Here is a 72089-nt window from a genome sequence, read left to right on the forward strand (position 1 = left end):
GTGTTCATTACGGCTCGGCATTGGACGACTTCTAATATTGCTCACTTGGGATACTCGAGGAGGCATGGCTTTGCATCATTGGAAAATTTGGTTTAATTAACCATGTATTTGGTGCTCATCAGCCTACAACGTATGCACACTTTCCTCAAGTTTACTCACCCGAATGGTTCGGTAGTGATCTTCATTAGGCTCTTCCCAATGCTTACCCCCATCCTCATTGGAATATAAGGAATACAACGTTGGAACGCCAGTACCCCTACGGCGCAGCGGAAAATTAGAACCCCTACTGCGTAGCAGAAAATTAAAACATTCGGCGATCCTAACCATGGATCCATGTGTGAGGAACGAATCGGGGTGAAATAAAGGTTTCGAAATTACCGAATCTTTATTTTGAGTAGACAACAATGCCTTAGCAACGAGTATTCTGATATAATATCGAACCAAGCCGCAATCTATCGTGACTCTGGCCTCTACGTAATCCACCCGGTTATCAAATGGGTCATTGGGCTATAACTATTCATTTCAAACACCGTGCATGTTAATAATAACATACATAATACAATGTCTTGTTAAGGTGAATTATAATATATCCTTTCAACTTTTACGGCCACCAAGTTTAATTTATTAGAAAACATACTTTAAGAAGATGGGGTCTGAGGTGACTGAAGCCGTCCTCAGATCCTTATCCCTAAAACACAACAGGGAACTGCCACGGTAGGAGTAGGGGGTGCGGGGGCGGAGCCCCTGCGGTATGGACTAGGAATGCGGGGCGGAGCCCCTGCGGTACGAACCGCATACTCCATTCAACCGAAACCTCACGATTTGATAAATTTTATCAACAGAATCGTATTTTTGGGATTTTAGTCCTTGAGGTTTCATGCCAGAACAGCCCTTGTTTCACTAACCAGTTAACTCTTACTGGAAACTGTAAGCACTACTGTCGCACCATTACAGATCTGTTAACACTTAACAGTAATAACATTAAACCGAATGGACCATAACACCATGATTAACATTTAATCCATTGTCAAAAGGAACGGTTATCAGGTTACTCTTAAACGATTTCAACAGTTAGAAACGAAATAAAAATTGAAGCATACATCTCATACAATTGCATCACCCAAGTATTTAAACCCGAGTACGTATCACACAACCTGGCTTTGATACCACTGTTGGAATGCTGACACCTCTACGAAGTAGCGAAAAATTAAAATATTCGGCAATCCTAACCAAGGATCCATGTGTGAGGAACGAATCGAGGTGAAATAAAGGTTTCAAAATTATCGAATCTTTATTCTCTTTCAAAATTTCTTATTTTCATTTGCATTTCATTACTTTCAATTGCATTTACTTTCTTTATCTTAAATAACAACATCAGTTCAACTCATCATTCCCTTTTTCATCATTTTACACTTTAAGTATGAACTTACTATTTCATTACTTTTTCACACCCATTTCATATGCATAACAAAAAAGACATAAGTATATCATCAACCATAGCCACAAGCTAGTGCATTTAAACATAGCTCATTTGGAATCAATCACATGATAAACTCTTTCATAAGAAATTACATAATTTAAACCTTACCACTCTTTCGTGAACAGAAGCATATTTCCATTTAGGTGCTTACCATTTCAATGCATAACTTATAAGTTTAACATGGCATAATCTTACCATAACTTGGCCAAAACCTAAGCATTTACACCAAACATGTTAGCATACAATATATAAATCATAGGCACATTAATATAAATTGCCATTTAACCACAACATGTATCTCACGAGTTTATAACTCTTCTCAACCTATATAATTTCCATGTATCATCATATCAAGGGTGTTCACATATGTACATTTTATATTTCATATCGTTCTCTTACTATTTCAAATCCGTATAATGCCCGTTGAACCATTTAGAATACCGTTGGATAGCCGGGATAGCTCACACATAATGAGCTAACTCATATAACTGTAATCCATCAATTCTTGTACATGTATGATCAGACGAGCTGTGAATAAGTATGCTCACACGAGCTGTGGGTCAGAACGCAGCTATACAATGCTGCTCCCTCGAGCTGTGGAATATCTGCAACACATGCCGGACCTTAGCCATCAGTAGGACGTTCAAGACCAGTACCCAAATCATGTAAACCTAAATGACATGTCATTTATATCCTACGAATTCCAAAGGTCCAAACGGGGCTCAATAATCGTCGTACGTCGTTAGATTTACGTCGTTTCATAACACGGTAAATTCCATAGTACTATATATTGATTTAATTACAATATAATCACATATTAACATTCAATTTAATCAAAATTATATAGAATACAATTCATACAAACTTACCTGGCAAAATTGCAGAAATACCAAAGTTCAAGGGTATTTTGGTAGATTTTTATTTTCCTCGATTTTCCAAACGATCTTGATCTAAATTAATAATTTAATTCAATTTATCAATTTAGATAGTAAAAAACTTTATTTATGCAATTTATTCATTTTTTACATTTTTACAAAATTGCACCTAAAGTTTTACTTTTATACAATTTAGTCCCTGAGCCCAAAACATGCAAATTAACCATTGTTACCCAAAATTGAGCCTAGCCAAATACTCATGGTATCCAAAACAGCCCCTTCGTGGAACAATTTCACATTTAATCCTTGCATTTTTACTATTTTAAAAATTTAGTCCCTAATCAAAAAATTCATCAAAAATCAATTAATAAAATACTTTTAAATAAAAAATAATATTTCAAATTCATCATTTAACATCTAGAATCACAAGTTTCATCAATGGCAACAGTCAAAATCTTTAACAGTTTCAAAATTGAAAGTAAGGGCTAGCTGGACCTAGTTGCAACGATCTCAAAAACATAAAAATTACAAGAAACGGGGCTAAAATCACATACCAAATTTTCTTGTAAAGTTGCCAAAACCTCCAAGCAAAAGAAATGGCTTCTTCCCCCATTTTCAAATTGGTGATGAAGCTTTAAAAAAGTTAATAAAACTTTTGTTTTATTTATTTTAATATAATTATCAAATTACCATATTAACCTTAGTTAATAATTAAATAAAACATCAAATTCATGTCCATTATTGTCCACTAACACATTGAATGGTCTAATTACCATTTAAGTCCCTTTTCCTTTATTCAATTAACCATTTAATCACTCAAATCATATAGTGATTAAATTTTACATTTTTTACAATTTAGTCCTTTTTAATTAATTAACCATCGAAACGTTAAAATTTTTGATGAAAATTTAATACCACATTAATGCCACTCCTTAAATATTTATAAAAATATTCATGGCTCGGCTTATAGAAACGAGGTCCCGTTACCTCATTTTCTACAACCATTTAACCTTAGGGTCAAACCACTTGAACTTAAGAAATCGCTTATATAACAAAAATCACTATATCAAAAACCATTTTAAAACCATGTTTGACTCATAAATATTAAATAATAATATTTACGAACTTACTCGTTGGATTTGGTAGCCTCAAAACCACTATTTTCGACACCACTGAAAAATGAGTTGTTACAGTTGTCCCCCTCCTTCTGTCCTTTCTTTTTCTGTTTTCTGCTTCTCTTTTGGGGTTTTGCATAAAATCCTGCTAGCAAGTTTTCTTTCTTTCTTTCTTTCTATTTTCCCCTTTTGTTGTCCCTACCTTTGTTGTGCCACTGTCCATATCTTAATCGTTCTTGGTTGTGCGTGGTAGAAAATTTTGATCCGAGATAGATCTAGTTAGGTCCAAGAGTGGGCGTTGGAAGGCATTTAATTTTGTATTGAATATACAAAAATCAGGTGTGGGTTTGATCTTTGTGTGTATTGGTATTTAAAAATGATATATTATATGCATGTGGTAAATATTATATGATGATTGTGTGGGTCTTGCCTTTGGGTGGTATATAGTTTATTGAAATGATTTTATGTGTATTTTAATCATTATATGATATATTTTATGTGTATTTAAAAATGATATATTATATGCATGTGGTAAATATTATATGATGATTGTGTGGGTCTTGCCTTTGGGTGGTATATAGTTTATTGAAATGATTTTATGTGTATTTTAATCATTGTACATGTTGAGTTGTGCATGGTCGAATGCTAAACGACCTTTATTGTGATTAAATGATTGTGTGAGTCCTAACCTTTACATGGATGAATGTATACAACATTTATATTTATGTAAAATATGTCGTTAAATTTGACCATAAATAAAATTGCAATGTTTATGGTGATATGATTTAAACCACCCACAGAAAAGGTGGAAATCGGGTACAAGGTACGTAAAGGACCTAAATATTAAAGTGACCAATTTAGTGTGGGACTAAACCTTGAGTGTTCTATGATTATGGAACGTGTAAAATAATAGTATGGTATAAACAAACGATCGATTATATGATGCCGTAGTGATGGCTGGATGTGCTAATATGGATTTGGTGATGACTAAAGGTAACTATCTTTAACAATGACCTATTCAATGGTCAAAAATCGTGTTTATCGTTATTGAATGATTAAATCTAAAACATATATATTGTGAAAGGTGTGGTGTGATACTATTACTGTATTTTTGACTGAATGTTAATATATGATTACTGTTATTACTATATCAAGTGCATGAATAACCATGCCTATCGTTCTTTAGAAATATGATTGTATGATTAAACCATGCTTACTGTTTCTGTCACTAGATGTGTATTGAAAGCTTGCCTACTTAATTGATTAAATCAGATAACATGTTGAAAACATGTCTACTTAATTGATTTTTGCTTCTGTATTGAGTTTGATTTACATCATTGTGTGTCATGTACATATTATTGGGGTTGAGATGATTGTGAAGGAAAGAAGAATTAGCAGTTTAATGATTTGCAATATTGGTGGCTTGACCACAAAATGGTGTATAGGGTTGGATAAGTTGTTTATCCACATATATACATTTCTGGCAGTTAAACAGTATTATCTATTTTTGGCGGTATTTCCGCAATAAATCTGGCAGCTTGTCTGCATCATTCTTTTGTGGCTAATGATCACAATTTTGGTGTGTTGGTTGGATAGGAGGTACTATAACCCTATTTGGTGTGTTGGATGGACAAAGATGTTGCATAGCGGATGGTTGGGTAGGGACCTTTGCATTGCATCATTTGATCATACCTATGCTCATGCACTGGTTGAACAAACTAAAGTAATCAGAATTTTTTGCTACATAATCTGTACTTGAATTTTTGAAAAGTAAATTATAAGTCAAATATGTTTCCAAAAATTAATAAGAAGATTAGTTTAATTGGCTCTTATTTTAAATCAGAAACATTAACGTTTTAGTGCAACAATACATAAAAACATGAGTTTGCAAGAAAATTAAATATTCTACTCTAAGGAATAAATTGTAAGAAATGTAAAACTAAGGGGACTATCTAGAAAACTAATGGGGTTTGGTTGATTTAAATGTAGTTCACCAATTCTCAAACTAGGGACATAAATCGCGTAAATTACCAAGTGGCTCTATTTTATCTTCCGATCTCAATTTTACCGAGTTAGACGAATTATGTTTTGTTTATCTTCCAATCTCGCTGATTAATCCGGAACTAACGAACGGGTGCGTAACAAGATACCTTCCAGTTTCACTTTATCTTGATATTCCCTTGGGGGCGTCACTACTTATATCCTTAATTCTATTTAAATTAGTCCAATATGTTATGATTTAGTCCTTTGCCCAAGAGATGTTAGTTTGCCCACATCTCAGCAACCAACCCACTTAAAGGTTTAGCTACAAATGCTCAAAGTAAGGAAAATAAACATAAACATGGAAAATAAGGCAGCCATGAAAGTAAAGCTTGAGAAAAATATAAAAGTTAAGATTTTTATGCAAGGAAACTTAAATAGCATGAAACCAAAAGCATTTAACAGAGAAATCTAAGGCACGAAACATAAAAGGAACAAAATTTAACATATTTAAAGTAAAATAAATTGAAATACATTAAACTAAAGCTTAAAGAGTCTTGAAAGTAAGGTATAGAGACTGGAAATGTAAATAAACCTGAGCTACAGTGGTAACTAAGTTAACTAACACTAATAACAACAAGAACAAGAAATAAATGCAGAAAAATAAACTCTAATCTAAGGTAGAAGAAGAAAAATATAAAAACTCCTAGAAAAGTGTAAAGAAAAACTAAAGAAAACCTAGAGAAAACTAAACCTAAAACTAAGCTAATGTGTGTGTCTATCCTCCCCAACAAATTTTGGTTGTTTTGAAGTGTATTCTGGTGACTTTTTGATGCAAAAAATGCCCCTACACAGGCTTTATGTGATTGGTGGACCGGGTGGACAAAGACTGCCTATTTTGTCCAAGTTGTCCTGTTGATGAAGGTTGTGTCGCGATACTATGAAGAGGATATCACGATACCTCAGGCAGTATTGAAACTTGGGGTCTTCCTTGGGAGCTGAATATTGCGATACCACTGAAGGAAAACGTTAGTCTTCTACACTATCGGAGGTATCGTGATTCCAACGTTGGATATCACAATACCCTTGTTGTAGGTGTTGTTCTCGCTCGTTTTCGAACTCTGACACGTCCATATAACACTCAAATACATGTTTGGCCTCCAAATGACACTATTGGCCAATTTGGGACAAAAAATAGAAAAAAATTGAGACATTTTCACTTATTACCCAAAAAATATGAAAATAACGAAAAACTATACTAATTACTCTTTTTTGCTCGAGAAAAAACTCCTTAAGTGTGTCGAAAAAACCTATTTTACCACATCGATTTATGGCAGATCAAATCCCCACACTCAAGTCTTTACTTTTCCACAAGTAAACATACAAAATATACAAAAAGACGACCCTTGGACTAAATTAGGCAATTAAGTTATATAGTTGTACAACATCAAATTTATGCAAGAATTACTTCACATGTAACTTAAGAATGATATCTAACTAATTTACTTATTCCTAATGCAAATATTATTAGTTTAAGAAGTTAAAGTGTTAATAGATATAGAGGAAATGTAAATGAACATATGTACAAATGTTATCCATCAAAATAAATTATATGGATCGCTCATAGATATTTAAAAGGAATTGTTCATGTTCGTTCCAACAAATACAAACTATGTACAAATTAATGCGTTGGTGACTTATTTCGGTCCCAAAAGTCTTTTAGGCTTGTAACGTTTTGAGACTGAGGTTGGTACGGGTTCAAAGAAAGTTCATATCAAAACGGCTCAAGCACCATGAATAGTATAGCACACGACATTGTTCCCAATTCCCCCCAAATGTGATCGTTACATCTCACCACCTTATTTCTCTTTCTCTCACCTTCCTTATTTCTTCAACAATATGGAAGAGGATGGTTGTTATTAGCTCGTTTTTGTGCACTATGATTTTGAGACTATTTTATGCTCTTTTCTTTTTCTTATTTTAAGCATCTTTACAATTTGTTTGTTCTGTTCTCTCACAATGCTTTTCATCCTCACTTGTATTTCTTTCAAGTTTTTCTTTTCCTTTTAAGCATGATTTCTAGTAAGAATCAATTACGAGCTAATTCAATCCCTCTTCACTAATCTCTCGAGTACACTTTTTTCAGAAACCTCCGTAATGTTTCTACCTAACCCTCAATGTCCATGGCTTGATGTTCATTCGATAGTGCGTTACAAAGTTCAAGGACTATGAAGGGTTGAGTTTCGAACTCCATTTCGGCTCAGCGTTTCAACACATAACTCTTTAAGAAGGGTAATATAAGGCCCAAATTCAAGAACTAGGGGTAATGTAATGTTTAAGGTTGGTTCTTTAGGCTCAAGGTTATACAAACAATGCCTACGGTCTTTCCTAGATTAGTCACCTGGCAACAATCTATTAATCATGCATCTATTTAAATGAACAATTAGCAATTCAAATTATTTATCTACTAGTATCTGTATACTTTAGTCAACTTACGACACATTTTATACATTTTCATTTCGATTATTGCCTCGTCTATTATACCTATTAACTATGTGAACTAATTAATCTATGATTAAGAGTAAGAAATTATCTAGTATCATTCAAATTTACAAGTTTGGCAATCCTATATACTCATTTGATATGTACAATTACTAACTTATTACTTACTTACGGTCCAAGCACCATGTAATAACAAAGAAAAATAAAAACAAAAATATTTTTGGATTTTTGAAAAATAAAAAATAGAAAATATTTTTGGGATTTTTGAATTTTTCTGAAAAATGCATAAAAACTAAATAAACACATAATAAGCTTAGAAACAAGAAAATATAAACACATATAAAGCTTATGTGCATCCGCCCCCAAACTCAAACTACACATTGTCCCCAATGTGTTCAAAAGAAAGGATAGGAGGTTACCGGACCTCCCTAGAATGTATCATTAGACTACACATAAAGCTCTAAATGTTGTGTAGTCTTTCAGGGTAACTCGCTACACATAAGAAAAATAAAGAAAGAAAACAAACAACCACAACCACAAAAATAACAATTACACAATAAAAAAACAACAAATCCCAAAAGTATTCAATAGTTTACATATCGCATTTAAAAGTAAATAAAATACAAAGACATGCAACTAATTAGAATAACCCTCTGGACCGTCTCTCGATCCTGTGATTCTTTTCCCCTTTCCACTCATTGTGGGCCTTAACGATTGCATCCAAGATCAATCACTAGGCTTTCAAAATATGGGTCCCCCTCTTGGTTTCCTTGCAAACGCAAAGGCACTCTCGAAGTTTCCCTGATAGGAGGTGAAGTCTTCATCCTCCGTGGCCTCATAACCTATTTCTTCATCTTCATCCTTTTATTGCTCGGTCGTGTCTTACTTACCCTCGAATGAGTCACTCGACCATTCAGGTCATTTTATGCCTTGTCTCCCTTGGCTTTTCACAAACATGTCAATGCCTATTTTTATAGATTCCAGGAGTCTTACGTTGTAGTGCACGTCATAACCTAACCTACGCTCCCATTGTGTAGGCTCATCGATATTTTTCATTTTAGCTTACGTAGATTTCTTCAGTGCGGTCGGAGGCATCTCTATTTTTTGTTTTTGCCTTTAATTCCATTCTTGTATTTTCTTTCTATGAAGATCTTAAAATTTCATAAGCATAAAGTCCCCAATGATACTCTGAGTGGGGAGGTGGAATTGCTCGGTTGAATCCATTACCACCCCCGCTCAACGGCACAAGCTCGTGACTAGGTGGGGGAAATAGATACCAACCTTTATACCTAAAACACACTTTCTAATTTCTTGATTATCTATTTCCCCAGGGACACTCGCTTTTTCTACAAAATACAATATAGAAGACTCACTCGAAATACATAAATGGTGTTAGTGTTCAAAAGAGGGCTAATGTAACGATCCAATTTTCAATAGTCTCAGAAATTATGATTTTGAAATGCCATTTTCATAAATTGTGTTCATAGATATTAATATTTAATATTTATGAGACTATTATGGAAATATATTAAAGTTTGGTTTAGTAATTTTGTTTAATTGATAGTAAATTAAGGTACAAGTGTAATGATCCTAAAGTCAGTGGAGTTGAAAATTATGATTTTGGGACCCTGTTTCCATAAATTGAGTCCGTAAATATTATTATTTATGAAGTTAGTTTAAAGATTAATTAAAGCTTGATCCATTAATTTTGTCGTTTGGATAGCTAATTAAGGTACAAAGTCTAAATCGTAAAAAAAACGCAAAAATTTATTGCTATTGAGTTTTTTAAACTAAAAGGCTTAAATAATAATGGTTCAAGGTTTAAAGTGGCAATTAGCCATCTTTTTATAATATTGGACGGTTGGTATGAGATTTTAGGTGAAAAAGATGTTAAATTTTCAATTAATTAATTTATATTATATATTAAAACATAATAAAAGTGTCATCGTCCACTTTCTTTATTTTTCTCTCCACCGTTTGGAAAGGAAAAAAATGAAGGAAAGAACCCTTGGTTGTTTTTGGGAAGAACCACTTGGGAAAGAGAGTTTTGAATAGGAGAGGAGAAGAGGAGAGCAATTGTGAGGGAAAGGAGATCGTGTCATGCTTGAAAAAAATAAAAAAAGATATCAAAATTCTTTTGATTAACACGGTAAAGCTCCTTAAAGCTCTTCAACAAGGGTAGAATTTGATTTTTATTGAGTTATTGTGTTAAAGGGATTTTTAAGGTTTAGCCGAATGGTGAAGTGTGAAGGAGGAAATTTTACTTTCTAGTAACATGCAATGCATGTGGTAGTTCATCTAGGATTTTCTTTTCCTTCCATGCTAAGGGTTGGTTGATGTACATGTAAATATTATTGTTTAGTAATATATTGAGCTTGCATGTGTAGCTAAAGAGGAAGGGACAAAGCAATAGCAAGAAAGGGAAGGAGCTTGCTTGAAGATAGTTACAATTTGGAGAGAATTCAGGTAAGGCCTTAAGGTCTGTATCTTCTACTTAATATCTCATTGATTGTGAGTTAACATGAATGTTCGGTTGAAGATATATCTTGAATTAAGTTCAAAAAAAATTAATTGATTATTTGTACTCTTCTTTTTGCTTTTGAATATTCGAAATATTGAAAGGGAATGCTAGACATTCAGCATGCATATTCTCTTGTTTTAAATTCTTTGACATGCTATTCTAAATGAATGAAAATGTGATTGTGGATTATTAAATTTGACTTCTGATTGGAAGTGTTTAATGTTGTCCAAATGTTGAAAATTCAACATATAAATTCCTTGATTTAAAAGCCATAAACTGCTCTTTTAAATGAAGGGAAGTTTGGTTGACATTTTTTTTACAATTTGGCTCCTATTTATAAAGGTTATATGTTGACCAAATGCTAAAAAATTAGCATTCATACTCCCTTGTTTAAAAATCCTTGAGTTGCTGTTTATTGATTTTAATGCTATGTATTGTTATTGTTTGCATGCTATCATAAATTGAATTAAAGCTGTTGTTTGAGTGCGTCAAATTGAGCATTTCCTTACTGTCTTAAATTGAATCAAGTTGTTGTTTTAGTGTTTCAAATTGAGCATTTTCATGCTGTCATAAATTGAATTAAAGTTGCTATTTTAGTGTATCAAATTGAGCATTTTCATGCTATCTTAAATTAAATTAACCTAATGTTTTAATGGTTCAAATTGAGTATTATTATGCTGTCCTAAATTAAATTAAAGTGTTTCTTCAATGTCTCAAAGTAAGCATTATTATGCTATTGAAAAATTGCTAAGGATGCTACTTGAAAAGGATATTTCATTTCATTCCAAAATTTAAGTATATTTACTGCCTTAATGTCATATATTGATCATGCTATGTTGTTTAAAATGTGTTAATATTCTATTTAAATGTGTTTTAAAGTGCGTAAATTGTGGTGGTTCAAAAGATTATATTAATCTCTCATATTTTTAACATAATCCAACTCAACTAAATCACAAACTTATTACATGGGCTCTTCAAACCATTGGATCCCTGTAAAACTTGACACCATAGACTTGTTATTTCCAGGTATCCTTTATTATTGCTCAAAAGTGTCAGTCATGTTAATGTTGATTATTGGTCTTTAATGCTATCCGAAAGATGTTATTATATTAAATTTTAAATGTTTTCCAAAATGGACTTATTAATGTTGTCGAAAATGATGTTCTACATTATTAAACTTTTAAATTGAGGAAGATACTACGGTATTATGATTGATGTTGTCCATGCAATTATTTGGTATTATTGTGACCTTTATGCTGTAAATGTGAAATTGAGACTTGTTCAAGGATAATTTTTGTGCTTTAAGGAGAAAGATGATTATTCTATGAAAATGGTTTTGCGACTATTTAGGAGGATGGAACGGGATGTACAAAAAGGGGGAAAAGTAAGAATATTCATTATATTGATAAAGTACACTACATTCTCTTTTGGCTTATGTGCCTCCAATGTGATGAAAATTATAAGGAAATCAATAGTAAAATCTTGTTAAATGGTTTTCTTGAAATATTCATTATATTGATAAAGTACACCACATTCTCTTTTGGCTTATGTGCCTCGAATGTGATGAAAATTATAAGGAAATCAAGAGTAAAATCTTGTTAAATGGTTTTCTTGAAATACATCAATAATAATTATTGAGTAAAAGGCTATAGTTGAAATTGATTATCGATATAAGGGCTAAATGAAAAATAATGAAAGTTGTATAATTTAATTGTTATATGGAATGTGATACAAATCTCAATGGCATATAAAAGGGCATCTACCTAAAGGAGTCTTATATTTATATTACGCTTGGTTGATGGATATTTTAAGATTGAATTATTGTACTTAGGAATTGGTTATACTATTGTTACAGGTTTAAGTTATGGAAAAACCACTGAGAACTTTACTCAACATATGGTTTGTTTTCTTCGTTCCCATGTTAGATTTACTACAATATTTTTTTATCGAGCTTCGACATCAGCATTCCACCCACAATCCCAGTCTCAAAAATTTTTAGTTGTTTCATCCTTAATTATGTTGGCATATACCTAGTAGGTTGGATTTCGCGGTATTAAATAATATTACAATCGGACTTTGATATTTATAGTCTAGTACAAATATATATTTATGGTTGATCAGTTGTATGTTATTAGATGCTTATAAATGAAACTCGTAATTACTTAAGTATAATTGAGGAATGCATATTCGTTTGATTTAGTTACATTAATTGTATAATTTAGTGGTGAATTATTTGCAGTCATTTCGGCAGCAACTGTAACACACTGTAGCTTGGGCTTGAAGATTGGGTTAAGTTTAGGGTCCTACAGCTAATACGAATACAAACAAATTGCATCCATAATTTGGCAAATGAAAAAATAATAGCTTGCTTAAAAGATAAAGGGTGGTCATTATACCTTTCTCTTTTCCATTCCCCGTTCCATTGGTTAGAAATGCTAATACAACGCCCATATCAAGATTTTCGAAGTTATTGAGGATAAATCATCACTCTCATAATGAGGGATGCCATAATAGTCACTAATGTCATTAGGGGATATGTCGACTTTCTTGTTCCGAACATACACCTTGTTCCTTCCAGAAAATTTTAAATTGGAATAAAACTCCAAAACAACTAGTATTACAGCAAATTTAGTTGGCACCATCACAAAATACATCCATTGATGAAAATGGACTAAGTCTCAAACCTCTTCGCAATCCGAAGCTGAAGGGTCGAAGCCTCTTTCAAGGATAAAAGTTTGTCCTTGAATACTTGCGAAAAAGGCTTAGGCCTCTTTCGATTTAAATTTATTCGAGAAAACTCCGATGACAGAGTGGTTCGGGTTGGGACTTCATACGTTGTTTAGCTCTAAGGGGCATGATTATAAATTTCTAAGCAAGCTACTATAATATATGTGCTAACTAAATAAGTCACAATCAATCAACACTAACGCTAGAACAAAATAGCAATAATAACAACCAAGGCCACAATATGAAATGTAAAATAAAGAAGAAATGGGAAACTTAAACCATGTTATGGGTTTGTTGATGGAGTTGATGAAATTTCATGTTCCCACACGAAATGAGTGTAAAACCTGCAAAGGAAGAAATAAGCAAGAAAAAGAAAGCAAAAAGAAGAAATATTTCAAAGAAATTTAAACCGATTTGAAAGGGAGATGGAGAGAAAATAGAGAAGGGAAAGATTTTTTAGGGATTTAGGGTGAAGGATTTGGGGGAAAATGAGAAGAATGGGGATTTTGGGGTGTTTAGTGGATTAAAAAGCCTCTAAAACACGCGGGTCACAATATCTGAGATCGGGTATTGCGTGCCGCGATATCCCTTGTTTTTGGACCCCTCACTTTTGAGTCTGTTTGAGGTATCGCGATACCCAACCTTGGGTATCGTGATATCACTATGTAAAACCAAAATTTTTTAGTTTTGAAATTCCAAGGGTATCGCGATACTAGAGGTTTGATATCGCGATATCGAAAATATTTTTTGACCCTTTTCAAAACTATCCAATAAATGGCGATACCCCCTTGCATATCGCGATATCACTGGACTTATCCCAAAAAAACAAAAAAAATCATCCATTTTTATCTCAATCCTGAAAAATCCTACCTACCAAGTCCAAAATTAAATCAACATAAATAAAAATCCTAATCTAAATGCGAAAAATGCGCGGATTCTATGCTCGGTAAGTCAAACATTTACAATATTTTGTTCATTCGCCACAAGTAGTGAATTAAATATTCAACTTCGAGCGATCAGTTACACCACCGATGGTGTTTCCTCAGTGTTCCCGACACTTGGACATGCCTTTTGTTTATTATGCGACCAAGTCCTCTTGGGAATCACATTTTCTTCCTTATCCTTGTTCGCTTCTTGATTCTCTTGCATGGCCCACGAACACATTGAATGGTCTAATTACCATTTAAGTCCCTTTTCCTTTATTCAATTAACCATTTAATCAGTCAAACCAAATAGTGATTAAATTTTACATTTTTTACAATTTAGTCCTTTTTAATTAATTAACCATCGAAACGTTAAAATTTTTTGATGAAACTTTAATACCACATTAATGCCACTCCTTAAATATTTATAAAAATATTCATGGTTCGGCTTATAGAAACGAGGTCTCGTTACCTCATTTTCTACAACCATTTGACCTTAGGGTCAAACCACTTGAATTTAAGAAATCGCTTATATAACAAAAATCACTATATCAAAAACCATTTTAAAACCATATTTGACTCATAAATATTAAATAATAATATTTACGAACTTACTTGTTGGATTTGGTAGCCTCAAAACCACTATTTTCGACACCACTGAAAAATGAGTTGTTACAGTTGTCCCCCTCCTTATGTCCTTTCTTTTTCTGTTTTCTGCTTCTCTTTTGGGGTTTTGCATAAAATCCTGCTAGCAAGTTTTCTTTCTTTCTTTCTATTTTCCCCTTTTGTTGTCCCGACCTTTGTTGTGCCACTGTCCAGATCTTAATCGTTCTTGGTTGTGCGTGGTAGAAAATTTTGATCCGAGATAGATCTAGTTAGGTCCAAAAGTGGGCGTTGGAAGGCATTTAGTTTTGTATTGAATCTACAAAAATTAGGTGTGGGTTTGATCTTTGTGTGTATTGGTATTTAAAAATGATATATTATATGCATGTGGTAAATATTATATGATGATTGTGTGGGTCTTACCTTTGGGTGGTATATTGTTTATTGAAATGATTTTATGTGTATTTTAATCATTGTACGTGTTGAGTTGTGCATGGCCGAACGCTAAACGACCTTTATTGTGATTAAATGATTGTGTGAGTCCTAACCTTTACATGGATGAATGTATACAACATTTATATTTACGTAAAAATATGTCGTTAAATTTGACCATAAATAAAATTGCAATGTTTATGGTGATATGGTTTAAACCACCCACAGAAAAGGTGGAAATCAGGTACAAGGTACGTAAAAGACCTAAATAGTGAAGTGATCAATTCAGTGTGGGACTAAACCTTGAGTGTTCTATGATTATGGAACGTGTAAAATAATAGTATGGTATAAACAAACGATAGATTATATGATGTCGTAGTGATGGCTGAATGTGCTAATATGGGTTTGGTGATGCCTAAGGTAAGTATCTTTAACAATGACCTATTCAATGGTCAAAAATCGTGTTTATGGTTATTGAATTATTAAATCTGAAACATATATATTGTGAAAGTTGTGGTGTGATACTATTATTGTATTTTTGACTGAATGTTAATATATGATTACTGTTATTACTATATCAAGTGCATGAATAACCATGCCTATCGTTCTTTAGAAATATGATTGTATGATTAAACCATGCTTACTGTTTCTATCACTAGATGTGTATTGAAAGCTTGCCTACTTAATTGATTAAATCAGATAACATGTTGAAAACATGTCTACTTAATTGATTTTTGCTTCAGTATTGAGTTTGATTTACATCATTGTGTGTCATGTACATATTATTGGGGTTGAGATGATTGTGAAGGAAAGAAGAATTAGCAGTTTAATGATTTGCAATATTGGTGGCTTGACCGCAAAATGGTGTGTAGGGTTGGATAAGTTGTTTATCTACATATATACATTTTTGGCAGTTAAACAGCATTATCTATTTTTGGCGGTATTTCCGCAATAAATCTGGCAGCTTGTCTGCATCATTCTTTGGTGGCTAATGATCGCAATTTTGGTGTGTTGGTTGGATAAAAGGTACTATAACCTTATTTGGTGTGTTGGATGGACAAATATGTTGCATAGCGGATGGTTGGGTAGGGACCTTTGCATTGCATCATTTGATCATACCTATGCTCATGCACTGGTTGAACAAACTAAAGTAATCAGAATTTTTTGCTACATAATCTGTACTTGAATTTTTGAAAAGTAAATTATAAGTCAAATATGTTTCCAAGAATTAATAAGAACATTAGTTTAATTGGCTCTTATTTTAAATCAGAAACATTAACGTTTTAGTGCAACAATACATAAAAACATGAGTTTGCAAGAAAATTAAATATTCCACTCTAAGGAATAAATTGTAAGAAATGTAAAACTAGGGGGACTATCTAGAAAACTAATGGGGTTTGGTTGATTTAGATGTAGTTCACCAATTCTCAACCTAGGGACATAAATCGCGTAAATTACCAAGTGGCTCTATTTTATCTTCCGATCTCAATTTTACCGACTTTGACAAATTATTTTTTTGTTTATCTTCCAATCTCACCGATTAATCTAGAACTAACGAACGGGTGCGTAAGAAGATTACCTTCCAGTTTCACTTTATCTTGATATTCCCTTGGGGGCGTCACTACCTATATCCTTAATTCTATTTAAATTAGTCCAATATGTTATGATTTAGTCCTTTGCCCAAGAGATGTTAGTTTGCCCACATCTCATCAACTAACCTTCTTAAAGGTTTAGCTACAAATGCTCAAAGTAAGGAAGATAAACATAAACATGGAAAATAAGGCAGCTATGAAAGTAAAGCTTGAGAAAAATATAAAAGTTAAGATTTTTATGCAAGAAAACTTAAATAGCATCAAACCAAAAGCTTTTAACAGAGAAATCTAAGGCAAGAAACATAAAAGGAACAAGCTTTAACATATTTAAAGTAAAATAAATTCAAATACATTAAACTAAAGCTTAAAGAGTCTTGAAAGTAAGGTATAGAGACTGGAAATGTAAATAAACCTGAGCCATAGTGGTAACTAAGTTAACTAACACTAAGAACAACAAGAACAAGAAATAAATGTAGAAAAATAAACTCTAATCTAAGGTAGAAGAAGAAAAAAATAAAAACTCCTAGAAAAGTGTAGAGAAAAACTAAAGAAAACCTAGAGAAAACTAAACCTAAAACTAAGCTAATGTGTGTGTCTATCCTCCTCAACAAATTTTGGTTGTTTTGAAGTGTATTCAGATGACTTTTTGATGCCAAAAATTCCCCTACATGGGCCTTGTGTGATTGGTGTGCAGACAGAGACTACCTATCTTGTCCAAGTTTGTCCCTTTGACAAAGGTTATATCGCAATACCATGAAGAGGATATCACGATAGCTTGGGTGGTATTGAAACTTGGGGCCTTCCTTGGGAGGTGGATTTCATGATACCTAAAGGGAATATCGCGATACCACCGAAGGGAATCCTTGGTCTTCTACATTGTTGGAGGTATCGCGATTCCAAGGTTGGATATCACAATACTTATCACACCCTAAAATTAGGCATATAAAGTTTATACTCAGCCTGGTTGGCAAGCCTAAATATTAGGATATCACACCACCATCACACATCATACGCAATGCAAATGAAATAATTATAACATCCATCAAAACTGCTAGAAAACTAAACCCATAAAATATCATGAGGACTATAATAATAATTTATTGTAATCTAACTACATTGCCTTATCCCCACAATGCAAAGAATAATATTAATACTACCTATGCAAATACTAAACCGTAACTACGATCACTTCCTTGGTATCCCCACACTGCTCACACCGCAAACGCTAAATATCTGCAATAATTAGAAAGAGTGGGTGAGCTTAAACAAGCTTAGTGGATATTGGAATAATCACGAAGTATACACAATATCAAAGGTTAAACAAGAGCATACTACAACACGTTCACAACCATATTCTAACCAAGTCACGACAACATATTCACACTTCATTAAATCATAAAACTAGCATATACTCTTATGTACAACTACACTCAACTTGTATACAAATAGTTTATTTTACAATAATTCATCAAAACTAAACATTGTATACATCCTTTAATAACTCACAATTCAAGCTTATATATTCACATGCATTCACAAGTTGAATGAAAACAACCTAAACCTCAATTACATAAAAAATTACCATGAGAACATACTAACATTTTCATGAAACTTAAATCGACTCATTTAGCATATTAATTACATGTTTATGCATCCATCTCAGATTGTATTATCGCAAAATATAATATCACATTTAAAATAATTTCGCACTTGAGGCTATGAAACATAAAAGTGGGTTCTATCACCACACATTGGATACATAGATCTCTAACACACCAAATGACTCGTAAAGTCGAACATATCCCCAAAGCATAGCATTTAGCTAACACTCTCCAACACACTAACATATCGCAATGAATGGAGCTTGACTGACATTCCTTTATCTCTCCAAACTGTCCCAGGGCCTCAATGCTCAAATCTCAAAACACAAAGGTGAGTACTCACAATCCTATGACATGTCAACTATATATAATGGTTTCAAGAGATCACAAGGCCAAAATATCCACAATTACAAACTTTTACTTACTGATTTAGTGCACATCATCTCTGTTCATATTTATCAATTTACATCCCAAACTTGTACACATTGTATGCTTATTAAATTCACATTTAATTGCACTTTAAGTGCCACAATAATCTTCATTGAGCTATCACATATCCGACCACATATGTGTGCATTAATATCAGTACATCATATATCATATACAAGTATTCTCACATATTACCTGTCATAATAATATCATATTCCACAATTCAACACGTTTGTACATATCGAAATATCACTCACTTTTGCTGCATATTTGTATCATTAGCATATCATTATCACTGTCATTTGGCATTTATATCATGCCCATAGCACAATACAATTCATAATAGTCATCACACATATCTCATAACACAATATCGCATCATAATAATCAATCCACATTTATTCATATACTCACATAATTTGCCAAAATAAAACAATAGAAATAGAAAGCTTACACTAAAAACTTAAGATATGGGTTTAGGATATTCCTAAGCTCTTAATGAACACTATGAATCGTGTCTACTAGCAATGATTCCAAACACTCACTGATCATGCTTTCACCTAATTGCTGAAAGCTTAAACTAGCTTTTCCTTATCTTTTACCTTACTCATAGAAAACTCGAACGGCTCTGATGTCCACGAAACCAACTAAAAATTTGACAAAGTCATGTGCACCTATCAATTAATAGAATAGCTATGGTGAACTTAGATATCGTTCCCACGAAGACTAAAAGTATTAGTAATTATCGTCTTTCTATTATTTAACCAACAAATTGGAGTGATTGATTAAAACTAAAATTAACTAAATTAATTAACTAAAGAACACGACAAAGAACAAATTAAGAAAATAATCGAGAAAATAATCAAGAAGTGATACAATACCCAATAGATAATTCACCTAGATTTTATCTGTCATTATCAATCTAAATTAAACAATTTCTTCACTTAGTATCTTGATCCGTAGAAATCCCTAAATCATGCTAATATCTCATTCAAAGACTAAGAGCAACTGACTGTAGGTTGATTAATTGAAATTTCTTTCTAATTAAAATCCCTATTATCACATTAACTCGATCTATAGATCTCCCTATTAGATTTAACTCTAATCGAGTAGATTTATGTCGTCCTATTTCTAGGATTGCATGTAACTCCACTCAATTATGTTATATCTACTCTTAAACAAATATTTTTCCTCATCTATTCGAGCACATCAAACATGGATTAATAGTCTAAAAATATTAAATCAATAATTAAACACATAGAAGTGAGATCAAGAACCAAGTATTTATTGCGTAAAATAAAAATCAAAAGACAGAATTCATCATAAGGTTCATCTCCCCTAGATATTTAGAAAATTAGTTCATAATCGCAAATAAAGACATCTCAAAGGCAGTATAACCACAAGAAATAAAGAAACTCATAATAAATTTCAAAGAAATCAAAAGAAGATCTTTAATCTTGATGGAAATTTGCTTTAGAGTCGGCTTCAATGGTGTTTTTTGAGTTGTTTTCTTGAGTATTCTATGACGCCTTACTCTCGTCTTCTTATATTTGGTATGTATAAGTCTTAGAATGCCCAAAAAAACCTAAAAATTACATTTTTCTACGTGTCTGGAATGTGATTCAGGAAATCCACACAGTCTGGCATGTGGGTATGTGGCAGTCCGTGTGGCTCACACGGCCATGTGTCCAGCCCGTGTAGCTCCTAAAACTTTCTATAATTTTTCAATTTTCGCTCCCCAAATGCTCTCTTAAGTATAGAAACATGAATTTAACAGATTAGGAGTATAAAATTACCATTTTAATTCGAATAATCATCCAAAAACGCATTAAGAATGAGGCTAAAAGATGTTACTTTTGGAATTTATCAAATATCCCCACACTTAATCGTTTGTTTGTCCTCAAGCAAAATTCTCAACCCACATTCAAGTTAGCTTTCTTAATTTTTCATTTTCATCAATATGCTTTAAGATAATTCGTAAATAATTATGCATTAGGAATTCAACCAAAAGGACACTAAAGATTCAAGTAGTCCAAGCTAAAATTTTTAAAGCACAAAAATTTAGGTGTCTCCCCTTATCTAAATAATTACATTAAATTCAAAATCAACAAGAATTGACATCCTCACAAAGATTTACTAAAGCACTCAAAGCATTTAAGGTTCATTAAATATGCAGTCAACAGTCAAATGAGAAATGCCATTACCACAGACTTGCTTGAAAGTCAAATCTCCACCACTATAGAATGAGATTACAGACTAATCAAGAGATCTTCAAAAGGTTGTAATAGGGCTTAGGTTAAGGGTATGGAAAAAGCCAGAAAAGTTGGTTATAATCGAGGATCGAGTTGATAAGTTACCAAACTAGAAAAACAATCAATTGCTAAATTAATAGACTTTACGGCAATAATAATTAAAGAATAAAAATGAGTTTTTTTTCACACAATATAAAACTAGCAATTCAAGCTCAATCAAACATTTTTTTTTTGCTTTTGCTTTTTTTTTTTAGAACAAAATAAAATTTAGCAATTTAGAAAATTGAAACATAATTAGGCAACTAACCAATTCAAATCTCGAGAAAGAAGGGAATCAATAAAACGGGAAAATTTTACAACAAACATATGAGTTATGAGTTAACATTAACGGGTCTATAAAAAAATGTGTTAGGTTTATTGATTGGGTGATAATAGAAATCAAAAGAATGGAGTTTGAGAATCAAAATTGGAAGATCAAAATAGATGAATGAAGTTTAGGGTTTCAAGGGACGGCACAAAATAGGTTAAGAATGCTCTCTTCCTTTTTAAACGTCAAAATAGGGTGAAAAAGAGGTTAAATTGGACTGATTTTAAAACTTGGTTTATTTTCTTTAAAACAATTCCTATTTTGAGCCATTTTTACAAAATAGTCCATATTCAAAATTAAAGGTCTTTCCTACTTTATTTTAAAAAATTTATTTGATTTTTAAAAAGCTATAGTCGAAATAATTTTGGGTTACCACACTTCAAAATTTTCGAACCTAATTTGAGCCAAAATTTCTAATTTACCCTCAAAACTCCTATGCCTAATTTTGGGGTGTGACAATTCTCCCCCTTTAAAAATAATTTCGTCCTCGAAATTCCCTGCTAACACGTCACTTGCTTAATCACAAAATATGCTATTTCTACTTTTAAACCAACTATCACACTTTCGTTGCACACTCTGATTCCTATTCTCTTAACTTCCTATGGCTTTTGTTGAAGATCTTATTCACTACCACAAACTATCCTACGATAACTTTGCTAACATTTTCCTCTATTCACTACGACATTCTCGTCTAAAGAACTCATAACTGTTGTTCCTAATTTAATAGTCTCTATTGGAATTCTCTACTTATTAGCTAATACACTCAGAATATATGAATACATTCACACTCACATTGACATGTCTACGAGGCATATCTAATCGAACCTAACATACACAAACAAAACCAAATGTGTGAGTGGCAGAGAAATGATCCAAGGCATATTCCTGCAAGAAAACTTTAGAGTAAAGGCAATGTGTTTCCGTTCTTACCCCACATGCAATTCAATCAAGGATATTTTCAATCAATTTAAGTAATCAAAGTAACTTAAACACGTGGGTTTCTAGATTTTGGATGTTTACATGACTTTATTGCTCTTAGGATTTATGGATATTAAGCTTGATATGTTGATTCTTGTTCAGACATATTTTCGATGTTTTGCACTGTTATTATAGCAGTTTTGACAATTGTTTGATGTGGTAAAAGTTACATGTTGAATCGATATTTGGGTTTTAAAAATGATACTTGGGGTAATAAAATCGATACTTATTGAAATGTACCGATATTTTCTTGGGTTTTTATTTTAGATGAGCAACATAATGCTAATTTGGTACCAATTTTTTGAGTGGTATCAATACCATCTAGGAGAATTATCGATACCTTTGACTCAGTATCATACCTATGTGATTTCTTTAGAATTTTTGATTAGTGGCTTAAAAGCATGTACAATTCCTGTTTTAAGTTCGTTCCATGTATGTTTAGCATGCTTAAATGATGGTTATGGTAAGTTTTGACTTAAAATTCAAATAAATAACAAAACAAATATTGTTCGCTTACTTTTGGGATGATTTATAAAGTATGTGATATGTGATGGTGGTGTAGTGTTCTATTACTCGGGCTTGGCGACCGAGCCGAGTATAGGGTGTTACAATACCCTTACTCTAGGTGTCGTTCTCGCTCATTTTTGACCTCCGCCACCTCCATACAACATTTAAACACACGTTAGGCCTCCAAATGACACTATTGTCCAATTTGGGACAAAAAATAGACAAAAAAAGAGATATTTTCACTTATTACCCAAAAATATGAAAATAACAAAAATAACGAAAAACTATACTAAAAACTCTTCTTTTGCTCAAGAAAAAGATCCTTAAGCGCGTTAAAAAAACCTGATTTGCCACATCGATTTGTGGCAGATCAGGTGCCAACAACTTGACTCACATGCCCTTGTGTGCAGAAAGACAAACAACTTTATGAAACAATTTAAAAAGTGGGTTTTAATTGCAAGCATATAGTGTCAGTTGTAATTTTTGTAGTGCCAATGTGACACTCAAGTATCCCAAGGATTGAACCCAAAGGATTGCTAAGTGGGTAAATGTGTTTATCAAGTTAATCACAAGTTAAGCAATTACTAATCTAATCGAGTCAGAAATTATTAGTGCAAGCCCAAATAAAATTTTTTATAAACTAAAATTAAACTAAGCTAAACTTTTTCCCTAATATTTTAGATAAAGTAAATGCTTAAATGATGGTCGATTGATTAGTTGAGTGCTAATTAAACTAATGAACCTACACCGATTATATTGGTTTCCACTTTTAGTTAGGAATCTCTTCTCGGTCTCATCCTAGACTAAAAGATACCACCTAAGATTACCTCTTGGTCTCACTTAAGCACGATTATATCGAACTATCTAAGGATAAACTCTCATCTTGGTCTCATTTATCTATGTTTTCCGCTAGAGGAGTCAATTTTAACGTATTAAGCATTTCGATATAATCGAACAACCAATCAATCAAGAATAGACATTAACTTAAGCTAACAATCAACCAACCGTCCAATAATTTAGCACATAATGAAGATTAACATCCAAACAAATATTTCATTGAACAATTAATAAGCACAATATAGAGATAAGGATAAGAAATGCTCATTTAGATGTGGAACCAATGACACCTAAAAGCTTCCTCCATTTTCATTTACAAAGACTTTTACAAGAAAGAAGAAAGAAAACTACAAGAATAAAATCTACTCTAAAAAGAAAAAAGAAAACCTAAACTAAAAATGAAAAGAAAAATCCTAACCCTAACCTAAAATTAAGGAAAAGATGATAGAAAACAAAGCAAAAAGAGTCTCCCCTTTTCATTCAACCAAAAGTGGCTTTTAAAACTGGTTATAACCCTATTTTTATGACCAAAATATCCCTATATGTCTTTTATTTTATTGGTGCTTTAGGTGGATAAAAACTACCTCTAATGTCATTTTTGTTCCCTTCAAACAGCGATGTCGCAATACCTATGCTAGCGGCATGGTTTCCATTCAATTTTGGGTCACCAACATGCTCCTACACCACTCAATCACTCATTAGGGTCCAAATGGCACCCTTAGCCAATTTAGGTCTCAAAATAGGACAAAATAAGCATAAAATGCTTGAAGAGCTTATTAAAGCTAAAGAACGAAAAATAAATGAAAACCATGAAAAAGACATTAAATTACTCGAGAATAAACTCATTAAGAGTGTCGAGGAGCCTAATTTGAGATATCAAATTACAACAGATCAATCTTACACGTGGTGAAAGCGAATTCTAGAATTCGTGTGTTTGTTACTAATATCCGCAATAAATATGATTACATTATACCTTATTACAAAGCATGAGTTGCAAAACAAAAAGTAATGAAAAAAATGTAGAACGAATAGGATAAATCGTATAATGATCTATGACAATGGTTAAACATACTAAATCAATAAATCTCAAGTACCATCATAAAAATATTCCATAAGATCATGGATGAATCTTTCCTCAAATTGTTTCCATTAAGTATCAATGTTGATTTTTTCTTTTTACAAACATGTACCGAAAAAATAAATTATTATTCAAAATTTAGATATATTTTGCTTTTCTTTGAAACCTGGAAAATCCTGTGGAGATCATTTTTCAGACTTTTGATCGAAGGTGTGAATTCTACAAATGTTCCACTTTATTTCTTCTCAATAATCCAATGATGGATTAGGGTTCTTTTAAACCATATCATTTTTGAAATGTTAGTAAAATAAGATAATGTAATTTGTGTTGTTGAGGATTATCCAAATTCGTTAACAACAAATTGTTTTTTGGAACATTTATTTTTCATTTCATCAGTTCTATTATATTAATTAATACATTAAATGAATGAATGCTTTTTAGGGGTTCAATTAATTTTTAAAAATGTTTAGTGGTTGCCTCCGCGCTTAAATCTAAAAATTAAGTGAAAATACATACTTTGAATTTCACACTATTGCTTGATGGTTAAGGGTATTCATTATCTCGGATGCGATTTGAGTTTGAATCGTTTGAATTTTACTCTGATATTATAATTCAAAAAAATTAAAATAAAAAAATTCTTTATATATAAAACATCAAAATAAACCTTTAACCATAAAATTTTAATATCCTTCAATTTGCGAATTATGAATAAAAACAAAATATTATGCATGTGTGATTCAGCTTCTTCGCACATTGTATACGTTCTTAAACCACTCTATTTAAATCTCAAAATATACATATAAATCATTGAAAAATAAAAAAAGTTTGGACTCCATTTAAGCCCACCCACATGCGTAACGAAGAAGCAATTTTTTTAGTTTTGTTTTTCCCTTTTCAACTTAAAATAATGAAAAAAATCAAACCCTAGATGTGTTTTTATTTTAAAAAAATTGAGCATTGACACTCCCCATCTTCACGTCACACTTTTCTTTTACTGTAACTTCACACGCCCATCACACAACAAAAGAAGAGCATTGCAAAGACTTAGCTTCCAGATCTGACTAAACTAGACCACCATTTTCTCCTTACTTTTTTTCTCATTCTAAATATTTTATTAGATCCAATTGGAATCGAAGATTAAAACTCAATTGCTCAATTTTCTTTCACTTAATTCTATCTTATTTTAAATTAATTTTTAGTGTTGGTTGGATTTTTGGGATTTGAATTAGTTAGATCTGAGTTGGGGGTATTTTAAATTTCTTTTTCCTCGATTGGTTAGGGAGTTTTTCTCAATGGCAATGCCATCGGGAAATGTAGTTTTATCTGATAAAATGCAGTTTGCTGCTCCTCCAGCTGCAGGAGCTGGCGGCGGCGGAGGTGGAGCTGCTGGAGGTGAGATCCACCAGCACCATCCTCGGCAATGGTTCCCCGATGAGCGTGATGGCTTCATCTATTGGTTGCGAGGGGAATTCGCCGCCGCCAATGCTATGATTGACTCTCTTTGTCAACATTTGCGTGAGGTTGGAGAAGTAGGGGAGTATGAAGCCGTGATTGCTTGCATTCAACAAAGGAGATCTAATTGGAACCCCGTGCTTCATATGCAGCAGTACTTTTCTGTTGCTGAGGTCTCCTACGCGCTTCAACAGGTCTCCTGGAGAAGGAGACAAAGGCCTTATGATCAAGGGAAACTTGGGGGCAAAGAGTACAAAAGATCTGGCTTTGGGTTTAAGGGGCATAGGTTAGAGGTGGCTAAAGAAATGCAGAATTCGGGCGTGGATAATGATGCGAATTTGACTGTTAACACAATTTCAGACAGAAACGATAGAAAGACTGAGAAACGTGATGACAATAAATCGGGTGGGGAGGATAAAGTTTCAGCAGTCTCGGAGGATATAAAAGGTAACTTTTGGTTTATGTTTCTTTCTTTATCTTTTTTATTTACGTTGTGTGAACATTAAATTTTTCAGTGAATGTTACCTTGTATTCTGTATCTTTTTATGTTTGGTTTTTGGTTTCTGATTGGGATGATTGAAAGTTGTATTTCTAAATGGGATTTTGGGTGTTGATTTTGTTGACTTATCAACTATTTCCTTGATTAAAAAGCTTGGTGTTGCCATATACATGTTTCTTTCTTGGATTAGACATATTATCCCAAACAAGAAATTGTTTATTTAATGTTTAAAACAAGCTTTCTTATTTGGAAATTGCTATCAGATTCTCTATTTCCCGCTTTGACCTTAATATGTATATACCTACCTAATTGAAAGTTGCACTATTTGTTTGCAAGTGGATTTATATAAAATTAAAGGCAGGTACTTTTTACATCTGAGAGTGGCATAGTGGGAGATGGGTGAAAACAAAGTAAGAGGCATGCATTTAATAGCTAGTCTGTGCTCTGTTTTGTGTGTGTGTGTGTGGTACTTGGATATAATAAGTTATTTTTATGTTCAATATAAACCAAAAGTTAATTGAATGGCATAGGTTAAAAACCTCATCAACTCCTTTCTGTTCTAGAAAAAATCATACCTACACCCACTTGAGAGATGGTTGAGAGATGGGTGACAGAAAAATAAGAGATGTGCATTTGATAACTATTTCGCGCTTTGTTGTTTTTCTTTCGTATGGTTTATTATGGTAAATGATAATGTGAGATGCATAATTAGTAACTTTGTACATGGATATAATAAGATATTTTTATGCCTAATATAAACCCGAAGTTAGATTAGGATAAATTAAAACCACATCAATCCTCTCTGTTCAAGAAAAATCAAACTTTACACCCACTTGACTTCACCCTCCAAGTAACACCTTTCCCTCCAATAGTGATCCACTAATTCCTAGTTGATATCCATGGCCAGCTCCCAAGAAAAGAACAACAGTTAGAAGAAAGGCCGGATTTGATAATGGCCATATCATACTTCAAGAATCTAATATGTTTTTCACCCTGATCCATTGGACCTCAGTCTAGAGCACCTTTGCTGGTAAAAAACTTCCATTTATATAGAAGTCACAAGATAAGGTTCATATAAAATTTGCTATTAGTTCTATGTGCACATGTCAGGGTGTACTTGATGCGATAAATAACTTCAAGTTTCATATTGTGTAGAATATTTATTTGACATGCTTTTATCTTCAGAGGAATCCCAGTAGGAACTTGACAAATTTCATTAGAAATGTGTTCTGGATGGGGTTTAATGTTACAGGTATCCCAATAGGCAGTCATTCTGGTTTAACTTTATGTTCCAGGTATTTTTTATTTGCTCTTAATGAAGGTTTTTTGGATACAATTTCAAGCTTTTCTTAGCCATAGCACATTGGATAATAATTAATGTTCAAAAGAAAGTTAGTTGACACCCATTAATTGTAATTATGTGTTGTTCTTGACAATCTATGTTTTGCGATTTACATTCCTTGTTTTGGGCTTTGAACCCAGATGCTGCTTCTAAGCCTCAAGCTGATAGCAGCTTAAAAAAGTCAGGGAGTTCGGTAGGAACTATACCTGGAAACACGGAACCTGGAACTGAGGAAGTAAATGGTGGGTGCACATCCAGCTGTAAAGGTACATCCTTTTACTCTGGTGATTTGTTGCTTTTTGCACTTAGAACGTCTTGAAAGTTGAAGCTGCACTATGTATGATATCAGTTGCTTTAATTTTTATGTGCACCAGATTCCTTTTCGCGTACACTTGAACTTACCCAAATTTATCTACTTATCTATTTAAAGAAAAAAAATTCCTCTGTTTCCTGTTTAGCTTGGAAAGTTGAGAATAAACTGGGTAGGACATTTAGTTGTTGCACCTTTAGTTCAACTGCTGCACCATATGATGAACCAAGTCATTTTGATTGCTTTGAATAATTCCTTATGGTTTGACATTTAGTTCCACTATGTTTTGTTATATTAACAGTTTTTCATCTATGATCTTTCAGTGAATGATTTACATTCTGCCCAAAATGAGAGTGAAAAGCAGAATCTGGCTAAAGGTCCAAAAACTTTTGTTGGTAATGAGATGTTTGATGGAAAAATGGTAATTCTGTATAACTTTTATGATGATGCTTTGTGAAATTCTGGGGGGATTCATAGCAGGGGTGAAGCTAGATTTTTTTTTTGGGGCGGAATTAAATTGTATATTTTTACGATAGTAAAAAAGTAATTTCACCATGTTTATAATTTTTAAAGGATTAAATCAAATTTTTATCATTTTGGGGGGGGGGGGGAGAAAGTGCATTTACCATTACTAATTTAAAATTTTATAAACTATAACGGGGCCTAAATAGAAAATTTTCCATTTTAGGGGTGGGCCAGCCCCCCTGGATTCGCCACTGACTCATAGCTTCTTGTTTCTTTTTTCCCCCTATTCTGTTTCTACTTCTTATGGGCAAATATTTTCTTTTAAGGTCAATGTTGTTGATGGGCTTAAATTGTACGAGGAACTGTTGGATGAGAAGGAAGTTTTAGATCTTGTCTCATTGGTAAATGACTTGAGGGCTGCAGGGAAAAGAGGGCAGTTTCAAGGCAAGTTCCCTTAAAATTTCCTTTTTTTTTGTTTTTTTTTTTTCGGTTCAGCTAGAAGGAAGTAATTCAATCCAAATTGTATTTGATCCTGGAAGCTTCTAGTTTTTTCCTTGCTTAACTGACTTGTCTATTTAGCTTGGTAGAATTTCTTAGCTGTTTTTCAGTTTGACGTGTACTTCAAATGCATGCTGCAATCAATGTCGTGGTTTTGAATATAAGTGACTGGAAAAGCATGGCTCATCCTTGTTTTAAGCAAATATTGTTTAGCGTGCTTGCTTGGCATGTTCTATTGGGAAACCTTGATCTGCCCAGTTTTGTCAAAGGCACAAGGTGCTAGAACCCTTATATTGCCTCAGGTGCAAGGCACATAAAAAGTGTTAGCTTGCGTGAAGTAAAGCGCAATTTGTTTATGTGTGAGTTTTTGCAAGTCTGTGTGCATATTTTCTATATAAAGCTTAATATATATAGTAAGCTCTAAACTGTGATCTAGTTTATCTACAAAACATGCAAATTTTCTATTGGTCAATATGCATGATTTCCTTATGGTCAATGTTTGTTGTTGAATGCTCAAACATTGAGAAATATAGAGAGTGATATTATCCCTTTCTTGCTAGTACATGTATATCAAATGAAAAGTACAGTGAAAAATAAAAGAAATTAAAGAGAAATTTAATTAGGTGGGCTACTTTTTATGCCTACTGCCTTACAAAAAAAGCGTGCCTAGGCGCACCAAGCGTGCACCTGATCAAATGGTTCTCGCCTGGAAGGTTCTGAGGCTTTTTTGTTGTATAATGCTAAGGCGCAAGGTGTAGGCACGCCTAGGTTCTTGACAACACTGGATCTGCCAACTTTTATGAATTTGTCAAAAGCTTGCAATTAAGTAGGACTAGATGGGGATTGGGTCAATGTTATGTTGTGTAGTTTAGTGATAATACAGCTAGCTTCCTTTCCGGCCCACTTTATAATTATATCTGGACGGTAAATCTAGTATGTTGATTTATTTATATATTTTATTCTTAACATTCTTGTAGTCAGCATGTTACAAATGTTTTGATCAGGTAGAAATAGGGTGATTGTTTTAAGTTGGCTCCATCATTGCTTTTAGGGTTTCTCTATTTTGAATTTTTGACTGTTTGAAATGAACTTAATTTTACCTGCCTTGGATGAATAAGATGAGTACGTTGTTTATTTAAATGATGAGACAAAAGGAGTTTAACAATTGGATGCTGTTTTAGTCTGGTAGTTTATTTTCTTGGATGCTGGATATTCTCAAGAATTGTATTGGGGCATTCAAATATCAGTAATAGCTGAACCATTTTGTGATAATTTACAAGAAGCAGGTCAGACATATGTGGCTTCAAAAAAACCCATGAAGGGACATGGCAGAGAGATGATTCAATTGGGCCTTCCAATTGCAGATGCACCTCTAGATGATGAAATTTCTGCAGGGACTTCCAAAGGCATGTTTCTATGATGACCCTTCTCCTTGATCCTTCCCCACAGTTCAAAACACTCAAATGCACACTTAAAGTAATGGAATATATATTTATTTATTTTGATGGATTACTTCCTTTTTAAGTTTATTGAGCTTTTAGCAGATCGGAGAATAGAAGCTATTCCTGCCTTGCTGCAAGATGCTATTGATCGATTGGTTGACTCGCAAGTTATGACTGCAAAACCAGACTCTTGCATTATTGATGTCTACAATGAGGTAGGTAAAGATGTTCTGATGGTTTTGTATAGATTGAGCTGAACTTTGAAGCTAATGGTATGGTGTTCTGTTTTTTCCTTTCTTTCTTTCTTTCCTAGGGGGATCATTCAATGCCTCGTATGTGGCCACCTTGGTTTGGAAAGCCTATTTGTGTCATGTTCTTGACCGAGTGTGACATTACTTTTGGAAGGATGATTAGCGTTGATCCTCCTGGGGACTTCAGAGGCTCTCTAAAGCTTTCTCTTGCACCTGGGTAAGTTTTTTTACTGATTCTCTGGATCTCCCACATTCACAACTGTTTGATGCGCTTTCAAATTGGTGCATGTATAGAATTGAATAATATGTTTAGTTTTCTGGGTTACTAGCTTTGAGCAATTTAATTATTAAGTAAATCCTACAAAAAAAAAATGGAATATTTCTTCTAGGGTATATAGTCCCGACTCCCTGTACTCTTGCAGCACTGATTCCTTAGAGTTGAATTGGATTCTTTTGTTTCATACTCTTTAAACTACCATGCAGATCTCTCCTTGTGATGCATGGAAAATCAGCTGATTTTGCCAAACATGCACTTCCCTCTGTCCGAAAGCAACGCATACTTGTTACATTTACCAAATATCAACCAAAAAAATCCATGTCTGACAACCCAAGGCTTCCTTCACCTCCACTTTCTCAGTCTTCACAATGGGTTCCATCGCCTAGTAGATCACCCAACCATTTTCGCCTCTCTGCTGGCCCCAAGCATTATGCAGCAATACCAACCACTGGTGTAATGCCAGCCCCACCAATTCGACCACAAATTCCGCCTTCAAATGGTGTTCAACCATTATTTGTGCCCACTCCAGTTCCACCTGCAATTCCTTTTCCTGCTTCAGTTCCCATTCCTCCAGGTTCAACCGGGTGGCCGGCTGCTGCTACAAGGCATCCTCCACCTCGTCTACCCATTCCTGGCACAGGAGTTTTTCTACCTCCTCCAGGCTCCAATTCAGCATCTCAACAGTCGTCAACAACTGCAACCGAACCCAACATTCCTGTGGAGACAACTTCCCCCCCACAGGAAAATGAGATTGAGTCAGGGAAAACCAATCAGCATGCAGCTTCTCCTGAAGTGGGGTTGGATAAAAAATCTCCAAAGCAGGACTGCAATGGAAGTGTAGATGGAAGTGTGAGTGGGAGAGCTATGGTGAAGGAAGAAGTACAATGTGCTGAGAATAGTGTCAAGCAAAGCTGCTAATGCAGTTGTGTGAGAGAGAGAGAGAAAGCAGTTAGGCTGCAAACTCCAATGAGTTAAAAGCAAATGTAAAGAGCGGCAACAGTCGAGACATTTGGCATTTGATACGAGTAGGTGGGAGGGGGAGCAAAGGGGAGGGAGGAACTTCTCAGTTGTCTCTGCAATCCTTCATGTTGTCTTTTCCATTTCTTTTTTGCTGTCTTAGTATATGAACACACTCACACTAGGTGGAAAACTCCATTCTTAATATAACTTTTGCTTCTTATTCATATCTATCTGCTTTACAATTTTCATACCCTGAGATGCCTTGCCAAAAATCTGCAATGCTGGAAACATGTAATAGCCCAATCACATACATCATCAAATACAAAAGTCCATAGCTGCTTCTTTCTACCTTTTTTTTTTTCGAAGTATATTTTTGTTAGTCATGCATTAAAAAAAAAACAGAATTGTGGGTCATAATATTAATAAATCAAAATGCACTATGCTTGGATTTAAGAGGTTTATGACAAAACAAATGTAGTTGTCAAGAAATGATTCAACCCAAAATCAATGAAGTTGGCTTGCTGCTCATCCCTCCATTTCTTTTTACTTGTCAATATATTGAAAGGAACCCAATAAATTTAAGTAGTTTATGAAAATGGATTACAATGTTCCAAGGCAGTTTACATTTACATAGCAGAAGAAATTAGCTTGGAAGTGCTCCATTTATAGATTGCATTGCCAAAAACATCATAGAATTTGCTATCAACATCGGTCTCAGTCATTTCAACTGACATGAAACCTTGTCCATCGTAATAGAATTTCATTTCTTGTGGATTCCACCTGTTATTAACATCACCCCTTCATGCCTTTGATCCACCTCCACTTGTTAAGAATTGAATCGAGCTACATTTTTTAAGGGGACAGGAATCAATTTGTGTGATTCAAAATTTACAAATACATATACATATATATATTACAATATCAAATAGTAGTAGTACCTGTCAGTGCTGCTAATATGCTGTAAGCAATGATCATGGCCGTTAATATAAAGGTCAACATGGTATGCCTAGGAATTAAAAAGGTTTTTTAAGTTAAAATTAACAACCAAACAACTTTTAACATTAAATTTGTATATTTTTGTAGATAATTAAATGAATACCTGAAGGATAGGAAGAAGATGAATGGCTAGCTCATGAGCGTTGCCATGGTGCCCAGCACTTTTGATTGTATGGTGACCCACTACTATCTTCCATTTTGCTGTGGATTCTCTAAAACCCGATTCCAATTCCTATCAAACTATTCCATTTTAAATTTTTTTTCAAGAATTATATTAAAATTTATTGATGCTTTGGAAAATATATTTCCAAAAAGAAAGTTACCAGTAAAAGATTGTTAATGTAATGGAGTCTAGGTGAAATGCCTTTCCAGTCATAGACATGATCTTTTGGGTCAATGAAGTAGTTGGATACAAATGGAGTAGTGTCCACAAAGAAAATTTCTGCCATTTCTGCCAACAACAGAAAATGTAATATCTGTATATATACTAATAATAATAAAAATAAAAGGAAAGAAGATAATATTAGGTTTAATTATAATATATATTTTTAATTAAATTAACATCATAGTTAGAATAGTTTAGTTTCTAATCATTAACTGATTATACATCAAATATCTCAATGGTAAATAATTTTAGTTAGAGAAGAGCAACTTGAGATTGGTTATAGAGACCTTTTCTTCCCCAATCTCCGACCACCAAGAAGCTCAGGCATGTTCCACCAGCTCAAGCTCAGCCTTTGCCGGAGGCGAAACAAGTAACAAGCCAAGAAGAAGAGCCCATAGGACCATAGCTTTTTGGCTTGAAACAACCATTCTTATGGAGGAAATGAAGGTTGGCAAACAGGCTACTTATAATTTATAAATGTGGTTTCCCAGGGGAGTGATCAACAGTAGTGTCATCCCAATAAATTAAAAAACAAAATGGCTCATAAAGCAACAACATTATACCCAAATTTATGGTCCACATTCTCGTACATAATTATATTTCTATCATTTATGCATTTTATTAAAGTAATACTTAAGTCCATCTGTACTTTGTCCTTTTCAGTATACTTCATATCTCTGTTTTAGCTTACGTTTTTTCAGTTTTTACATGTAATGATTATATATTAAATCACATTAGCCTATGTTTCTTCGTTAACATATGTAGTAACCAAATACAAGAAGATAATTATACATTAAACCTATACACAAACTGGGTTGGTTTAGTACATTTTATATCAAATTTGAATAATGATTTTATTATTATTATTATCTCAAGTCTACTTCGTTCAATCCAAATACAAAATAAATAAGGTGTTTTTTTGAATAAAATCCAACTGGAGAATTTATTAAACAAAATAAGTTAATAAAACCTATCAAAATAAATAAAATGAAATAAAAAATAAAAGAAATGAGAAACAAACAAAGCAAACAGACTCCGGCCTAGATAGAAGAGCCACTCCCACTATCATTTAATCTCACAAATATCCCCTTCACCAAAAAATTCTGAGGAACAATCTTTGGTTATCCAGAAGCCATCGCACCACCTGCATCATCATCTTCACCATCCCCACCACAGTTCAGAGCCACCATCTCTACCAGCTAATCATACTCTAGATTTAGACCCTCTCCCCTTCGCCATCCCTCTTATGCTAGGAAATGAGCTGATCTATTCGCCTCTCGGGGGGCATAAACAATCTCACACTTTTTAAATCTTCGTCTGACAGTTCTAATGTCTTGAATATAAGCCCCGATGGCCGACCTATCAACGCTTTCTTTATCACAGAGAGAGAATCCCCTTCCACCACCACCCTTTGGAAACCGAGATCCACCCCCAGGCTGAGTGCTTGAAGGCATGCAAGGGTACCCACTTGCCAGCCCAGCCCCTCCAGCAACAGACCCTTTGCAGACCATATACTTTTCCAGGTATAAGATGGGTAAGCTCCTAAACTAGATTTTTAAAAATTTGAATTCGGGTTTTTTAAAAATGTGTTTTCTTAAGTTTAATTATAAAAATATATAATAATTAATTAGTTTTTAAAAAATTTTAGATAGTAAACTGAACTTTTTGTGCAAGTTAAATTAAGCTAATCCTATATTCGAGCTTGAAAGGTATTTAGGATCAAACCTCAACCAAACTCGACCCGTAAATGTTTCTAGTAATACATATTTAAATAGGTTTGTCAAAAATTCTCCAAAAATTATTGTAATTGCTAGAATTAACGTGGGCCACAATAAATTAAGAGGAATTAAATAATATAAAACAACATACTGAAAATAAAAATATAGCCGATTCCAGATTAAAATAAATCCAAAAAAGTATACATATAAAAGACTTGAATTAAAATGATTTAATAAACAATACATGCATGACATTTGTGCATGCTAAAATTTGGATCTAGACCATCAAAGTCTCAAGATCTTAACTTTACTTACACAATTAAAGCATCCTTAATTGCACCAATTTATGAATTAAATTAATATTAATAAAAAAAAAACCTTAAAACAAACTGAAAATAGTTCAGAACACACGTCGATGAGTTGGTTAGGCTTTACCCAATGCTACAGACCGAAAATAAAACCACATTATGTGATTCATTGATAGCATTTAAGTTTATATATTAGCAACGACATATTAGATATGGATCATACAAAAATAGTATTTAATATCACAAATGCTACTCAATTCAACTATTAAATTAAAATAACAAATTCATATGGAATTATTAAATGTATAAAATAGATTAATTTTAAACAAGTATTATCCAAGTACTTTTTATCTATTTATTGTATTTTTTCTCAAAATACTTTTGATACATTTTATCAAAATGTTGTTTTTATGGCGTGACTTATGTCACGGGCTGTGGATCAAAGCCTATGACGAATGCACTCCGAACGTCTCATTGAGGTCAACTGATTAAATGGGGATCATTTGACTCACTTGAACTCGATGAGGAGCAACTTAGGGAATTTGTGGTAAAGTCTCTTGATTCCAGGAAGCAATGCAAAGGGTGTTCAATTCCACTGGGTATGGGTTGGCAGTGAGGGATGATGCTCTTAAGACTATGGTGATGACTTTGAAGGAACAAATTGAGAAGCTCAAGGAGGAGCTCATTATCTGCAAAGCTATTTTGGGTAATGGGATGTTGGCTATGAGACCCAAACATAAGGTGGATGTTCCAAAGTTGAAAGAGTTTGATGATGAGGTTTGTAAGACATGTGGACAACTTCTTATGGGGAATGGAGCAATTCTTTCATACTGGAGGCATCACGGATGATGTTACCAAGGTAAATACTGTTGCTATGTATTTCACTAATGTTGCTCTTTTATGGTGGTGTCGTAGGTTCACAGATAAGAAACGTGGAGGAGCTGCAATTGGGACTTGGGAGGAGTTTCAAAAGGATTTTTAAAGGCAAATTTTTCAAGAGCATGTCCAGGATGAGGCTTAGGCTAAGTTGCGCTGGCTTATGCAATAAGACATAGTTAGGACGTATGTACGAGATTTCAGTGAACTCATGCTTTAGATTTTTGATTTGGGTAAAAATGAGACATTTTTCTATTTTATGGATGGGTTGAAGCCATGAGTAGAGCAAGAGTTGCAATGTCAAGGATTCAAGGAACATACCAAAGCCGTGACCATAGTGGAGTTCTTAATTAATCTTGTTCTGAGGAAAGACAAGTTTGAGTAGTCCAAGCCTAAGAAGAAGGGAAATGGTGGGGGAGATGAATAAGGATTGGTTAAAAACAACAATGATGGCAATGAGAAATCACCTAACGGGAAGTGGAGACCTAAGAACCATTTGAGGGACAAGGAAAATGAAAAGAAGCTAATACAATGCTTCTTATGTAGATAGTGTGAGATTGCCCACAATGATCTATGTTTTTCACAACCTGTAAAGATGACAAAGCGGAGCCTGATGAAGAGAGGGTATTGAGGCTTGGATCAATGATACTCAATTTTGCTAAAGTGAAGAGGGATTGTAAGTAGAAAGGGTTGATGTTTGTGGGTATCAACATCACAAGCTAAATAAGGAGTGCTATTGTTGATACGGGGGCATTTGATTTGTTCATATCAGAGAAAGCGATGGGTAAACTTGGTCTCTTAGTTAGCAAATTGACTAAGAGGATTAAGACTGTAAATTCTAAAGAGGTCCTAATTGTGGGAGTAGCACAAGGAGTTTGAGTTCCAGATCGGGCAATGGAAAGACAAAGAGGACTTAGAGATAATTCACTTGTATAGTTATGACTTTGTTCTTAGCTTAAATTTCTTTGACAAGATTAATGATCTATTGGTTCTTTTTGTTGATTATATATGTATCTTGGATAGTTGGCAACAAAAATGCATTTTGTTGATGAGTCGAGACATGAGAGGTGGAATCAAGGTATTGTCGGCAATTCAGCTAGCTAAAGATGTTTCGTGTGGTAAGAATATTGACTTGGTAGATCGGTGTGCTACGAAGACCCTATTGGAAATGCTCGAGGTACATAAAATAGATATAAAGCCTGTTGAGTTATCAGTGGGGCTACCACTTATGAAAGATGTAACAACCCATTTTTTAGTGATACTGGAAATGATAGTTTCGAAACCCTGTATTCTAACGATCGAGTTAGTAAATATTATTTATTAGTATTTATGAGTTTATTATAGAGTTATATTGAGTTTTGGTCTGGTAATTTTATTGAATGGGTAGTATTTAAGGTATAAGGACTAAATCGTAAAAGCTATAAAAGTTAGTAACTGTTGATTTTATTGGCTTGAAAGACTTAAAAGGTAATTATTAAGGTTTTGTAGGGCACTTTACTACTTTTTCCATTAGTGGCCGATTAGTGCATGGTTTGGATGAGTTTTATAATTAAATTCAATTAAAATGATAATAATAAAATAAAGATATCATCATTTTTCATTTCCTTCTTTCTTCCCCAACTAAAAGTATAAAGAACTAAAAGTATAAAGAAACCATAAGTTTTATTCAAGCTCACTCAACCCTCTTGCATGGTAAATAAACCAAATCTTTTTTTTTTGTGAATTTTATTTTTTGAGATCGTTGTAGCTTGATTTAGCTATCCTAGGTACTAAATCGTAAAACTATTATAGTTTTGAAATATTTCCATTGATGATTTTTGATGTTTTTGATGTTAAATGGTTTAATTGTAAGCTTAAAATGTTTAATGACTAAATTGTCAAGTGAAATTTATTAGTTCGGTTTAGGGACTAAAATGAATATATTTTGGATTTGACATAAAATTTTAGTTATTACTGAATTTAGAGGGCTTTAAAAGGATGTGATTGTAATTATATTTCAAAATGGGGCTTAAATGTGAAAGTTATGATAGTTTTGGTTTTAAGGACTAAATTGAATAAAATGTGAAATTTTAGGAAATTGTGAAAATGAAATTGTCATATACATTGAATATGTTTTAAGGTAATTGACACTTATAATTTGAAATGAATTATTGTATAGATTAAGATTTGAATCATTTGGTAGATAATCGAGGAAAAAGAAAAATTACAGATTAATCCCGACACTTTGTAATGCCTCTAAAATCATCCTCCTAAATTTTGTAATGTGTTATACTTGGAAAGTGTATAATTGAATTATTGAGTAAATGAAATAAAGTACAAAGTGTTAGTGAAGGTATTGGATAATGGAGAAGGTCCAAAAATAAATATATAAATAAAATAAAATATATATTATTATATTATGAGATATAAATTTGAGGTATTAACTAAATTGAGAAAAAGTGAAAAGTGATGGGTCAAAGTGTGAATATTAAAAAGTGAGGGGTTAAAGTATAAATTTGTAAAGTTAAAAGATGAAAAAGCAAATAACCAAAAGTGGAAATGACAAATGAAAATATAAAATTTGACCGGGGTAAAATGGTCATTTAAGAAAATAATAAATAAATAATTTTAAGAAAAATTACCAAAATGCCATTGGATATATGGATGAATTATGACCATTAGATTTGCTTAGCCTTGAAGTATAAAATATAGAGCATTGGATTGTAATCATGATGTTGGTGATATTTTAAATAATATATATTAATAATAAATATTTTGATAATATTTTAATAATAAAATGATATTATGAAAGGGAGGAAAGGTGAAGAGTTTTCTTCATCCTTCTCTCCCCAACTTGAATGACAAATGAAGGAAGAAAAATGTTTCCTTTTTTTACAATTTGGTCTTTGATTATCAATTCCACTATTTCACTTAAATCATGAGAATTTATATGAGCATCAAAAAGAAAAATGGTAGTAAAGATCCTAGAGAGCATGTTCATCAACTTAGAAGTAAGAAACTAGTAAAGAGAAGTGAAGAAAAATAGATGAAAAGAGAAGGGTAGTGATGAAGAAAATAGATGAAAAAGTTGAGAAAGAAATGGAAGAAAAGCAAAGAGAAGAAATTCTTGTAAAAAAAAGGTAAGTTTTCAAATTAAGTATACTTATATTTCAATGAGTTGAGTTAAATATATTGTGAATGAAAAGTATAAAATGTGTATTTTAATCTAAGCGGTAGAGATAAAAATATGGATGAAGTATGACATGAAGAGACACCATGTTTTCAAGTGAGTAAGTGAAGATGATTTATAATTATGACATATATTAAGATAAAGAAATGAATATGTTATCAACATATAAATATAAGTGATTAACTTGAACAGTAACTAAAATAACTAATTTAGTGCAAAAGAACTGTGAAAAGAAAATGTTTTTACTAAAACAATTTTTGGACAATGAAGTAACTAATTTAGTGCAAAAGAACCGTGAGAAAGAAATTGAATTAGAGATTGAATCAAATATTGAAATAAATACTATTGAGTCTAGTTTTTCAAAGAAGAAGCTTTGTAAGCAATTAAATTGTAGATTATGATATATAATAATTTTTGTGAGATGTTGTCGAATGATTTCGAGTTCTCTTGTTCTAAATTTGAAAAATCATTATAAATTGTAAAAAAAAATTTAGGAGCTGAAATTTATATGAATAAAATCTTAATGAGTCTATTTTCAAAGGAAACAAATAGAAACTTAATACGAGACTTGTGCTGAAAGATAATAAGTTTTTAGTGAAGAAGGGTTAGAGCTTCCTAGTAGGAGAACAAGGGAAGATTTAAAGAATAAATCAGATTAATTGAAAAATTTTTATGGTAAAAATTTCATTGAGTCTAGTTTAAAAAAGTGGATCTTAATTTCGAGTTTTGTAGGTCAATATATAAATAATTTAGTGGCTGCTACTCTAGTGGGCAACCTTACTAAAAATATGTAATTAGTGAAACCATAATTAATGTTGCATATAAGAATGCTATATTATAAGTTATAAATACTCTTAAACATATATTATAGGTTGTGGAATGGAGAGGAGGAGGAGGAAAATAATAGAAGGGCATAATATTAAAAAGTTGTTATAAATGATGGAATTGCTAATATATAAGAGAAGTGTAAATGAATTGTTGAAACATTAAGTGAGTAATTATTTTATGATGACTTAATGAACTTATTTATAAAACTTTAATAGTTGTGTTAATTTTATAAATTTGATTGAGAATTATATGGTGTTGAGATATAGAAATAGATACATGTGAATGATATGAATGATACATTAGTTGAATTGATTTGGAATATGTTAATTGAACAAAACTTAGGTGGTAAAACTTGAAATATGGAAAAATGGACGAAACAGGGTGCACATTGCGACGTCAAATGTACCACGTCGTGACGAGCTTAAGTCAATAATTGATATTGTAATGAGGAACCCCCAAATGTTGTGACAAGGGCTCGGGGTTGTAATTTAGTCTTGATTCAATTACAAATTGTTATGAGTTTCGTAAGAAGTTTGAATTGAATTAAGATAGGTTTTTAAATTATGTTGTAAACGCTATTTGGTCTTAGTAGTGCGATTAAAATGATGAAATGAATCGAAGTTAACAGTAGTTGCTCCGACAATGAATGTAATACCTTGGTGTTGTGACTCGGCGATTGGATCTGGTATGGGAGTGATATGCACTTCTACTATTGTTGTTTGTATCTGGTAAGTTCATACAGTATAGTTATGTATATTTATGTAACGTTTCTGGTTGAATTGTGAAATTATATTATTTGAATGTGTTTTAAAATGTTTACAAATCGGTACAAAAGGGTGAGGAAATGATTGAACTGTAAAGAGTTGTGCTGATATGTGTATTGAATTTGGATGAATATAGAATATGATACAATTGATATGCCAATAGGGTTGTTAGTGTGCTGTACGAGTTATGTAGGTGAGATGATACTGATATATGGAGAATTCACAGATTAAACCAGAATCCAATATTTGTTGTAGATTACTGAATTTGTCTCTATGAAAACCGTTGTTACTGATTGTCTCTATGGAGACTTTGGAGTATTTTGGAGGGAAAAAATGTCTTATGACATATGATTCTTACGGGTTTAGCACTTCGTTGCTCAGGTGTGTATTAGTGGTATAGCTTGTTTGAGCAATCAAGTGTGTTAGTGGTTACTCACGTATCCGTGTCTGTTTATTATAGTTCATCGGGCTAAATGGTTTTGTAAAAGAGATGATGATTCAATGGTAATATATATTGTGATTAGAAATAGATGTTATGATGGAATAACATGGAATTGTATGGAATGAAATGAATTAAAATGTTATATGATTGAATGTTATATACTCACCTGATATCTATGAAATGTGGTGATAGGAAAATTGTATATTAGTTAATTTGTATGTTAATTTGATGGGAGGTGAGTTTTAATGTTTTAAAACCTATGAACTTACTAAACATACTTGATGCTTACTTTGTTTCATTTTCTATTTTTTTAGTTGGCACTTTGCTGAATGTGTCTATCAAATCACCCTTAAAGTTTACACTAACCAGCTTCAGTCTCGATAGACTTTTAAATTGTTATAGACTTAGTTATGTGGCATGTATATAGGCTTCGATATGTTTAAGTGTTAATTTTTGGATGATGGTGATTATGGTCCTTATATAATGCTTGAATTTGAATGCTTACATGATATGCATACAAGTATGTTTAAGTGTTAAAATGATTGATATGGTGGATCATTTCAAAGGATGAGTTGTTTGGTAAGATTTTAAATGGATGGTTAATAGTTTGATGACATTACATTGGTTAATTGCAAGGTTAATTGAATGTTACATTGTGGATTATGTATTGGTTGATTAACATGATATGCTTAAGTAAATGTTGATTGATTTGGGTGCCATTTGAGGCATATTGGTATAATGATTGAATGTGTTTAAAATATGGTAAATTGGTATGTTTTTTATTGACTTTATGCAGGTTTTGAGTGTGTCTAAGCCATTTTTTGATTTGGTTTGGGTTTGAGCTTGACAATGTACATGAAATGTGATATTTTGGCCATTTTAGCATGAAGTATCGATATCCATAGTCATGGTATTGGTACTTTACCAAATGAAATATTTTTTTAAAATGAAAAATTGCTAAAATGGAAAAAGTATTAGTACCAAATCCGATGTATCGATATTAATGATTTTGGAAGAATTTTACAAAAATAAATAGCATGTCAATTTGGTATCGATACCCATAGATTTTAATTTGATTTTTTTCAATTTGAAGCTAAAAATGGTATAATACTTATTTTGAGTATTGGTACTCGTACTCATGTTTTAAAATGTTGTAATTTAGTCATTCTTCATGTTTGAATTGATTTATTTACAATTGTAAATCCGAATAAGTTCTATTTTAGTTTGTGATCAGCTGTTTAACGTCACAGCAATAATGTGCAAGTGTATACTGTCAATGCAAGTATAGTAGATAGATATGAGTCAGTCAGATATCGATCCTATGAGGATGGTTGTCTTTTGTCTATCAATGTCAGTGCAATCAATAGATAGAAGTGAGATAAATTGTGAGAGTAGTTGTCGAAGTAATAACTTGAAAACAATACTATAAAATATGATAATGATAAACTGGGATCCTCAACATGAATATTCAACAGAATACTAAGTGCTCACAAGGTATAAAATGATAGGTGATTGTCGATGCATTAAATTGCAATGAATATATTACCAAGCTTAAATTCTATATTTAATCTAAGACTTAAACATGCACAGTAGCCACATCTTCTGATGATGACAATGGAACACTATTAAGAACAAGTGGATTAAATTCTTCTAATCTTCAAGTAACTTTCGTTATAATGCTTGTTAGCTTAAATTGTCGCTGCTCTTTTCAGTGTCAGTGGCCGCAATAACACTTCCATGCTAAAAACATTCAAACCCAAATATTAAACAGTAGAAACAAGATTGAATAAAATAACATTTAACCTAGAAATCATGTATACTTCTGTACAGACATGAAATAGAAAGTAATCACTATTGTTTAGAAAATAAATATAAAAGAAACAAGTGGAGAGTACTATTCCTAAAAAATCTCGACTTGATTTCTCAACTCCCTCTTGTGTCGCACTTAGGGCTCTTGGTCAAGAGTTAATCTGCATCCTTTTCACGTCGGTTCACTTGTAGAAGGTTTAAGCCGCCATCGCCAAAAAGTTTCAAAAGATAGGTTGAAGAAGATAATCCTCTTTCTCTCTCCTTTTCACGTCCATATTAATAGTTATCCAAATAGCACATGTATCATTTCATCAGAATCATGTTACCTCTGTACGTACAAGTTGGTTGTACCAGATTGGACAGTTCACACCTTTTTGTTATTATCTGGATAGCTGTTAGGTGTGGCGATAATTTTGGGCGCAATCTGAAAGTACTCATACAGTGACATTAGTACTAAAACATGACAAAATTAATGATAAATAAGCTAAGATCCACTGAGTTATAAAATGCAATTTACTGAACTAAAAATGCTAAAATATGTGCTAAAGATAACTAAATGGGTATAAATTAACTAATAAGTAGGGAGAAAACATATGTTCTTTCTAGTATTACCAGTTTGTACTTAAGTGATGATTTAATAATTTTTATTGAGTTATTCAAAATAAAATGTATGTAACTGTTCTAATAATTGAAGTAGCATCCTGTAGCTCGGTCCGACGATTGAGCTGAGTGAGGGGTGTTACAAGAGAGGTAGGTTATGCATCGGATTTTGGGGGAAAATAATGATGCAAACTTGACAGTTGAATCGAATAAATGCTACAAGCAAGATACATCTCAAACACTTATCTAGTGTTTTACATTATTGACTTATTGTCGGCTTGGCAAAGACACAAAGGCCCTTCTAGAGTTTTGAAGCGAGTAGGCCAAGCCACTTACAAACCGGAATTGACGGCTATACTCAAGGTTAACCCAGTGTTCAATGTGGGCATGATTAAGCCTATGTGTGAGGATTAAGGGGATCTCGATTGAGGCAAGTCATAATGGGGGCAAGTAAGAGTGGTGGGCTCTTGTGAGGGAGATACAAAAGAGAGAATCAGTTGGAGTTAGGCGATGATGAAGACATAAGCCGAGGCATATGTTCTAAGGAATGGAACTACTTGATAGAGAGACTAGTTAGGAATTAGCTGAGGCATTGAGGTAGTTCTAAGATGAGTCAAACCAATGTCATTCCGAGGACGCAATAAGGGCGTCACGAGAATGGGTGGGGGAGAAGGTCGGAGGCCACGGATCAAAATTCGTTACAAATGCACACAGAACATTCTATGAAGGTCAAATGATTAAATGAAGCTCATTTAACTCACTTGAACTGGCCCGATTCATGGAACACATGGAGAAGCCATCTACTTGAAGCCTTGGTGGCTTAGTGAAACACTCCAGTAAAACTAGAGTTACCATGGTCAATGTAAACCCTAAGGGATAAGATTGTATAGAACTTAAATCCCTTAGGACTCTCATATTGTAGATAGACACTAATTTCAGCCATTGATGTAATTCAATCTATACATTTCGGATATTGAATATATATATATATATATATATATATATATATATATATATATAAATGTAACTAGTAATTAATGATTAGATTATGCAACACTTATTTGGATATTGAATATATTTATAAAAATTAGTATAAATAATAAAGGAGAAATTCAGTGAAAAAGTAAAAATTAAAATAATTTTACACATTTTCATAATTATTTATATAATTAATTTTTAAAGATCTAACTATTGAATTTATATTGATAAAAATACTTTATATATTAATATATATTCACTTGTTGAATTTTTTACCTAAAACAAATAGTTAGAAGTTTTAAATTTCCATCAAATTTGGCATGCATGATCTACATGAATAGACCATAAAATACAATGATTGAATATCGTATAAATAATTACAAAAGCGTGTAAAGCTACATTAGAATTTAAAATAAATACTAATCATATAAATAAGTACGACAACATTTTACAAATGAAAATGAAAATAAAATTCAAATCTTAGAATTTTAAAAAAAATTAAAAGAAAAGTATAGATTCCAGGCGCACTTGAGGTTTCCTCATCCAAAGACCAAAATATCAAGAAATTGAAAGGCTCCCAAATTCACTTCTGACTACATTCGTTGCTAATTGCAGACGGTGACAATAAACAAATTGACCTCAGGCCTGACCCATTTGCGAGAAAAGGGTAAAAAAGCAGTTATTAATTTTGAAATGAGACAAAATTAAATTTTAAAATAAAACCGTAATTAGGCCCCAAACTATGGGCGTGAATGATGATATAAAAAATTTTTATTTTGATCTAGAGGATAGGAAACAAAAAAGGTGTGAATGTAAGGCAGAATCTATTATTTTAATTCATGTAAGTTAACTTGTACAATTCATAATCTATTATTTTAATTGATTCTGGGTAACATTTCCAATTATTTGATCTTATAAGTCCAATATGGAGATTGACTTTCTATATGTTTACTTGTACAAGTTAACAAAGTTTCTGTTTTTCAAGTATGAGTTCACCATCTTAACTTCTATTCAAAATTCACGAGATTTTTCAATTTCATTTTTAAATAATTGTTGAAAATCATGCTCATATTTAATAATTAATAGAATGATACTCACAATTTTATACTAATCTAATTTTATTGATTAACCATTCTTTTCATTTGAAAAAAATAATTGTAATTATTATTTAATATAAAATTTAAATGTTTTTATTTTTTTTTCGAATATTTTCATTATAAGTTTTGATCATATCTGTTCTCTTTGACATAATGCTTAAAACTACTCATGGGCGCTCTCTAACGAGAATAATGCGCTTCAGCGCACTTGAATTCACATATTCCAGTATTAACAACAATACCCATACCAACAAAACTAAAACTCAGTCGACTTAAATATATTATTATTTAAACTTATAAAATTACCCATTCCTCTTATAACTTCTTTCTTTTTTCTCATTTTTAATTTAAGTTTATTTTTTTCCTTTCCTTATTTTATTTTTAACTTACAAACGCAATATACAACATATATTTCCTAATTTTTTTAAAAAACCCTTACCTTTTAATTAATTACCCTAAATATTTAGGGTTAAAATTGTCTATAAAAAACCTTAATAGGATGTCCGGAAACAAATCTTCTATCACCTCTCATGTAGCTTTAAAAATAAAAATAAGATGATCATATTAACTTCTTTCAAATATTTTCTTTATTTTTACCACCAAAGTGAGAATTACAATCTACTAAATTTTAAAATCTTGAAATTAAAATTAAAAAAAATCGTGGAGTTCATTTATTTATTTATTAGATTCTTTTCTCATAGCTGCAGATGAATAAATGCGTTTATTCTTTTATAAATTAAAATGTATAATATATAACATATAAGTAATATTTAAAATAAATAATATTTTATAAAAATTGAAAATAATATAAAATCTTAAAACCATATTAGAAAGTAAATTATAAATTAAATTTTAAAAATAAAACAATATACATCAATTATAATAATTCATGATGAGTACAAATGATATTTACATTAAATTGATTAAATATGAAGATATTTACATTGTATTAATACATACATTTAATAATGATAATTAAAAATAATTATTGAAATCTTATACCGCAAAGCTTTTTATTTTTATTTTTAAATCTCCTGATCCGTTTACAACTTCTTCATCATCATCTTCTTAATAATTATAATAATAATAATAATAAGGTAAAAAGAAAGTATAAAATACTACTTGCTTTGGGCCAATTTTTTTTAAAATATTGATTTTAAAAAATATTTAGGGTTTCGGGTCGATTTCTAAGATATATAGGGAAATATGTCGATTTTAGAGAGAGAAATAACAAACATGTCCTACGTGATGCGTTTTCAATAAAAACATGTCCTACAAGGCTCGCTTTCTAATTTTCTAACATATTAATTTTTTTTGGTCAGATGGTTAAATGTTAGTGGTTTTGTTTTTGAGTCTTGGGTTCAATTCATTTTCTACTCAGATTTGTATTTTTATTTCAAATATATAAATATATGATAAGTAACTTATTACATCAAATTTGTTATAGACCATTACAAGATAGAAAATTATTTTAAGACATTTGGAAATTTAAAATGACATATATATAAAATTATTTTAAAAGAACTTAACATTTGGAAATTTAAAATGACATATATATAAATATATGATAAGTAACTTATTACATTAAATTTGTTACAGACCATTACAAGATAGAAAATTATTTTAAGACAGTCTCAAAGGCTGTATTCAAGACTACGACACATATCCACTATATGCATAATAGCCCACTCCGTCACCAACTTGGTGTACTCCTAGTGTAACACCCCAAAATTGGTCCCAGAAGTTTCAAGGGTATTTTAGAAATCTTAGCTTATATGTGCTCAGAATTTTGTAAGTTTGGTAACCGATAATGTTTTTGACAAAGACTATTAGGATATTAAATCGATTTTTGAAAATGAGTTTTAAATATCTCTAATTTTGAAAATAGAACTGATTTGTAAAAGATTCAAAACTGAGAGTTTTTATGAAGCAATTTACTCATAATTTTAAAATTGAACCTAATGAACCCCTATTCCCAATTTTATTTCACATGGTTCTTCCTCTTTACTAGTATGCCGTCCCTCACTCTCCTCTTGTTCTTCCAATTGTTTTTTATCTCAAAATTCCTAATCTCTGTTGATTTCCAACATCCCTTGAACTATAAATCTCCATTGAAACCAAGAAAATACCCCAAAACTTCATTTATTTCATCTTCTTCAATAAAGGATTTTCTGGAATTTCACCAAAGTTTATTTTTCTTGCATGTAAGGTAACCAATCATCTTCCTATTAGTTTTAAATGTTATCTATACTTTTAAATCAAATTTCTAGCTATTAAATCACATGTTTTAGATAAAAGCCAAAATTTTGGTCATTAATAGTGGATTTTGGGTTGGTGGATTAAAACTCAATTTTGAAGTGTTTTTCCACTTGTTTTAACATAATTAGAAGGTTTCTAAAGTTACTTTGAAGTTTAGTTAATGAATTCTCGAGTTTTAATGAATTTTCATCATAATGGCCAAAACTTGTAAAAAAATTCGAAACCTTGAAACATGTAGTTTTGTATAGTTTAAATGTTGAGAATTAGTTGTAGATGAATATGTAGATGAACAGAATTTGTTTTGTGTGAAAATATTAAGCGTAGGTTGAGATATTTGAATTCAAAGGTTTCCATGTCGAAGGTTTCAATTAATAGTGAACATAGCTTAGGCTATTGTTTTTGGTTGTTTAAGGTGAGTCGATGACTGAATTTTGATTGTATGTGTGTGTGGTTTTTCTTGTTGAAGTGACATACTCGATAGGACGTTCAACGAGTGAGACAAAGGCAAAAAAAATGCTTGTTTGAGCTTTCGGCATTTCGGTGAAAGCATTTTTCTGGTGAGTGTTTTGGAATTGCTGCTCGTAAATGCTTCATTGTGTAATTGGGAATTGAGAGGTAGCCTAAACCTTTACTCTAAATTCTGAAAGTAAGTGTTCTCATGCCTATGATTAAATGTGATATGTGTATGCTTGTGAATTTGTGAAATTATGAACATATATGAGATGGTATGACATATGTTATAAGCTTATAATGACTGATCTGAAAGTGAATATGTGAGTGTGTTATTCATTCCATGTGACAGTGTTTATAATGTGTTAATGATGTGAATATGCAGTGCGTATGTAAGAAGATTCGGTAAGTAAATATGTGATAATAAAGTGGATATTTTGGCCTTGTGTTATTATGAGACCGTTGGATATAGTTGGCATGCCATAGGATTGTGATTACTCACCTTTATGATATGGTTTATGTGGCGTTGAGGCCCAGGGACAGTTTTAGTAGAGATAAGGGAATGTGAGCTAAACTCCATTCACCGGGATATGTGTGTTTGGTGTGTTGGAGAGTGTTAGCTATACGCTTCATTTATGGGACATATACGACTCTATGAGTCATTAACAGTCTGTTGGAGATTCGTTTATCTGATGTATGATGATAGAGTCCACGTTAGGTTTCATATCTTCAAGAGCCAAACTATCATAAGACGTGACTGAAAGTGACTAAATGTGATTAATATGTGTTGTACTATGTGCTTAAATATTCATGTGACTAATGTGTAAATATTCATGAAAGATGATTAAATGTTAAAACATGACATAGGAGTAGAATATGTTATGATTATGTTGCATGTTTGCTTTGTTGATGCATAATGACTTGTTTGTGTAGTGGTTTTTTTAGTATTCTCTGAGCTTGTTAAGCTCACTCACTCCCTTTTAACCATTGTAGACAAGTAGTGCTGGTGTGAGCGGTGTGGTCTCGAGGGGTGATCCAAGCTAGAGTTTTAGTTGCTATTAATAGGTCTTTTATTATTTGTGTTTTTGGGAATAAAATGCAATATGGTAGATTTTATATCGATTTTGCTGTGGTTTTTAGTTGATTGTATGCCTATTAAGCTTAATGATTTGTGGACTTAAAATATGATGTTTGAGACTGCTATATGGAACATTTTTGTGTTTATTTTACGAGGTAACTGATGCATGTCATTTAGAACTATTTTGGGATGATTTATATGCTGATATATGCTGTGTTTTTAAGGTCTGGAGTAGAGGTATTGATATTTGGGTTTTAAAAATGATACCTCTGAAATTTTCGAAGTGTAAGAAGTCAGTTTTGCTAGCTGGTATCAATATTTTATCACAAGTATCGATACTCAGGGTGAAGTTATTGATACCTGTTCAGTAGTACTGATATTTTTCAATTGTTGAGTTTTTAAAATAGTAAGCTAGATTGGTATGGATTTCTCAAGCAGTATCGATGCTGCTTGAGAGAATTATCGATACCTTTTTTTATTATCGATACCTATGTAATAGTTTTGAGAAATTTTGCTAAGTGATCCTAGTGCAAGTTTAATACTTATTTTATGTTTATTTAATGAATGCTTGACATGTTTTTTCGATAAAAATTAAATGTATGACTTACAATTCATGTGAATTCTATGTTAAATATAAAAAAGAAGATGCATTTGTAATAACGTGACGATTTGAGATGAACATGATGCGAGAAGGTGGTGTAGCGTCTTAGTATTCGGGTTCTATGACTGGGCTGGGTATAGGGTGTTACACTTGGCATTGTTTTGTAGGTTAAGTCTCTTCTACAACCCTAAAAAGCAATAACAAACCTTGTAAGTACAAGAGTACTTAGTGAGCTCATGAACCATACCTTGATGGATGCTTTGTAATCTTGTAGGAGCTTTTTTATGAGTCAACTACTTCCATGTATCATTTATTACGGCTGGAACGATCACAGTATCAACATTCTTTTATATGCCCGTTACCATGCCCTTAACATACTTAATCTTCCATATCTTGTTAATTGAGGAATCCTTCCAATCATTACATAAATATCTTGTTCCATAATACTTACTTAACAGAACATACCCTTAGAAATCACTTCCAATCAATCCATGCCTTAACCCATACTCTCATTTCAAACAATTGTTTATTAACACTGTCTTGGGTGGATACCTATAGATGGCGGATACTTATGCAAAGTTTCATATTAGTGGTTCACACTCAAACCTACCCTAATCCAGTTCTGTCCACATATCCATACTGATAATTCATTGCTTGTAACATCTAGATGAACTCCATATCTTGCTATAACAGAATCTTATAATTCAAAAAAACATTGAATAAGATTTAGAATAAATTTTAGAAGACGATGCAATACCCCTTACTTTTGATACTTACAGATCCTCATAAAAAATACCCTTCTTGACATACAGATGTACATATCTTTTTCATGGAAAACCCTTAAGACTTTATTCAACTTTTATTCTAGAGCATATCAATACATTATCTTGGTTATACTTATTACAGAATTACTAGAACTTACTCATTTCTTACCATAGAAGTAGACATTCAGATTCATAGCTCACCAGATATTCATGATAGTTCACACCACATAAACTTAGTAGAATACACCATACAAGCAATCATATAGAACATGCCACTAAGGTGATCCATTTAGAATTTGCCAAAAATAAATTTCTTTCAGAGTTCACCACAAAGGCTATTCTTAGTTGTCCTGTTTACGATATGAATTTATCTAAACTCACATTACGTGAGGTTTTCCCATCATCGTCCTAGGATACACAAAGAAGCCCATTGAGAAATCACCATTCCTTAGTTCTTTTTCAGAGGGTACCATAGCCATAGGCTTTTCTTTCAGAGTTCATATTAGAGTTCGTGCTTTTAGTCTTGATAGACTCTATCAAACACCACCGAGGTGAACAGACACAGACTCTCTTGACAGACTCTTCATGCATTGACACAATCTAAATTCAACCATACCCAAGCAGAACACACATATCATAGCATACATTTTAGACATATACATACTCAACCATACTTCACTGTTTCAATATCCGTACACCAATCATCACATACTATACTTTTTATGACTTCATATCCGTAGTTCAATCGATTTTCTATAGATGACTCACAATATGAATAGTATACATGCTGGAGTCAGTATAGAACTCACCTGAATCTCACCTACTGCAGTTCAAAGCTCTAAACTTAGATATCCATCACAACCTAGTAGCAAACACCGTTTAGAAACATAATATCATAATTAATACTCTTGTACATATATATTACTTATAATTTAAATCATTGACAATCCCATGCAAAAGCCTTATACTTATAGTCTCATTGTTCAATTACCAAATACAAATTTACATATTCATTACTTAACATGCAGAGTTGAAATACTTACCCTAGTGTGAAGTAACTATTAATCATAAAAGAACCTTAGCCTTGAGATCATCGAGGTAGGATACATTCAGATTTAAGGAAGGTTTCAGTATATACCACTTAAGGAAGAGGAAGAAGAAGAACGAAGAACCCTTTTTCAGAACATATTCTCACATATAAATTTAACAATTGTCATGTATATCAGAACTTGCCTTCTTATTAGCCTATAGTTTTCGAGAAAAATATAAATAAGTTCCCTTCATCAAACTTTTCAATCTAAAGTATACAGTTGGTTTCTAACCAGATTACTTAAAGTCTAATTAGCATAATATTCCATTCAAACCAGACGTACAACACCTTTGGTGAATACTCATCCCATATCTCATTTTTATCCCTTAACATGAACGTCTCCTTAATATAGAAGAATATCATGAAATCTAATTCTTACTAGCTCAAGTGCCAGTTACTATACACCCACACATATACACTAAAATGATCATTTGGGCAGATAATACAATGTCGGATAGCCTATTTACTGCTATACGCCCAAAACTTTAGATCCGCCAAAACTGGGGTGTTATAGTTTTTTCTCGTTTTTCACTCTTTTTGCTCTCAAGTGCTCTATTAAGAATTAAAACATGAATTTAAAGGATTAGAAGTATAAAATTCATGATTAAAATCGAATAATCACCCAAAACGTATTAATAATGAGGTTAAAACATGCTACTTTTAACACTTATCAAATATCCCTACAATTAAGCGTTTGCTTGTCCCAAAACAAAATTCTCGACCCAAATTCAAGTTAACTTCCCTCTATTTATTGTTTTCACTGACAATGTCTTAGGGTAATCTATCAATAATCATGCATTGTAAATTTAAACTAAAATGACACAAAAGAACCCAAGCAATCTAAGCATAAATTTTTAAAGCATAAAAACATAGGCGTTTCCCCTATCTCAATAATTACCCAAAATTCAAACTTAACAAGAATGAACACCCTCATTAAGGTTCGCTCAAAGCACTCAAAGTGTTTAAGATTCAATTAATGTGCACTTAAAAGTCAAACAAGAAATGTTATTGCCATAGGCTTGCTTGAAAATCAAATCTCCACCACTATAGAATGGGAAGACACACTAATCAAAAGGTCTTTACAAGGTTGTAACGGGGCTTAGGTTAAGGGTATAGAAAAAGTCATAAAAGTTGGCTACAATCGAGAGTTGAGTTGATAAGTTGCCAAATAAAAAAAAATCAGTTGCTTAATTAAAAGGATTTACCATCAATAAAAAAATCAAGAATGAATATGAGCTTTTATACAAAATATGAGACTAATGATTCAAACTCAATCAAATATTTTTTAATTAATTTTTCAAATTTTTTCTTATTTTTTTAGAATAAGGAGAAAATTTAGCAATGCAAATGATAAAACATAGTCAGTCAACTAACCAAACCGAAACTCGACAAAAAGAGAGTCAATAAAAAGGGTGATTTACAAAATGAGTATGATTTTCAGGTTACATGAATGGTTGTTAAGTAAAAAAAAGTGTTAGGATCAACGGGGTTTACAAGGGGTTAATTCGATGGGTAAATTGTTTAAAGGTTAAGCGGGTTAAATTCTAAGTGCCTCTATCATCTCAGTATATCAAATCAATAATGTAGTCTTGACATGTATAACTGAAATAATTTATAGAATAACAAATTAAGCTGACATACTCACAACCAAAAATATAATGAGCACGAAAAAAATATATGCTTTATAGGCTCCAAAGCTCACAAAAAATTATAATTTTGATGTCAAACTTGTGAATTTAAAATTTCAAGATAATGCTTCAGTTCAGGGAGACAACCTAAAATAATAATTTTTGAAAACCAACTTATCATACTTGACTCTCTCGTGTCTTAAGCTATAAACAAAACAATGCACAAAAATCCACAAATTAATCCCAAACAGAATCAATAAAACTCTAAATTAAAAAAAATTAACTTTAATGTAAGGTTTTAGAAAATTACTTAAACACAAACAATAATTCAGGGGCTATATCGCATAAACATAGAAAATCCTCCCCACACTTAATATGTACATTGCCTTGAATGTACAAACAAATATAATCACAGTAATCAAAGTATCATAAGAAAAGGAGAAAGAGAACTGAAACTGCCTTGAAGTTGGATGATTGTGTTGGAATAGAGAAATCCTGAATCGTAGGAGATCCTACATTAATGACATGGTTCCGAGCACAATAATAAGAAAATAAACAAAAATAAAATAAGATAAAGAGGACAAAAAAATAGTAAAAAAAATAACAATAAAGTGCATAATAAAATAAAAAATATAAATTCAAAAAATAAAATAAATGTAATAAAAATAAAAATAAAAAGGGGAAGAAACAACGATTAGGGTTTGGGTTTGGTGAAATGGGAGGAAAGAAACAAAGGAAAAAATAAATTAAAAAAAAACTAGCTTTAAAATAGGGTACACGACCATGTGTTAGGCCAAGTAGGCCACACGATTGTATGACCAAGTCGTGTATTTCTCTTAGTTCGTGTGGCCTATTAAAAATTTTTAAAAATTGCTCCAATGTTTACACAACCTAGAACATGCCCATGTGTCTAGTTCGTGTGCACCACACGGTCATGTCGTCAGGTCGTGTGAATCCGCTCAGACCATGTGTGTCAACTTAAAATTGAAAAATTGGCTGCAGTATTCACACAGTACATGACGCGCCCGTGTATATTCAGCAGGCCGTGTGCATTCATTCCATCTATGTAGGTGTATCGTTCGCTTCTCCCACGGTCGTGTATAGGGGCGTTTGGGTCACACGGACGTGTCGCCAGGTTGTGTGGTTTACCTTAGACTGTGTGGACCTTTTTTTATTTTTTAATTTTTTAAATCTTTTTTTTAAAAAGTAAAAGTTTTTTTCAATTTTTTAAACTTTTTTAAAAAAATTAAATAATAAAAAATAAATGTACTAAGCATGCAATATAATTAAATCAAAATAAAATAATAATACACTCAGGTTGCTTCCTAATAAGAGCTTATTTAAAGTCTAAGCTTGATTTCCCTTTTCAAGGTCACGGTTAAGTCAGATTTTTGAGACGGAGCTCATCTCTTTTGTTATCAATATCACCACCAAAATAAAGTTTGAGATGATGATCATTTACCTTGAATGTACCATAATCAGGGTGTGTTACCTCAAATGTTCCATATGGGAATACATTTCGTACCACAAATTGATTCGACCATCTCGATTTCAGCTCTTCGGGGAATATTTGTGGATCTAAATTGTCCAGCAGTACTTTGTCTCCAACTTTGAATTGATTTGTGCTCTTTATATGCACACTATGACGTTGTTTTGTTACTTCTATGAACGTTCTTGGGTTCTCATCAGCCTTTGTTTGCCATTCATCTAATTTATCGAGCTGGACCATTCTTTCTTCACTTGTATTTGTTTCTATTACCTTGAATAAGATACGGTTCTAACACGTTTTCATGAGTGATTTCCTGCAAAGGACGTTGAGCCACATGATTACTAACATCAACAGAATGACAAGTATCATCTCACTCACTAGAAACTCTCACAATATCACGTGCTTGAAAAGTAACCTCTTCATCAATTACCCTCAGCACAAGTTCACCATTACCCATATCAATAATACTTTTAGCTGTGGCTAAAAAAGGTTGACCTAAGATTATAGGTACCTCAATATCTTCATCCATGTCCAATATGACGAAATCAATAGGGAATATGAATTTATCTACTTTAACAAGAACATCCTCAATAATACCCCTAGGATACTTAATTGATTAATTGATCTATCAACTAATTGAATACTCATTCTAGTTAGTTTCGATTCCCCGAGACCAAGTTGTTTGAATATTTTATAAGACATTAGATTTATACTAGCACCCAAATTAGACAAAAAATTTTCTACATTTAAGCTACCAATAAAACAAGGAATAGTTAAACTCTCTAGATTTTTAAGCTTGTTGGGTAGTATGTTTTGGAGAATGGACGAGCACTCATGATTGAGATCTACAGTGGACTATTCGTCTAACTTCCTTTTATTTGTTAACAAATCCTTTAAAAATTTTGTATACTTGGGCATCTACGAAATGACATATTGTTTATTGATGCAGTCTTTCTTCAACTTTGTCAGATATAGAATCGGTGGTTTTTATTCTTTAACCACTGGCTTATACTCTTTCTTACATGCCTCAACCCCATTATTTTTCTCAACAGCTTCTAGATTCAGCTTATTTTCAGGCTCGGCTAACACCTTTCCACTTCGTACAGTGATTGCATGGACTTGCTCATTTGGGTTGGTTTCAATGTTAGTAGGTAAATTGTCTGTTGATTCCTCAAAGCTATTTTAGTGTTCTGGAATCTACTTTCTAACACTGAAATGAATTTAGTCAACATATTTTCCAGATTCAACTTCTTTTCTTGTTCATAAGGTTGCTGATAACTCGGAGGGGGTTGTGACCTTTGATTTTCTTGACCATCTTAAGACAAATTTGGGTGATTCCTCCGTCCTAGATTATAATTGTTACTGTATGAGTTATTCTGAGATCTAGAATTATTATCCATAAATTCGACTTACTCATATTTCATGTTAGACTTGAAGGATAAACATTCCGGATTGATCATTTTTGCTCCAATTGCATCGCATTGCATTACCTGATTCACCTGTTTACTACAAATCAATTCATCAATGTTTTTACTCAGCCCTTCCACCTAACTTGCTAACATAACAACTAAATCTATATTAAAAACATCAGCTGCTGTAGTAAGCTTTGATCTCATAAATTGTCATTGATAGTTATTCAGTGTCATGTCCTCAATAGATTCTTGGGATACCATAAGTGCCTTATTATTCAGTGTTCCACTAGTCGTTGCATCAATATCTACCTAGTTAAGGGATTCAAACCATTGTAAAATGTTTGGACTTGAATTCATAAAGGTAATCCATGATGAGGACACCTTCTCAAAAGATCCTTAAATCTCTCCAATGCATCATACAATGTCTCAAGCTCAAATTGAGTAAAAGAAGAGATGTCATTCCTCAACTTAGTTATTTTGGCCAATGGAAAATAGTTCAATAAAAACTTCTCAGTCATCTAAGCCCAAGTAGTGATGAAAAACCGTGGAAGTGAATTCAATCATTGTTTTTCCTTTTTTATCAAAGAGAATGGGAGCAAGCGTAAGTGTATGGCATCATCAGTAGCATCATTGATCTTGAATGTGTCACAAATCTCCAGAAAGTTAGCTAAATGAGCATTTGGTTTTTCATCTTGCAACCCATCAAACTGAACATACTGCTGCACCATCTGAATTATGTTCGACTTAATCTTAAAATTATTTTTAGCAATATTTAGTCTAACAATACTCGATTCAACCCCAATCAAAGTAGGCTTAGCATAGTCATTCATAACCCGAGGAGTAGGATATGCATAAAGTTGTGAACTAACATGATTTTTATCCATCTTCATAGTAACGTCCTTTTGTTTTTGATCGTTATTAAAATTTGTTAACCTTGTCTTGCTTCTCTAACCTCTCTCCGATTTTTATGACTAGTTTTTTTTATCTCACTATAAAAAACTAATGGTTCCAATGGGTTGCATCTAGTCATAAACCAAAAGAACCTGTAAGAATCAAACAAAAGAAAAATTCAAATGTCACAATTAAATTAAAAAAATTTAAAAAGTAAAAATGACTAAATTAATAGAAATTATGTTTTCCTAATATTCTAGTCCCCACAACAGTGCCAAAAACTTGATGTCCAAGGAACTAACTAAAAATTTGACTGAGGCAAGTGCACCTATCAATTAATAGTATAGTTATAATGAGCAAAGATATCGTTCCTACGAAGACTAACAGTGTTAGTAATTACTGTCTTTCTATTATTTAACCGAATACTTCGAGTGATTGATTAAAACTAAAATCAACTAAATTAATTAACTAAGAAACACGATAAAGAATAAATAAGGAAAACAAATGATTAGCAATCAAGAAGTGAAACAATACCCAAGAAAGAATCCACCTAGATTTTATCTGTCATTATCAATCTAAATTACGCAATTTCTTTACTTAGTATCTTGATCCGTAAAAATCCCTAAATTATGCTAATATCACTTTTGAGCATAAAGAGTAACTGGCTCTAGGTTAATTAATTTAAATTTCTTTCTAATTAAAACCCCTATTATCACATTATTTCGTGCTATGGATTTCCCTATTAGATTTGACTCTAATCAGGTAGATTTATGTCTTTCTATTTCTAGGATTGCATGCAACTCCTCTCAATTAAGTAAGATCTAATATTAAACAATGTCTATTCAACCACTGATTTAAGCACATTAAATATGGATTAATAATCTAGAAATATCAAACCAATAATTAAGCACACATAATTGAGAATAAGAAACTAAGTATTTATTGCGTAAAATAAAAGTCAAACGACAGAATCCATCAAAGGGTTCATCTCCTTTAGGTATTTATACAATTAGTTCATGCTTGAAAATAAAAATATCCAAGATACTGTATAACTGAAAAAATAAAGAAACTCATGATAACTTCCTAATAAATCAACTGAGAAAATCTTCAATCTTGACAGAAATTTGCTTCAAAGTTAGCTTCAATGGTGTTTTTCGAGTTGTTTTCTTGAATATTCTACGATGGTTGAGTCCTATCTTCTTATTTTTGTTATAGATATGTCTTAGAATGTATGAAAAACCTAAAAATCATAATTTTCCGCAGTGTGATGCACAATCCCATGAAAATGACACGACCTACCACACACTGTATGGGTCACACAACCATGTGGTTTGGTCATGTGGAATGCTTCAGCCCGTGTGGGTCACATAGTCGTGTTGTCAGGTCGTGTGAAATGATTCTGCTAGTGTGACTCCTGCAACTTGCTCTAACGCTCTGGTTTTCACTCCTCTTGCTCCCAAGTGCTTTATTAAGCATTAAAAGTGAATTTAAAGGATTAGGAGTATAAAATTCACAATTAACATCGAATAATCACCTAAAAATGCATTAAGAATGAGGTTTAAACATGTACCTATCAGGTATATATAGGACTTTTATTTGCTAAAAATAGCAGAGGTAAGTGAATTTGACTCTAGACTTGGCTAAATATAGCTTCGATCGATTAAGCTATTTTTAGCCTGGCTAAAAAAAAGTGTTACTAATTAAGTAATTTACTTTTATTGGACTCAAATGCTGCGACATACCACACTTAAGGAAATCCACCTATTTACACTATACTGGCCATTCGGGCCTAATTCTCATTCGCGTGAATACACCCTGTCCTGGTTTTTATTAGCCCAATGAAGTATAATGACCTATAAACAAGAGTCTGAAGGTTTTTTATTAGGGAATGTGAGATTTAGTTCTTTTGAAATGTCTCAATTTTTTAACACAACATATACCCAACACAAAATATTTGATTGCTTCAACATATAAAGTGATGATAGAGAAGATGACATGTACCAAATAGAATTGAAATGCAGACATATTTTTTAGCACCAGAGAATCATTTTACCTTGTTGTGTGCAGAAGCATATTATGTCTTTAAATTGTCATTTTGTTTAGTGGCTGAATCAGAAAATGATGGGATTATCCTGATTCCCTGTATCTTAAACAACTGGTTAACCTGCTCAGCCAAGGTTGTTGAAAATGATTACAAGTAGCAATGTGATTAAAGCTTAGCACTTAAAAGTACAAACAATGTTTGTAGGAACCTCTTAGATCAAAAAGATATTCCTTGTTATATGCGTTTTTTTTACACATTAACAATTGTTGTTTCTATTGCAGCTCACATGGTATCTTTCATCTGTCTAATCCTGGTGGGGTGTCCATTATCCGTAACTGCCAGCAACGAGGATTCCATCCCCATGAGGAGCCTTCAGATGGAACCCCAGTCTATGAGCATTGCTCTCATGTGTTTATGAATCCCAAGATAAAGTTTGATGTTGTTGATCTCCGGTGAGATACGATATACTAATGCACCGTGATGAAGCATTGCTGGTAATATTTTCCCTAAACTACTATTTTGTTGACATCGATCTTGTAAATTCATCTAAAGGGAAGCATCATGTAAATAGAGCATATTCATATTTCTTTTTTGTTAGATCGTATTGTAGAAAATGTTCTCAATATAAAAATTGTTCTCTCTTATAAAATCAAAAGCTTACAAACTATTTATAGGCTATAGTCTACCCTTTAAAACAACAAAAACTTGAAAATATTAAAATCTAATAATAACCATAAACCAATGACTCTTGACCTTTCATTTTGCTAAACAAAAAAACTACTAATTTAAACCCATTAAAAACAGCATAACACTTAACCTTTCAACTCTTGACCTTTCACTTACATAACTCTTAACTTTTATTTAAGTTTATTTAACAAAACTCCCCTGTAAACTTAAATGCTTTTGCCATCCTTCATGCCGATTAATTTCTTGTAGTTGTCGAAGAGTACCATCGGTAGCGGTTTTGTAAAGATATGCGCGACTTGGTCTCGACTTGCCACGTGTACTAATTTCACACTTCCTTCCTTTACATGATCTCGGATGAAATGAAAATGAATGTCAATGTGTTTGCTTCTCTCATGATTCACTGGGTTCTTTGCCAACTCAATCGCTGATTTATTGTCAACTCGTATCTCAGTTGCACCAAGTTGTTGTTGCTCCAACTCGCCCAACAAGTTTCTGAGCCATATAGCATGACACACACACCAAGATGCTGCCACATATTCAGCTTCACATGTCGATAGTGTCACAATTGGTTGCTTCTTTGAAAGCCAAGCAAATGCTGTGTTACCCATAAAGAACACATATCCCGATGTACTTTTCCGATCATCTAAGTCTCCGCACCAATCACTGTCGGAATACCCAATCAACTTGTAATCTTCCATATTTGAATAAAATAACCCGAGTGACACCGTTCCTTGAATGTATCGTAGGATTCGCTTCAACGCCTTCCAATGTGAATAAACCAGCTCTTCCATGAACCGACTTACAATGCCAACACTTAGCGAAATGTCAGGCCTTGTGCAAGTGAGATAGCGAAGGCTTCCCACCAAACTTCGGTATTTACTAGCGTCGACTCATTCTTCTCCATCGAATTTCGAGAGTTTTACACCTGGTTCCATTGGTGTTGATACCGGGTTGCAATGTGCCATCTTGTACTTCTTCAAAATTTCCTTTGTATATGCCTCCTGTGACACAAAAATACCTGTCCTTTCTTGTCGAACCTCCAAACCAAGGAAAAATTTCATTAAACCCAAATCTGTCATCTCGAATTCTTGTGTCATTTTGCTCTTAAAATCCAGTATCATCTTACCATTGTTCCCCATAAAAATGAGGTCATCGACATAAAGAGCAACAAATAACATATTAACTTCATTCTTCTTCACGTAGAGGGCATGTTCATAAGGACATTGTTTGAACCCATTCTCCTTGAAGTATGTAGCGATACGAGTATTCCATGCCCGCGGTGCTTGCTTCAACCCGTAAAGTGCCTTCTTCAATTTCAGCACCTTCTTCTCCTCTCCATTTTTCATATACCCGGGTGGTTGTTCGATATAGACTTCTTCTTCGAGCACACCATTCAAGAATGCCGACTTGACATCCATTTGAAATATTGGCCATTTAAATTGTGCCGCTTGTGCAATGAGCAACCGGATTGTCTCCATTCTTACAACAGGAGCAAATACCTCATCATAATCGATCCCCTCCTTTTGCTTATATCCCTTTGCAATAAGTCGCGCCTTGTACCGTTCTAACTCGCCTTGAGCATTCATCTTTCTTTTGAACACCCACTTCACACCAATAGGCTGACTTCCTTTCGGTAATTCTGTTAACTCCCATGTGTTGTTGCAGTCAACTGCTTTAATCTCCTCATCCATAGCAGTTTGCCACTTCTTGTCTCACACCGCCTCTTCAAAACTTATAATCTCGGAATCTGCCAAAAGACATACAATATGTACCTCATTTGTTGAATCATACAAATCTTGCAAACTTCACATTTTTGGTTGTTGCGGTTCATCTTCATCATCGGTAGTTTCAAGGTTTGTCGGTATGATTGTTGGTGTAGCGATTGATGATCCTCCATCTTTGATGATAACCTCCGTTGAGTTATTCCAATCCCACTCGCTTGCTTCATTGAATCGTACATCACGACTTACCACAACCTTCTTACTTATCGGGTCGAGTAGCTTGTATCCTTTTGTTTTCTCATCATACCCAATAAAAATAAACATTTTACTTTTGTCTTCGAGCTTCGTTCTTCGCTGATCCGGCACATGTGCATAGGCCTCACTACCGAATACTTTAAGATGAGAAACTGATGGTTTTTGTCCGCTCCAAGCCTCTTGTGGTGTTTGATCATCCAACTTCGCATGTGGACATCGATTTTGCACATAGATGGCACATTGCACAGCTTCCGCCCAAAATTCCTTCGGCATCTTCTTGCTCTTAAGCATTGATCGAACCATATCGAGAATAGTCTGATTCTTCCTCTCGGCCATACCATTTTGTTGGGGAGAGTACGGTACGGTTAGGATTCGTTTTATGCCTTGCTCCTCACAATACTCCATGAAAGCCGTCGAATTATACTCGCCACCTCTATCAGATCGTACAGATTTGATGTGTCTATCAGTTGCTTTTTCAACCATCACTTTGAACTTCTTGAACACCTCAAATGCCTCAGATTTTTCTTTAAGAAAATAAACCCAAGTTTTTCGTGAGAAATCATTGATAAAAGAAATGAAATACCTTTTACTGCTAAAAGATTCGGGGGTGATTGGTCCACATATGTCGGTATGAATCAATTCGAGAAGTTGCTTAGCCTGATATTCTGCCTTCTTTTGAAACGAAGTTCTCGCATGCTTACCGAGCACACATTCTTCACAAAATTTTCCCTCATAGTCCATGTCTGGTAGCTCATGCACCAAATTCTTCTTCCCCAACTCGTTTAGACCACCATAATGTAGATGGCCAAAATGGAGATGCCACAGTGACGCCTTGTCTTCAACATCAACTCGCAAACATTTTCCTCGAACACTTCTCAGATTCAACCTGAACATGCGATTTCTCTCCATTTCAACTCGAGCGACCAAACACCCTTCCTTATCTTTCAAGTGTAACACCCGATCTTTCATAAGTATCGAATAACCTTTTTCCATGAGTTGCCCCATACTCAAAATGTTGTTCTTGAGGTCTGGTACGTAATACACATCATGGATTGACCCAACTAACCCATCATTTTGTAAATAACAAATGGTACCTTGGCCTTTTACCTCAACCTTCGACGCATCTCCAAATGACACATGTCCCGTTTCAACCATTTGCATCTCTTTGAATAGGTGCTTGAGTCCACACATATGGTTGCTTGCACCTGTGTCAAGGTACCACACCATGTTGTTGTTGGTGTTGACTTCGTTGTGTGCCATCAAGAGAAAACCTTCTTTTGCCTCCTCATTTTCCGTGGTTAGATTGGTTGTCTCTTCCACCTTTTTTGAGATGCGACATTCTTTCGCGAAATGTCCCACCTTACCACAATTGTAACACTTATCAGAGTTACAATCCTTCGCATAGTGACCATATTTGCCACACTTGTAGCACTCGACATTGGAATAATTCGACCATCCGCCTCTTCCACGACCACGTCTTCTTCCACGCCAATTTTGTTGGTTTGAATGCTCCTTCTTCTCATAATTCCCTTCTTGACCACGGCCTTTTCCACCACGACCATTTCCTCGATCTCCACGACCACGACCTCTACATCGAAGGCTTTGAGAATAGAGAACCTTCTCGTCTTTGATTGATGCCTTGGTTAGAAGTGCTTGCTCGAGTGTCTCCTCTTTCTTCTTCTTCTTACGTTGTTCATGTGCCTTGAGAGAACCAGCGAGTTCATCGACTGTGAGCGTTGCTAGATCTTTTGACTCTTCTATGGCACATACAACATTGTCGAAACTGTCAGTTAATGATCTCAAAATCTTCTCCACAACTCATGCATCAGTTAACGCTTCTCCGTTTCGGTTGAGTTGGTTCACCACGGTTTGAACACGCGTGATATAGTCGGAGACACCTTCCGATTCCTTCATCTTCATGCCTTCCAGCTCGCCACGAAGAGTTTGAAGGCGGACTTGTTTAACTCGGTCGGCTCCTTTGTACACCTTTGCTAAAATGTCCCACGCTTCTTTTGAAGTTGTCGCACTTGCAATCTTCTCAAAGCCCGACTCATCAACGGCTCGAAATAACATGTACAATGCCGCCTTATCTTTCGACGTCATTTCTTTCAACGCCTTGTTTTGAGCCGCCATATATCCTGCAGTAGTTGTCGGTTCTACGAAACCTTCTTGGACCACCACCCAACCATCTTGAGACCCGAGAAGAGCTTTCATTTGGATGCTCTAATTCTCATAGTTCACCTTTGTTAGTCAAGACAATGGCACATTACTAGTCACACTCTCCATAGCTCAGATACCAAATTGTAGAAAATGTTCTCAATATAAAAATTGTTCTCTCTTATAAAATCAAAAGCTTACAAACTATTTATAGGCTATAGTCTACCCTTTAAAACAACAAAAAACTGAAAATATTAAAATCTAATAATAACCATAAACCAATGACTCTTGACCTTTCATTTTCCTAAACAAAAAAACTACTAATTTAAACCATTAAAAACAACATAACTCTTAACCTTTCAACTCTTGACCTTTCACTTACATAACTCTTAACTTTATTTAAGTTTATTTAATACGTATTGTAAGAATTACCTTCCCTCGTTCCTTTCCCACTTTGTATTGTATATTAAGATCCGTTGTACATTCTTTTATCATTGGACGTGTCAATTTGCACCATTTGGCAATTTCTTTTTCTTTTGATATTTCTAGTAACTTTGGTGGTAAAATTCATATATACTTTGTCTAATCTTAATTTCTTTGTCGCTTGAAGCTCTGGAACTAGATCACTCATTGTTGGCATAGTTTGTTATGAGAGTAATGATTTATTGCTCTCTTAGAAAGTGCTTGAGTGCTATAATGTTAGTGATTTGACAAAGATAGTAGAAGTATTTCCATGTACATTGAAAAACTTGAACACCATTGGTGCGCAAATCAATGATGATGTGCTAGTCTGGTCGTTTCTACATGCTAAATTTGGTGATAGAAGCCTAGAAACTTTTTCCGAGTTCGAATTTGTTTTATCATGATTAATATGTTTGTTTGAATAATGAGGATTATTTAGCTTTGCTGTGTCTGTAGATATATCTGGGATGTTAGCATCTGATATAAGAATCCAGATACTTGTTTCATAGAAAGGGCATTATTAGATTCAAACTTAATTTGTAGTTTGCAAGACGTAACTAACTTTGTTGAATTAATGTTGTTTCAAAATGTTTATATGCATGCATATTTGTCAGTGTTTGGCTGCACTTGGTGTGTTAATTGCTCATCCCGTATTTTGTGGTAGTCCTGTTATTCATTTGAGAGGCAATCTTCCTTTTTATATTTGGCTCCTAATACCAGATATGGCTAAACTTGCTTGATTATACAGTGCTGAATTAAAATGCATCTCTGCAATGTGGCAGATGATGATTTGGACATAAATCACTCTTGGAAATTGTTCTGAAGTCCTTTATTCTCTTAGATTTAGATTGTATAGTTTAGTTACAAGCACCCTCAACTGCCCCCTGCCTCCCTATGAAAAAAGAAAATACTTATCATGGTTTACATATTTCAGATTTTTGAACAGCAATTGATGGTTGCTTTATTGCTTTCAGGCTGGTGTGTCTCTGAAACAAAAGGTATTATTTTGTTGTTTGCCTCGCATTTCTGTCCTATGTCTTATATTACACATTTTTGGGTAGTTAAAGTTACTGAATGGCTAAATGTTTTGTAGGTGGTTGATGCTCCTGAAATCTTGACTGTGATTGGAAAAATTCCACATCTTTCGAAATTTTTAAATTCTCTTTACAATTGTCAGTACAAATCATTCTTCTTAGCATTCGGTATGTATAGATCTGCTATTTTTTTTATAACTAGACATAGAATCATCAGTTTGTCCCAATATTTATCCCTTCTTATCTATGTTCCCAATATTTATGAGCTATCTCACATTTAATAAATGCTAAAATGTCTTCCACTGATCAGTTCGTTCGATTTGTTTGAACTATATATATCAGCTGGCCTGACAGAGCAGATAAAATTGGACCGCTATTTGCATCTACGTTTTCGGTTTTACATGAGAGAGGTCAGGACTGTTGTTTACTCTCAATTTTTAGAATCCCACAAGAGTGTTACTATTGAAGCCATGGCAAAGGCTTTTGGGGTGTCAGTAGAATTCATCGATCAGTAAGTGATTACGTCTGATAACACCTCTCTCTATATATATGCATGCATACCTTTTTCCACAATTTCTTGCTATTACAGTTAGAATTGCTGGAGTTTCTTTAAGGCAACTTCTCATTTAATTGGTTTTTCTTCATGATTCCAGGGAGCTATCTCGTTTTATCGCAGTAGGGAAGCTTCATTGCAAGATTGACAAGGTTCTTGGTGTCCTCGAAACTAACATACGATGCGAAGAATGCTCTTTACCGTGCCACTATTAAACAAGGTGACTTCTTATTAAACCAGATCCAGGAGTTGTCTCGTGTCATTGATCTATGAATTAGTTAGGTATTTCATCGGATTTAGAAATGGACAACCAATATTTTCAAGTTTGAAAGAAATATGGAAAATATAAAATAATGCTTTTGGATTAAATTTTGTTCTTTTGTTTGATGATTGTGATACTATTCCCTTTTGGTTAATGAATTTGATTCTATTTTATCCCCCTTTACTCTCGTATATTGGGATATTAATCTAGTCCAATCGAACCCAGTTGATTGAATATTGTGGGTTTCGGTTGGCCATGTAGGTTCAGACCTTCCATATGTTGTGTGAGCAGTAGATCAAAGAAAATAACGTTGAGAAGAAAAATCCTATATAATTCAGGGAGCAAATAGCCTTTTTAAATAGGCTATACAATTAACGTAAAAAGCAAAACTAACTCCTAAAATAATGGGAAGCATAACAACTTATTAGAAACAACTACTGCCTATAGACCAGGACTATTGAAAAAGTCTAACAAACCCTCCCTTAAACTAATATTAATCTCTAATATCAGTTTAAACTAAAAAATCTTGCTAACTTCCTGCATTTGTAACCTTGCAAACTCCAAGCATTTGTCGTAGCTTTTGAAATGTTGCAAGTTTGAGGGCCTTTGTAAATATATCTGCGATTTGATCTTCACTGTTGCAATATATCATATTGATCTCTTCATTATTCACACTATCTCTCAAGAAATGATATCGGACATCAATATGCTTGCTTCTCCCATGTAAAATAGGATTCTTGGATAGCTTTATGGTTGAGCTATTGTCACAGTAGATAAGAGTAGGCCCCTTTTGCTTGAAATGAACTTCCTTAAGAAGCTTTCTCATCCAAATGGCTTGGTAGACACATGCTGATGCAGCTACAAGTTCTGCTCCAGTTGTTGATAGAGTGACAATTGGTTGTTTTCGTGATGACCATGAAACAGCTCCTGTTCCCAACATAAAAACGTAACCAGATGTACTTTTCCTATCATCTTGGTCTCCTGCATAGTCACTATCCGTAAACCCAATCAAGGCTGATTTTTCTCCCTTCTTGTACAAGATCCCGTAGTCGATTGTACCCTACAAATATCTAAGGATTCTTTTTGTTGCATGAAGATGCATTTCCTTTGGACATTCCATGAATCTGCAAATAAGATTTACAACATATGTTATATCTGGTCTGGTCGCAGTGAGATACATTAGACTTCCCACGATTTTCTTGTATAAAGTATTATCGACATCTCTTTCATTACCATCTTTCACCAACTTTAAACTTGCCTCTACTAGTGTACCAACCGGATTGCAGTCTGCCATTTGAAACCTCTTTAGAATCTCCTGCACATACTTCCTTTGAGAAATAAAAATACCTGTATTTGATTGTGCAACCTCTATACCCAGAAAATAATGCATTCTTCCAAGATCCGACATGTCAAATTCAGCCATCATGGATTTTTTACACTTATCAAACATAATCTGATCATTCCCGGTAAATATCAAATCATCGACATACAAGCAAACCATCAACAGTTGTTTCCCATCATTTCCCATTTTCACAAAAAAGTATGCTCATAAGGACACTTCTTAAAACCATTTTGGAGAAAATAAGCCTCAATACGACTATACCATGCTCGAGGGGCTTGTTTGAGCCCGTACAAAGCCTTTTTTAATTTATATACTTTATGCTCTTCTCCAATCTTAATATAACCAGGAGGTTGTTTAACAAATACCTGTTCATTCAAGTCTCCATGCAAGAATGCTTTGAGCAGCCAATGCAATCACCAATCTGATTGTGTCATGCCTAGCAACTGGAGCGAATACCTCCTTGTAATCGGTGCCGAACTCCTGACTATAACCTTTCGCTACCAAGCGTGCTTTGCATTTGTCAACTTCACCAGTTTCCTTCAGTTTCGTCTTATAAACCCACTTCACATCAATAGTTTTATGTCCCTTTGGAAGCTCAATTAACTCCCAAGTTTTGTTTTTTTCAATAGCTACAATTTCATTACCCATTGCTTTCTTCTATTTTGATTGTTTAACCGCCTCTTCAAAAAACACAAGATCAGAATCTGAAAACAAAACAAAATAGGTGAGTGGATCCTCAAATTGATCAATTCCTAGGACTTCATAATCCCTCATCCAAGCATGCCTTCTTCTTATACGTGATGGTGTTGGCTCTATTGCAGTTTCAGGTTTTTGAATTGTTTCTCGCTCATGTGACGGCTCCAAATTATCCTCAACATGGAGCTCTTCATAAAAATCTGCTGGAACATTCCTTTGAACTATTGGTGTATCCCAACACCAGAACTTTTCTTCATCAAAAATCACATCCCGACCGATGACAATTTTCTTAGTCCTAGGATTGTACAACTTGAATTCTTTAGTACACTTACTAACACCAAGAAAGATGCATTTTTCTCTTTTGTCTTCTAACTTCGTTCTTTTTTGATCAGGGACATGTGCATAAGCAATACACCCAAAGATTCTGAAATGACTGACATTAGGTCTTCTTCCGCTCCATGCTTCTTCCGGTGTCATATTCCGAACAGCAAAAGTTGGACTCCAATTCAGAATGTGAATGCTCTAGTTGACAGCTTCTGTCCAAAACGTCTTAGGAACTCTGCTTCGCTGCAATAAACTTCACACCATGTTGAAAATGGTTCGATTCTTTCTTTCGGATACACCATTCTGTTGTGGGGTATAGGCTGCTGTCCATTGTCTTTTAATTCCATGCTCTTCACAAAATTGGGTGAATTCATGCAAATTATATTCTCCTCCACGATCAGTCCGTAATACTTGTATAGAATGACCTGCTTCTTTTTCCACAAATGCTTTATATCTTTTAAAAGAAATTAAAGCTTCAGAGTTTTCCTGTAAAAAATCAACCCATGTTTTTCTACTCATATCATCTATAAAGGTGATAAGATAGCGTTTACCTCCATTAGAAATGGGATTAATTGGCCCACAAATATCAGGGTGCATTATCTCCAATAGGTTTCTCGCTCTTTCAATCTTTCCTTTTGGAAATGGTTCTCGATGTTGCTTACTGAGGACACATTCCTTGCATACATACGCAGGACAAGAAAATTGTGGGAGGCCAGCTACCATGTTTTTCCGCTGAAGCATTTGTAAGCCTCCAAAACCGAGATGACCGCAACGAAAATCCCATAGCTGCATTGGATCTAATAAGTTTGCTGCAAAACATGACTGAGTAAATTATTGAGGTAGATCAGAAACATCCGATTTGTTGTCATTGCAACTTGAGCAATTAATCCTGATCTTTCATCTTGAACTCGATACATCCCATTTTTAATTTTGATCTTGTAACCACTCTCTTGCAACTGACCGTTACTTAACAAATTGGTCTTTAAATCTGGGACATAAAGAACATTAGAGATGATTTGAGTAACATTCCTTTTATTTAGAATAGTTATCTGTCCTTTACCCATCATAGAGATCTTCATATCATTGTCAAACTTCACATCATCTCTAAATGATTTATCAAGAGTTGAAAAAATTGACTTATCTCCACTCATGTGATTACTGCATCCAGTGTCTAAATACCACAAATGCTTGTTGGTAGGTTCTTTTGCATGACATACCATCAACAATGATATCTCTTCATCTTGCTCACCTTCTTTTCCAATAAAATTGGATTCTTCCCCATGTGTATCTAAGAAAGTAGTCCGTCATTCTGATTTATAGTGACCATACTTGTGACAACGATAGCACTCAACATTTGATTTATCTACTGACTGTGTTCGGTAACCGCCATGTCTTCTCCCTCTCTCCTGAGATTGGTTTCCTGAATTTTGTCGATAGCCATAGTTTCTTCTACCACGACCTCTGCTACGACCTTTGCCTCGACTTTTGTCATTATGGCCATTCGATCTGCATCCTCCATTTCCTTTAACCGAATGATCTGATGAAACTTTTAATGTTAACTCTGCATTATCTTGCTGCTGCAATTTTCTTTCATGAACCAGCAAAGAACCTTGCAATTCATCAATGGATAAAAAATAATATCTTTTGATTCCTCAATGGAACATACCATGTAATTGAACTTTGGTGTCAATGAGCGAAGAAATTTTTCGACTACAACCACATCCTATAATTTCTCTCTAAATGTTCTCATCTTACTGATAATAACCATCGTTCTTGAGAAGAAGTCAAAAATGGTCTCCCCAGATTGCATTCGATGAAGTTCAAACTCTGAGGGAAGTGCCTAAAGCTGCTGCCTCCTTGCTCCAGTTGATCCCTGGAATTTCTTTTTCATCGAATCCCAAATATCCTTTGACGTATCTTTGCAAAGGATGGTCTCCAAGGTTGAACGATCAATTGGTTGAAAGAGATAATTCTTTGCCTTAAGATCTTTCAATTTCTAGTCGCTGTGCATCCATTGTTGCTGCCAACTCTAGAATTCCCATAGAGACAACTTGCCAATACTCCTTGGATCTGAGAAAATTTTCCATCAACATACGCCAATGATCGTAGTGACCATCGAAGTGAGGAATTGATGGTTGCACAAAACTATCAGAGGCCATTTCTGTTGAATAAAAGAGGGGAAAAACTATTGTTTATTGCTAATTAACCTGGCTCTGTGACCACTGTTGTGTGAGCAGTAGATCAAAGAAAATAACCTTGAGAAGAAAAGTTCTATATAATTCAGGGAGCAAATAGCCTCTTTAAATAGGCTATACAATTAACGTAAAAAGCAAAACTAACTCCTAAAATAATGGGAAGAATAACAACTTATTAGAAACAACTACTGCCTATAGACCAGGACTATTGAAAATGTCTAACACCATATCACTACTCCTTCTCACCGTTTATTGTAAAGCTTGAGCAATGAAATAATAGTTGTTGGATCGCCGGCACCCCTACGGCGCAGCGAAAAAATTTAATAATCGGCGACCCTAACCACGGATCCATGTGTGAGGAACGAATTGGGGTGAAAAGGGTTACAAAATTACCTAATGTTTGTTCTGAGTAGACAGCAACTTCTCAACA

At 33.3% G+C, this 72089-nt stretch overlaps 3 protein-coding genes, 1 long non-coding RNA gene and 1 other non-coding gene across 8 annotated transcripts; 4 read left to right on the forward strand and 1 right to left on the reverse strand.

Moving 5' to 3' along the window:
• The first annotated feature begins 25690 nt into the window (after positions 1-25690).
• On the forward strand, positions 25691-32519 carry LOC105794329 (hypothetical protein). Of its 3 annotated transcripts, none has more exons than XM_012623461.2 (8): positions 25691-26698; positions 28233-28358; positions 28726-28823; positions 29194-29311; positions 30646-30771; positions 30910-31022; positions 31121-31275; positions 31542-32519. In XM_012623461.2, the coding sequence occupies exons 1-8, from the start codon at positions 26092-26094 to the stop codon at positions 32251-32253; spliced, it is 2055 nt and encodes a 684-aa protein (XP_012478915.1). In that variant the 5' UTR covers positions 25691-26091; the 3' UTR covers positions 32254-32519. The 3 variants fall into 3 exon arrangements, with proteins under 3 accessions (XP_012478915.1, XP_012478916.1, XP_012478917.1); XM_012623462.2 differs by having other exon boundaries at positions 30649-30771; XM_012623463.2 differs by having other exon boundaries at positions 25693-26698; positions 30652-30771.
• A 402-nt stretch (positions 32520-32921) lies between these two features.
• LOC105795888 (purple acid phosphatase 8) lies at positions 32922-34349 on the reverse strand. Its single transcript, XM_052628900.1, is given in 6 exon segments — positions 32922-33138; positions 33234-33301; positions 33395-33523; positions 33615-33769; positions 33826-34014; positions 34310-34349. Coding segments are annotated over 6 exon segments (798 nt in total).
• A 353-nt stretch (positions 34350-34702) lies between these two features.
• Positions 34703-37914, forward strand: LOC105794330 (uncharacterized). 2 transcript variants are annotated; one of them, XR_001133868.2, is made up of 2 exons: positions 34703-35210; positions 36148-37914. It is a non-coding gene; the product is annotated as an uncharacterized LOC105794330 (long non-coding RNA). The 2 variants fall into 2 exon arrangements; XR_008194467.1 differs by having other exon boundaries at positions 34703-35199.
• A 19485-nt stretch (positions 37915-57399) lies between these two features.
• Positions 57400-57506, forward strand: LOC128040058 (small nucleolar RNA R71). Its single transcript, XR_008194718.1, has one exon. It is a non-coding gene; the product is annotated as a small nucleolar RNA R71 (small nucleolar RNA).
• An 8346-nt stretch (positions 57507-65852) lies between these two features.
• LOC105795890 (26S proteasome non-ATPase regulatory subunit 6 homolog) lies at positions 65853-67196 on the forward strand. Its single transcript, XM_012625542.2, is given in 6 exon segments — positions 65853-65903; positions 66228-66251; positions 66347-66455; positions 66630-66798; positions 66941-67015; positions 67017-67196. Coding segments are annotated over 6 exon segments (525 nt in total). The 3' UTR covers positions 67114-67196.
• Positions 67197-72089: the final 4893 nt, after the last annotated feature.

This window comes from Gossypium raimondii, chromosome 3 (assembly GCF_025698545.1).
Source record: "Gossypium raimondii isolate GPD5lz chromosome 3, ASM2569854v1, whole genome shotgun sequence".
In the NCBI taxonomy this organism is placed as follows: Eukaryota; Viridiplantae; Streptophyta; class Magnoliopsida; order Malvales; family Malvaceae; genus Gossypium; species Gossypium raimondii.

What these genes read in the sequence shown, in the direction of transcription:
- LOC105794329 (XM_012623461.2), top strand. Translation starts at nt 26,092, where the DNA reads ATGGCAATGCCATCGGGAAATGTAGTTTTATCTGATAAAATGCAGTTT. An exon ending in TTCTGCAGGGACTTCCAAAG is followed by an intron (nt 30,772 to 30,909) that starts GCATGTTTCTAT and finishes AGCTTTTAGCAG; the next exon opens with ATCGGAGAATAGAAGCTATT. An exon ending in AAGCTTTCTCTTGCACCTGG is followed by an intron (nt 31,276 to 31,541) that starts GTAAGTTTTTTT and finishes ACTACCATGCAG; the next exon opens with ATCTCTCCTTGTGATGCATG.